The 72089-nt window shown below is 39.5% G+C and overlaps 1 protein-coding gene across 1 annotated transcript; it reads right to left on the bottom strand.

Moving 5' to 3' along the window:
• Window positions 1-22090: 22090 nt before the first annotated feature.
• Window positions 22091-50673, bottom strand: SLC5A7 (solute carrier family 5 member 7). The gene is made up of 9 exons (XM_068424998.1): window positions 50616-50673; window positions 49582-49804; window positions 42745-42858; window positions 39583-39738; window positions 34775-34923; window positions 30649-30792; window positions 28617-28770; window positions 27585-27802; window positions 22091-26837 (listed from the first exon to the last, which is right to left on the bottom strand). Exons 2-9 carry the CDS (start codon window positions 49757-49759, stop codon window positions 26211-26213), a joined length of 1740 nt encoding a protein of 579 aa, XP_068281099.1. The 5' UTR covers window positions 49760-49804; window positions 50616-50673; the 3' UTR covers window positions 22091-26210.
• Between the last annotated feature and the right edge of the window lie 21416 nt (window positions 50674-72089).

Here is a 72089-nt window from a genome sequence, read left to right as displayed (position 1 = left end):
TAATTGTCTACAAATATTTGAATGTTATCAAGAAGAAGGATTAGTTTTGTTTTTAATGTTTGATCTTCAGATAAGCTTACAGGAGAGAGAAATTGCTAGTAGGAAAGGGGGTAAATCACTAAATATGAAAAATAACCCTGTAAGATGAATACAAGAAATCTTAGACATCTTTATTTTCAAGGAACACTCCCAGCTGGATCTCTCAGATATGTTTGATACTAAGGAAGAAGAACGGCCTCATGAGTATCTGGGCAACACATATTTGTGGATGAACTAATTTTACCGTTATGACTGCATAGCAGCTTGAATTTAACCATGATAAGCTTGAGAAATCTTTATTCTCCACATTGTGATGATGTCGTATGTTGATATTGCGTGTTGGATTAGACTATTTATTACTGAGGCATGTTGTACATACTTCTCTACTAAAGAGGGTATAAACCTTTGTGTAAAACAAATGGAAAACAGACTGCAAAAGCTAAAGGTAAAATACTTCTATGCATTTTTTCCTTGTGAGTTGTGACTGTGTGTTCTGAAGTAATTGGGTAGCTTTGTGTTACAGCATGATAAATGTTATATTGGCTAGATCGATACTATCAAATCAGTGTATCTATCTAATAAACTTCTGCTCAATCTGGCAGAGCTACAGGATGCATGTAAGCCCCTTTTCAGTAAAGGTGGCTCATATGATAGGCTTTTGGAATATCATTTGTCTTTTGAACACTTAGAATGAAGTTAATCCTAGTATTCTGAGAAGCACACATGCTAAAAGATTTGTGAAGTATCTCCTTGTTTTGAAGTGAATGGTACAAGCAGGCTACTTAATGCTTCAGGGGTTTGAGACTAGGGGGTAACAAGATAAGATGAAGTGAAAGCCTGGTAGCTGGCACCTCATTACGTTAAGGAGTCTGGGCAAGAATTGCTAACACATGGCCTTTATAAACTAGCCCCTTTTCTTTTCCTTTCATTCATCCTCTCATATTTATCCAAGAGTGGCCTCAGCAAAATGAAATCTGTCCAAGCAGCAACAAATCAAAGATTACTTCGACTCTTTCTGTACCCTATTTAATGCATTTAAGAACAGTATCTGCTTAAAACACTCATTGAATCCTCTCCGATCTGTATTCCTTTCACTCAGCCATGTTTGTCCATGACAATGGTGCTGCCCAACTAAATGAATTTAGTGTGATGAACTGCAGATACCACATGTGAGGGTGGTAGTAGCCATAGTCGATTAAACTAATATAAGTGCACTTGTTCCAGTATAAATATTCCCACAGACTGATTGGTCACAGATGAACTTTTCTGTGTTCTTAAATATGTTTGCTATACTCTAAACACTCAGTTTTCTCATAATGTTCTCTTTGTAAGGACTGATTTTTCACTTTAACTTTTCCATCCTCCAGGGGTTTGACTCTGAGCTGATGATCCTGAGGAGGTTGCACTATGTCTATGTAATGAGTAATGTGTTATGTTCAACAGAATGAATCAGAGAGAGAATAACATTTGGAGTTCTAGCCTTTGGGAGATGACTTTTTGTGAGTTCAGCTTAACCCTCACCTTATCGGAACAGCCTCTCCCTCAGCTGGATTTGAAAGAGACCCAAGGGGCTAGATATAAGGAAGAAATTTTTTATTATGAGGGTGGTGAAGCACTGGAACAGATTGCCCAGAGAGGCGGTAGATGCCTCATCCCTGGAAACATTCAAGGTCAGGTTGGACAGGGCTCTGAGCAACCTGATCTAGTTGAAGATGTCCTTGCTCATTTCAGGGGGGTTGGACTAGATGACCTTTAAAGGTCCCTTCCAACACAAACCATTCTATGATTCTATGACCTGAGTGGTATATCTACATCTTATGTCTCAATATGGCAGAGACACACTTGGAGCTCCTATGAGATTTTTCTTTTTTTGCCTGCTGGACGTGTGCAAGGTCTACTGTTCAACTCAATTGTCTGGGCTGCTCCATCTCACTATTTCTCCCATAGGTCCTTGTCCCCTGCCTAACCACAGTCTTGCTTCTTGGGTAACAGCCCTTGCTTTAGCTCTGGGGATAACAGAGGGAGATTTAATTTAGAGGTAGCATCACTGCTGAAAGCAACCTTACCCCAGCAACAAGTTTAATTAGCTTGGGCAGTGGACTGTGCAGGTATATCTAGATTGCTTCTGTTACCGCACTCATTTGTTTAGGCTAACTAAAGTATTTCTACATATCATCACATTGTTTGAAATAGGCTTATTCAAAGCAACAGGTGTTGGTGAAGTTTTGTTAGAGATCTGAATGCATGAAGATGATCTCATGTTCCCAACAATACAGTACAAATGAAGAGCTATTGCCAAACCTATGTCTAGACTTCCCCTTGGGAGTGATGCCAACAGTTTGGAAGGCAGATGAATGGAAAAAATTTGCCCAAGAATACCATTCTGTTTGTTTATTTGAGACAGATATTAAAAAGTTTTAAGGCTCTCTTAGCTTGTGACTACCTGACACATAAATCCACCCATAGAAATGCAAGTAAAAAAGAGAGCAACACTCCTGCACCTCATTTTTCTCAGGTATCTTGCATAATGGGGTTGCACTGAGGGGTCCCTGCTTTCCTTGGAGCTAATTGTGTTACTCCTTGGGAGCTGAGGCAAAACATGTGCCTTCTGTAATGACACTGCAGTTCTTTGGAAACTTGTGGTCAGTGCAGCATCCGTCGCTTTTTCTGGTTGTCTAGGATGAATCATTGGGATGCTCCTCTCTGCTGGCACTGCTTCTCCTTCCACATGATCTCACACTCATCCTAAGACTCCCAGGACAGCATTTACATCATAACAGTACAGAAGTTATGCTGGCTTCTCTCACATTGAAAAAAGCCTCTGGCTTGGCTCTTTAACTGTTTCCCCTTCACAATGGAAAATAAAAGCTTTTCCAAGCTGCTCTCTTCATGAACACAGAGCCTCTCTGGGGCTCTGTACCACAGAGATCCAAATCTCTGACCACTCTCTTCCCCTCAGGTGCATTCTCTTCTGCAGGACAGGCAATATGGACAACAAACCTGTGTCCTTTGAAGAGCCCTATATACTTCTAAAACAGCCTTGGGCCTATTTAATTGCAAAAGTTATACATGAGAGCTCATAGAGAAACTGTCAGCTTCTGCTGACAAATCCTGTACTGTGGCAAAATACTGTCCCTGTTGGGTTTGATGTGCCTAACAGAAACCAGAGCCCACTTGCAAGTGGGCACAATTACGGATACCTAGAAGGATATTTGCCCCAGCAGATGTGTGAGGTTTTATACACTTCTGTGTGAAATGCACAGATAAACTGTGTAACCAATTAATGAACATGCAATAGAATGTGTTAGACTCCTTTCTTTCGGTGCAGAAATCGGACTTCGTATTGGTAAATCTGGATTCCAGTTGCTCAGCAGCTCTATCCCTCTGAATATTTTGGATAGTGATATGCCAGTGCTTGGCTGGTCACCACACTGCCTGAGTAGTTGTACAGCTGAGGGCTAGTTGTGGTATGGAGTGAAACTCATGGCTACGATGGTCAAGGAACCATGGCTAGCAGGGGGAAAAGCCAAACAAATGCAATGTTCATTTATCCTTTATTTCGTTGAGAGGGGTTTTACTAAGACCTAAGACACTAGGAGTTACTGGAGATACTTAGCACTTTCAGTTCAGTAAGAAGAAATGATTCAAAGAAGATGGAAGGCCTGACAGATCACCAGCTGGCTCTCCAAAGGTTTGGGCAGCTGTAAAATGGCTACAGGTTCTTATAGAAACCAAATCCCCCAGCCTTTAAAGGCCACGCTGTTTGAGGACATGCTGTTTGGGTTAAAGCCAATGAGCACATCCTTTTCCTCACCATGACTGAGTGGTGACTGTGCACTGAAGTACATCCCAGGGTACGGGGTCCTCAGCTGTCTGGAATGAGAATTGGACAAGAGTACGGCATGGACCTGCCTATCCTGAGCAGTTTGTTTCTCTCTCTGTGAAAACTGTGCATGGTGGAGGGGATGAAGACTGTGTGCCTGAGTCTTGCTCTTATAGATATGCAGGAGTCGATAAGGGCACAGGCAGGAAAGCACAGATGCTTGGAAGCATTCCCAAGCCCATCGGGTACAACACAGCCAACGGGACCAGAAGCTTAAATAATAAGAATAATATGCTTTAATGTCTTATTAAACTATTAGTTATACATAGTAAAACATAAAACAAAAGGACAAATGAAAGATACAAACTTTTATGGTGAATATTATTTACAGAAGGAAAAAAATGAGTAAGAGATATGAACACAGTGCAATAATACTATCCAGATGCTGTCTCCCTAAGCTCAGCGCTGAGGTCAGTGCTGGATTTTTATTGAAAATACACATGTACACTTTCGTCCCAAGGGAACCTCCAAACCAATGAAAATACAGATTATTGTTTCTCTCCTCTCCCAGTTTCTAGTGCTCTGAGCGACAAAGATTGCTAATAAAGCCAGTGATGTTCCTTTGGCTCTTTCAGTCTGACCTTGGCATTGAAAGCCAGTAAAATTTTGGGTGCTAGCTTTTGTGTTTTTATTCCAAGTAAGCAAGTCATCAAAACTACTGTCTCCCATGCAATTTACTGCTGAAATAATGTTTTTGCTGTCAGGGAAAAAAAATCCAGACCATGCAGCATAATATCAGAACTCCTGTATTTAACTTAGTAGCACAATGAAGAACTCAAGTGATTTACTGCCATCAAACTCTGTAAATGTATCAGGAAGTAATCTTCTGCCTCCACAGATCAGAGAGTTATCTGAAGTCTTGAAGATCCAGTTTATGTCTGCTTTCCCTCTTTCATGCTCTTGTATTAGCCGAAGATCAAAGCAGAGGGCACCTACCTCTTTTTACTCAGACACCACGACCACTTAAGACAAAGTCTTACTGCTTGCTTGATCTTCCAGCACTTGGGAATGTGAAAGATCTCTACACTGTTAGTGTCCCATTAGATTCCTTAGTGAAAGCCAGCTCTAGCAAATTCCATCACTTATGTTTTAGAAGAAGTACTGCTGGGAACTCCTCTTTCTCTGGTCTTGCTCGGTGGCTGCTCAGCATTGTTCTGGTACATGAAGATACCCCAAGATCCAGGCTTCTGTGCCTAAAATGGCAGCTCTCCAAAAGGAGAGCATGATGAAAGAGGGTGAATCCATAGTTTTATTCCTGTTTCCACAGTGACCAGTAATAGTTGTTGAGGTATCACATGCTCCCTCTGGTGGGATTTCACTCTTCCTAGTGACTCCATTAGTAGAGGACAAATAGGAACATCTTAGGCCACTTGGAGTAGACCTTTCACATCAAAGCTTAATTCTTACTTTAGTATAAAGTCTCATAAAATACAGACCTCAAGATTCGGGGACATCTCAAATACACATAGTCTGAAATAGGTAATTTGTGGAGCATTTGGTAGAGTGGACATCAGCTGAAGAATGCAATAGAATGACAAAAATAGAAGGCTGAGATATTTAGGGCTGACCAATCATTAAGAACTGGTCATGTCCTTTCTTCAGGGGCTTGGTTTCCAAACTCAGAAAAAAGAAGAAAAAAGTCTGGATGATGTTACTCTGTATGGAGAGAAGATACCGTGATTTATTAAAGTTTTAGGAAAAATAAATGTTTGAGAAAACCCTGAGACAAGACCATCAAGAAGACAGAGGAACCAGGCTTTGTAGTCTAACCTTACCTGAAGTGAAAGTTTACTGTGTGCTACTTCCACACCATGCTATATTGCTTGGGGAGCAACAAAAACTCATAGGCAGAAGTAGAAGGGCTCGTATGTGTCTGTCTTCTCAATTGGTTTGCAGCTACCATGGCAGGATCTCACTCCCCCAGGTGATCTGAAAACTGCGGGGTTACAAGATGGAAAAATGGTGGACAAAATATATTTCAATGTCATTCAAACTGAAAGATGATGTATTTGGAAAAGTTAACTTATCCTGTTGCCCAAAGAAAAGAAGCAGAGAACACAAGGAAATTATGCAGAGCAAGAGACTGGGTCCCATCTGACTTTTGGGAGCTTGATTTATGAGGGGAGGTAATAATTGCCATTTTTAACCTCCTCCAGTATAGGGTGGGGACTGCACTCTCAGTTGATCTGTCCTCTTTAAGAGGAAGGAGAATTTCACCTTCAGGACTCGTTCCAAGCTCTCTGGAGCTTCTTGCATTGTAGGCCATTTTTTTTTTCAACAGTGTTTCTTAACCCAAGTCAGACCCGTTAGGTTCTTTTCTTCCAGTCTAAAACATATACAGATATATATATATATGTACATGTATACATGTATGCACACACATGCACAGGATACTTAAAGGCAGATCTGACTCTGACAGTGGTGATCAGCAGACCGATGCAAGTTGATATGAAAGAGACATTGCACAGTGATTCTTCCCCTACCGTAGCCTGTGTACACCACAATTAGTGGTGTAGGGGCTTTCTGAAATGGAGGCTACATTCAGGTTTCTTTTTTTTTTATTTTTCCTGCATGCCCTTCCTAGGAACAGTGAATTTCTGCCTTACCATCAGCCTGAGTAGGGATCGTTTGAGCTGCACATGCTGATGACTTACTGTGGTAAGCAACGCTGTCATTCATCTGCTTCAGTGTTTGCCCAGGTCCATTTCAGAAACTAATTTGAAATATGCTGACTTGAACAGTTAATTAAATTTGGGAGGCCATGCAATTTGCCCAGCAATATTTTAGGAAGGTCTGTTAGCACTGGTTGTTGAGAGAACAGGCATCTTTATAGAACATAAAGCAGAGATGAAGTCAGAAGTAATCCAAGGTCCCTGGTGTATTATAACACAGTATATGGGATCAGAAAACAGATATCAGTAACTCATTCTGCAAAAGATAGCTGGGATTACAAAGGTAATGGTCATATTTTTCTCAAAATTGGGACAGGGATGTGTACCTTTGCCTAGGTAACAGAACTGTTACCCCTGTATCAGAAATGCAAAACAGGAGGGAAGCAGGACAATCCTAAGGTTCATTTCATAGACCCACTTTGAGAAGCTGGGATTTCTCTCCCACCATAATCCTAAGAATTTCTTTATTTCAGTGGTCACTGTAATATCCTTCCACAGAAAGGCAGAAGAAGAGAAAGGGAAACTAATGCTTTCTTCTCAGAGAGTTATCTGCTGCATATGCTTCTTGTACAACTTCCTACTGAAATTACCTGAAACCTGCAGATGGAGACTATCAGGAGTAGCAGCGGGCTGTTTGCACGGAGAGGCGATGCTTTCATGACAGCTGTGATGCCCTCAGTCTCTGCAACCAGGACTTCTGTCTTTAAAGGAGTAATTTGGCAAAAAGCTGGGGAAGATCTTGAGGTGCACCCTTGTTGTCCAGAGCTTTCAGAACTGGTGAAAGAGTGGGTTTCTGTTCTGGTGTATAGACAGTCTTCCTTATAACAGTGAGCTGATGCATGAGATACCTTTAAATAAAACATCTTTAGTAAAATAAATTTAAGCTAAGATTGCACTCCCAGTTACACATTTTCCCTAATACTTGTGAGGCATGGATTTCGTTTCTACATGGCATACTTTAAGTCTGCGCTAACACTCTTCCATTGTGATGTTAGAAGAATGATTTAAAAAAGCCCTTGTATAAATACTATAAAAATTGCCAGAAGTACTTTAAATCAGCTACTCACTGTTAGTCAAATTAACGAAATCAAAAGAAATACAAAAATAAAACTAAAACTCTGTGTTTTGGTAAGAAAAATTAAAAAAAAATCAAATATTTTTGCACAGCTGAATGGGGAAAGTGTTTTATTGGATGGAGACAAAAGAAAATACATCACCAGTTTGCAGGATGCAGAAAGCTGAACCATCCTAGCTGAACTACTTGAGAATCTTGAGTGTTTGGCATAATGGCTCAGCAAGATATGTTGCTAGTCCTATCTTGAAAGTGATAGGTATGTGAAGCCAAGGGTTGCTTAATCTCCTTTCCCAGAAATCCACCACATTACATGGTTCCAAGAAGAATTCCTCTACTGCACGCTAAATCAGTTTATTCTGATTATACTGTTTTGCTTATTTTTTTCATTACTGGAACGTCTTCCATGCTATGCTTCAACCAGCACAGGTGTGCTTGGCATCTGCAGGATGGGATTTTTGGCTCTGGGTACAGACAAGAGAGGAGAGGGAGAACATGAGCTACCCTCTAGCTTTCTCAGACCTAACTTGCAAGAATGTGAAGACATAAGAAATTACATTTTCAAATCAAATTTCCAGGTTTGACACTTGGATATTTCAGTGTTGCAGCCCTGATAACATGGCAGAAATACTAATGTTTCTTTAGGCTCTGAATGTATGTGCCTGATTTGGGAGACCTGGACTCAGGTGCTTTCATTGGGGAAGCTATCTGTGTGTTTGCACTATATGTGCTGTGAAGTATATTATTTAAGCAGTTTATGTAGGAAGTGCTGTTATTGAGCAATGTAGTCAGGGTATCCTTGTCTTTCATTGAGATCATAACATTCAACAAAATAGACAACATATACCTATCTTTGTTAGTCCTATTCCATCACCAGAAAAGCAAAGCAGGCATTCACATTTATGAAAATTTAGCCCTGAATATTCACTTGAATAGTCCAAGTAGGAACATTCTGTATCCATAGTGCTCTTCTGTATTTCCCTTTTGTCTTCATTGATATTGGTGTTAAATGGGTGGTTTGGGGATAGCGAAAGTCATTACAGTGACTTCCTACCTCAGGCAGCAGCAGCTTGAATTTAAAGCCAATCTCCCCTCCTCCAAAGCAGAATGCATACATGAAGACATATCAATGCCCACCTCTCCCATTTGCAATAATTCATTTAGTTACATTAACAAGAGCTATCTATTTGATTTGTCAAATTGATTACAGAGCCCGCTGGAGCTGACAGGAATTATCTTGTCTCCTGCCCTGCTGCCTGGCTGCCAAATCAGGGGGTGGAGGTTAAGATCAGTTTTGCCATGGCTCATTTACTCCTGCTGTGCTGGTTTATTCCATTTAGCTCTAAGTAGGATGAAGGGAGACAAGCTGCAGCTGATTTGCCCTGTACTAGAGCACAGCCTTCAGCCCTGTAATAACTGAAGAGCTATAGGTACAAGTAGCAGAGCCACCGTGAGCTCCTCCAGGTCATGAACTCTGGCAGAACGACTACTTCTAAGTTGCATGCTGGACTTTTGTCTAATTTATGTGAAATCAGCTCCTGCAGTTGTTAGTCATTGATAGCTTGGGTCTCCAGCTGGAGCGTATATTTGAAATGGTCATAAAAGGCGTTAGAAAGCTAACAGAGTAGGAAAGACTGGTTTTAAAAATATAATAAATGTGTCTATATGCAATATTGCTGGAGATCCAAGAAGTCACAAAGAAATCAGCTGGTGAAACAGAGAACAGCACTACTGCAAAACAACCCTTTTGTTCTCTTGGTATTTTTTCTCTCTGAAATGCACATTTGTGCCTATAGTGGTGTTCACGTGCCCATTTGGTAGATTGCCCTCTCCATGTATTTTTTCTTTTTTTTTTTTTAATCATCTGACTTGTTTCTTTTTGTAGACAGAGCCTAGTTTGAAATTATACCATACAACCTACAGCAACGTTGTGAAAACCACAGTATGTTTTAACTCTCTGTAGGATACTTGACCATACCTACGGACTACAGCCTAGACATCTCTGCAGTGCTCCTGCATCACCTAGCATGAAGCTGGGGAGCCAGTGACCATCTGCTTGCTCCTAGGTGCCTGAAGTGCCTGTGGGATGCTGACTCTATGGCGATTTCACAAGATGAGATACCTGTTTTTTTGGCTGATTTCAGCCCCCAAGGAGGGTAGGTGTCACACAGTGAGGCTGAGCAGTGGTGAGGTGCCTAACTGGGGCTTTACTCTGATAAGAGGCCAGTAGACAGCAGGAGAATGCATACCATGAAAACAAAAGGAAAAGGATTCTGGTCTCTGAAACCTAAGCTGTGGGTCTGTCCTGGCTTTGATGTGTTATTCACAATTAAGTGATGCTGAAGAAGAAATAACAGGCATAAAGTTAGGCTGCGATTTTACCATGTTGCTGGCCAGAAGAGGTGTTGTCAAAGACATATTCTGTGCAGTCACATTTCTTTCCTTAATGCATAGGAGCTTGGGCACGGGCAAACCCCCTTTCTTGCCCTGGCCTAAAGGCTACGCATAGATGAGATTTTGCATTGAAGCCCCAAGGCCATCCCCTGTTTTCTGTAGGAGAAAGTTTTCCCTTTCCCAAGTCCATTTACTAGGAAAAAAATATTCCTTCCCCCGCATCTCAATTTAACAATTACCCAGGCTTATTGCACCATCCTGAACACCTCATGGAGCAAGTGACTCACTGAGTCCCTGGACTGCTGAGCAGAAATTAAAAAGAAAACAAAAACAACCCACATCATACATGCTAAACTGGCCCTTGAAGGAACTTCTTTCCAGGTCCTTGAAAGATGGTTAGCAGGATGCTCACAGAATAGGCTTTAAAACATATCCTATTTGTAAGGATAACTGGATATATAAGGAGAACTTGAGGATACCTGAAGTATTCTAGATTAAAACTGTCTTGTTCACAGACATTTAGTGCGTTATTTAACAGGGAGATATCCATGCAGATTTACAGTTTTATCTATTTAAGTGCTTATAAATACTTCCCAGAAGCCAATAAGAAAAAAATAAATCTGTGTTTGATATGTTTTCTTCCACAGGAAGAATCAAGCTCCAAAATGGTAATATTGTGTATTAATAGGGCTTGAGAGGTGATAAAAGCCAGTGGTTTAGTGGATGTTGTATTTCTGACCAGGTATGATTAAATTTTACAAACCAAACACTACCCACTTGCTTCAGTCCTGCAGAAGCACCCAAGATTTCTAAAAGCCATATCTGTGGTTAAAGACTAAATAGGATAAAAACTGCAAAAGAAGCAGAAAACCTACTTTGTTTGAAGAGTTTGCATTCTCATCCTTTACAGGAATGACTAGAAAACAAAATGTCACTTTGGGTTAATATAACCTCTTCTTGCTCAGTCTTGCTTTGGTGCATGATTCATTGTGTGACACCAAACATGTGACACCAAACATCAGATGAGCTTAGCTGGATGCTAAGCTTGAAGAGAAACATAAGTGCGTGATTCCTCTACCATTCACATTGTCTGTCCCCAGGCAGGTATTCAGGTTTTATAAGTGATGAGTTCATTAAGATTTCTGCTTTTTAAAAGCCCCTCAGGGAGCCATTTGTCTGTTTGCCATTCTGTATTTAAAGTCTGTAACTGCCAACATTCCTGCAATGTCCTCATTCAGTTATCAGCATAGTATCAATAGCTTGGATTTATAACACACACATCATCCCATGGATGGTTAATGTTGGTTAATGAATCAGCTTCGGAAATCGAACAAATAATTACAAATCTTTAACAATAAAAACACTTTTGGTTGCATGACAGTTTATTTGCTTTAGCAAAATTGCTCTTTTAGTTGTCCACTTGTGAAATCTGCTTGCAAGCCAAGGGCATGCTGAGTCCAGTGTTTGCACATGCAGATCACCCATGAACAGCAGTTGTAAGGAGGGATGGAGAATGGCTTAGAAAATTGGACCCATGAGAATAAAATAACGAAAATCAGAAACCATCTTGGAAAACATCTGCAACACAAGTCTTCGGCAAGAAACTTCTTGGGAGAAAACCAAAATAGCTTTTGGCTGCAATAGAAGTTCTGGACACAGTTCTACCATCATTTTAAACTAGTGCACAAGACATATAAATGCCAAGTATATCTGTCTCATGGTATTGCATTTTGATAATTAAACTGCCTGATTAGTGCAGTCTCCCGTATCAGATGACATTTTCAGCTGGAGAATATACATTTTCCTAAGAAACATAGACAGAAAGTTAACTCCAAAAAAAAGTCAACTTTATACATGAAGCATTCCATCTTCCTATTATTAATAGTACAGTATGTGTCCAGAACTTTTTATGTTAAGGGTTTCGAAAGCATCCCACCACAGACTTGGAACAGAGCAGCTGTTTGAAGTGAGCAATATATCCAGGCTTGTAGAGTGCCAGAAGATGCAGATACAGGGACCTGTAATAAAGAAGGTTGTGAGAGTGTAACTTTCCCTTGGATGTGAATGAAGCACATAGCTAGCATCTCAAAATTTTGGGCTGCTTGCCTTTGCTTCCTACAGGACCGGACTGTAGGAAGGTACCTCTAGTGACATCCATTGATGGGGAAACGTAAGATGCAGGATTTACCTATGCAGAAAACAATGGCCTCAAGTACATGCCACAAATAATAACTTTTTTATGCAACAAGACAACCCACATCTTAGAACTGAATCCCTGACACCACCCATTCTCAATACTATGTTTTGCAGGTCTGCAGATGTGGTTTAGAACCTCTCCTTCATCAAGCTTTCTAACAGCTCACTTTTGCAGCTCTGCTTATAGTGAGCTGATGAAATCATTCCTTCCCCTTTTCCATGACAAGTAGGTCTTTCGAAACAGAGCACTACTGTTCTTGTTGCTCTCTGCCTAATTTTAGAGCTTGTTTTCAGAACTGTGGTGAATCTCTGTGCAAGCTATCATTTAATTGGCTGAGTATGTAAAGTAGGATGGACCTATAAATTGCTTTATTTGATCTGTGTACCAATATCTGGGCATTGTCCCAGCAACTCTCAGGGTCTTGCTAGTGCCTTAAAAAAAATCAGATATTAAATATCCTTCCAACTTGAGCTAACAATCCATTTGTGGTGTCTGCTGAGAAACTATCATAGCTTAGTGTATCTTGGATCAACAAGTCTGGCAAATGGCAAAATTTTAGCAGTATTGAATGATTTTTCTTTTGATAAAAGAAGAAAAAGAACTTTAAAATATACTGGAATCTGTAGTCTGGGAAAAGCTCAAGTGGCTATGGCAACTCTGTTTTGTACTCTCATGATTTATTCCTACTTTGTTATATGAATGTGATGTCTGTGTTTTGTTATCCTGCATAAATACTGACATTACAGTACTTTTATAATCTAAGACCTATAAGGGTACAGGGTGATATGATACCTGTGTCATGCCAGGCCTTAATCCTGAAAGCATCCATCCTCTTTACCTGTTCCCTGCAGGGCAACTCCATAGCAGTAACATAGCTTCAACTTTCCTCAACGCTTTATTCAAATAGACATTCCATCTTCATTAAACATAAGATTGCTGAATTGTTTTAATTTCCTTCTGGTCTATTTCAAGTGCCACTGATTGCTCAGAATTATTTTGGAATTGTTTTGCAGAAACAAGGTTAACTTAGACCTGCCTGAGATGTTAGGGTTTGGCAGAGCTTGTTAATATTAGTATGGTCAGAAAAAAGCACTGCAGAAACTAAACCAACCTGCCTCAAAACCCTTCCTGGACTGCTGTTGGCAGCAATGTAATATGCCAGTCATTTCAAGTAATAGTGGAAAGGGACCAATATGCATCTGGGAATTTTATTTATTGGAAGCAAGACCTTCAGCATCTAAAGTTTTTCATTTCCCCCTGCATTGACCTTGCATTGGAGATTTTGACTGCAAGAAGATCAGAATTGATGGTGGTGATTTACACTTCACTCTCCCTCTTGATGTCCATACAAAATGATTGACTTGCAAAGTATTTCTTCTTTGGTTGGGTCTTGGAGAGTGAAGACAAATAATCACTCTCTGGGAGCTTTTGCTCGGAGCTTTTGCTCTAAGAGCTTTTGCTCTAAGAATATCTATGTATCATGCGTATCATTTTGGAGGAAGAGGATATTGCAATAATGAAATAAAATGTTTTAATTGTGTATATCTTTACACACAGTATATTTACTATGTAATTCCTGATAGTTGTGAAGGTCCCTCTGACATTTCACTTACACTGATTGCTCTTTAGACAATTTTAAATATCTACAAGACACAGAAATACAGCATGAGAAGGCTACGAATGAAATATTTTTGTTCTGTTATTATAAGTTAATATATTTCAAAGATTCTGTGTTTCAAGTCTTTTAAAAATGACTTAAAATATATATATTCTAATTGTTCCAATTAAGTTCTTTCTCTGTATATGTACATGTATGTATACAATTCATTTACTGCTCTCTCTGAAGTGCTTTTAGAATTGCTTCAGTGTTCTAGACATAATATTGCCATCCATCTGCAAAACTCAAGCCAAGGCCTAGGAAGAGAAGACATTAAATCTTAGCCAGGTGGGTAACTAATCTGGGAACTATGTGAAAAATGCTATTGTGTTTAGTTATTTTTTTTTGTAAAAATATTTGACCAAGAATAGGAGACAAGTATAAACATAAGTCCTGGTTTAAAGAGCTTACAGTTTAAAGCCCCTCAGAAAATTACTTACATACATATGAAAAATCCAATTAGCATTAAAGTTATGCACTATGAAATCCAAGGAATGGTTGTTTTCTAACATAGGATTAGTATTAACGTATGATATTGGCAGCATATGTTTGACAGGCTGTTTAGGACATGTGCTGTTACTCCAGGGTTTCTTTAATAATTGTCTTCAAAGAGACATTTCAATACGTCAAAGAGAGAAGAGTTCTTTGTTCTGCAAGTGCCAGCAATGGAACTCAACTCAAATATCTACCAGATCAGGTGTACACAGTAAAAGCCTGACTCTTAGATAGTGATAGCACAGATGAATTATAAAAGCAATAACGCAGACCTTAAAAACAGCCTGGAGAAATGAACAACTACAAAGTTCATTACCTGCTAATCCTGTAGGATTCACGTTTCATTAAAAAGGGGATCATTTCAGGCACTGAGACAGAGCACTGAATTTATAAGCATCTAAGATGTTTCTAATTTCCCTATGAAATACAGGAATGTTGGAAAAGGATAGGCAGCTTATGTGAAGTGAAATGCCTCTTTAAACAAAAATATTATCATAATCAATTAGCAATTGCTAATTTAGTGGTAAATACCGTGCCAAATACAATGTTTGACTGGAAGGGGTTGTCTTTGCACAGCGACATGACAGTTTTATAAATCATCTACTGCAGGAAGTTCTTCTGCATGTTGAATTGTTAACACTGCATTGCATTCACAAGGTTATATAAAACCTGCCAGACATTACTCAGAACAAATGAGAGCTGAAGAATAGCCAGATTTCAAATTAATATTGCTAATAGCATTGTACTGGGCTGTCGAAGCAGAAGGCTAGGGATGTATTTATTATTTCTATTATTATTTATATTATAACAGAATGTAGGTATTCTAGCCAAATTTAGGCCTCCTTAGGCACGTTGCAGACACACAGGAAGAGATGTTGCCTTAAAGAGCTTAAAACAAAACAAGATAGACGAGGAAAAGCGAAAGCAAAGAGAGATGCGGCGACTTACTTCTGGCCAGGCAACAAGTGAGCGATAGGAGGACAGGTTGGGTCCATTGCCCTTGTGTTCACCCACCTTCACCTGCTTCTGCTCTGGCTGTGTGCCCAGCTGGCCTGGACTAGAACAGTAGCATCAAACACCCATTTTGTAGAAGTGCTCAAGACGGTCTAAGAAACCCAAGAAGACAATTTTGGATGGATCTGCCACCTGTCTTGTTCCCTGGTACTGCAGGCAATGACATTCCCTTCCTGGTCCCACTGATCCTGTTAGGTGTATAAGACAGGATACTTAAGAGGCACGTAGCCTAAGTTGGCATTTATTATTTTATTTTTAAAAGCAAAAATATAAGCTGAACCTCAGAAGTTGTGTGCTTGTCTAGTTTGCATGAAAGTTTGCCCTCGTCCTGCCATTTTATCCCTTATAGCTTTACATGTATTCTCTTCTTCAGATGTAAGTGAATAACTCTCCAGAACAGGGACTATGTCTCCCTACATATTTGTGGTGTTCTTCAGCACAGTGAAACTGCAGCCATTTGGCCTTTGCGATAGTTGTAAATTTCTCCATAAAAGCATATGGAGAAATTATATAAACTACAGAAATGAGACAAAAACACTAGAACAATAGTCAGTGCAAATCTTCATTATGGTAGAACAAATAAATATACGTGATCCAAACCCTTTCATTATCTCCTGTCCTTAGTGACAGCTTGGGAGGACAAGGATGGAGTAGAGGCTGTATGAAGACTTGAAAGAAGTCGTATGCTTCCAAGGCCTGCTACAGCCTACTGTAATGCATCTTCTTGTGCAATCCAAATGACAACGGCTATGTGAGTCCTATTCTTCTCTTCCTTGTCACAGACCCTCAGTTTCAGCTACATACACACGACCCTGTGGACCTGCATTTAGAAAAGCAATTTCCTGATGCCTTAATGACTGTCTATTACCAGGACTCCACTACCTATCTAGAAGTTAGGTACCTATCTGTACAAAATATTTATATACAGCGCACTGGTGGCTACTGCATAGGTGAGACGGAATGCAGGAAAAACACATTTAATGTATAAGTTCCCATCTTCATTTGTTGGAAGTGCCTTGATTTAGAAATCCAAGTTAGGTTTTTATTAGTGGCTGTCATTATTCCCTCCTTGCTCAAGGTCTCCAGATATATCCTGTTTAGTAAGGCACAACATTTTTTGTTTGCTCTTAGTACAGGCATTTGTTACCCTACAATGTTCTGCATGACTGAAAAACATCCGAGACCCTGCATTTCAAATGGGTTGGTAAATCAGATATTCTGCACTGATAACATCTGTCACAATAGCTCGTTGTGTGATTAACAAGAATCTATTACTGATGTGCCTTTTATTTTTGAATATTCAATTACAGTTTGTACTTGTTTAATTTCAACCCCACTATTTGTTTTCAGGACTACTCTGGCATACAGTGACGGCAGAGACAGGACCATTAGCCTTCATTACTAAACTGAGTCATGGAAACACTCAGCATTGTCCTGATATCGCCATTCAGTGTCATATTGCCAAATGCCTATTTTCTTTGACATTTCTGCTCGTAACTGCAGATACTGTAATTACTATGAGACCTCTGCATTTCTTGTGTGCTTATTTTCAAATGACAATGATGTTGTGAAATAAATCTGTTTACTGACAGTTTCTCTAGTCTTATTAAAAACCTTTTCAGTATTCCTTAGGTTGTTGGAAAGCAACACAAATCTACAGATGACAAGTTGAGAGAGAAATGGGTGAGTCGTGCAACTGTAAATGCTTTACTAGGTCAGGTAAAAGGGAATGACATAAGAAATCCCTCAGACAAAGCCTTTCTCTCTGAACATATGGGCTACAAGACTTATCTCACTTTTGTTTTTGCCTTGCCAATGGTGCATGTATTTTTCTCATAGTGTATCTATCTGAATAGAAACTGCTTATGAATGAAAGTTAGTTATAAAAGGGTAAGTATACCAAGTTTTGATGCAAACATTCGTTCAAGATGAGTTAAGCATACATTGTAGTCAGTTCACTGGGCATAGAACTGAACTATTTCTACAGCCCAAATTTTCTTAAGTTTGTACTTCTGCTTTGAAGTAGCTGAAGCAGATTTAATATTCAAGGAGCTAATGTTCAACTCCTTTTAAAAATTGGGTCCCCTTAAAATGTTAGCATTGAATTCCTGTGAGAGGTCTTGTTCAGGAATGAAGCCTCCATCTTTCTCTTTTAGCAGGGAAATAAGCTCCTTTTGAAAATATATCTTATTTATTTTCTTATCCAAATATTATATTATGCTGCTAAAAAAACATTTCCATTAAGTTATGAGCAATTTTGACCAAGTGAAATCCTTGAGGGCACTTCCCCAGAAGTAGAAAAATGGATTTTAGGTAGATGGAAAATATAAAGTTGTTTTTCAAACCTAAAATTACGTAACTGTGCTTCCTCCTCAACTTGGACTCATTATGTGGATAGCTGCTGTAGTGAGTACATAAATAAATATCAGACACTGTGCAAATATCATACTAATTTCTGCAGTAGAGGAATACCAATCAGCCTTTGGCAGTAACCACTACACCATCTCTGGATGACTATTGTTTTAACTTGTTGGGTCCAAATCTTTCTTTCCTTTTCTCCCGAGTCAGAGGTTTCTACAACTTCTGCCTCCACATGTGCAGCTGATCCTGCTTGACAGCACGTTTCCCATGTGTGGTACCAAGAAGGATGTTCATGGTCTCATGGCTACAATCCAGAGGCTCTATAAGATGACTTTCCAGACATTTGCATTTTTGTTGGCAGTTGTCTTGACAATATTTGGAGTAAAAAATATCCCCCATCTGAACTAGGATTCATAGTTGTTTTTCTTTCCTGTTACTATAAGCCAGAACCTGATGTTCTGTGTAGCTTTATACAGATGGAATAATTAATTTTAACAGCATACTTTAAAACTTAAGGAATAGAAGTTGTCCTGTTTAGGTTGGCTGTCTTACATCTAGTTACTGACATTTACCACTAATCTGCAATTAGTATATGTTTTTGAGAGTATAATTAAAGTGTACATTTAACAATATCCTGCAGAACAGATAGATGATATAAAAGAACACCATCTCCTCAAATATTACTTTCCCGATGGGCAGGAGACAAGAATGAAGAACTTATTAGTTCATTGCTTTGCTGGAACATAATATTTTTTCACAGTCACACAGAATAATAAAGTTTACATAGCTCTCTGGCATACTAACCCTGAAGAATTATATTACCTCTGGTGTTGAGTTTACTTCTCTGTCATATTTCTGTTACCTCATCTTTGTGTGTAGGAAACAAACTGTAGAGGCTAGAAGTTTTTTTTATTGCTAACTACTTATATTCTTCTTACGTGCTGAGCAACTAGGCTTGCATGTTGTGTGATGACAACAGTAGCTGTTGATCATTACTTCAGTAGGAAAACCTCACTGTGGAGGAAGGCAAATTAAGGTACTCTGCATTTCAAAGATGCTGGTATATAGGACAGAAAAAAAGAAAACCTTAAAATTTGTTAAAAGGATAGCTTGTGGAACTGCTCCGTATAGCATGCAATTGAACCAGCAGAACTTCACTGCTTTTTTTTTGTGATTCTGTGGGATTATATGATCTTTTAAAGATGTCTCTCTCCCATTATTGACTGACTGTTGGTATGTAGGCTATATGCAAGTTCATACCCAGACAACCCACTGTTATTTGCAGACAAACTTAATCACTATGCTTGACCATAGACCAGAACAACGTAAGCACCAAAGGAGGGAGGGACAAGGGGAAGACCTAGAGGCTGGTGGGCAGCAGGCACCATTTCATTCCTCTTACTGTGGCCATGCTCCTGCCCAGCCTCAAAGGAGGACAAGCATTTTGCACTCATGGCTCTGCAGCAGTTACTGGTATAGCAAATGTAAAGTGGACATCTCTGTCATCAAAATATCATAAATCAAAGATAAACTGTGTCTTACCTAATCATGCTGAAATTACAAGAACCCAGATAACTGAAGCTGCCCCATTCCTTGAATAGCATGCGCCCAGTGACCCATCCTTTTTGGGAGCATCTTTCCCTTTAAGTCCTTCTGAAAATTGGGTCCAATGGTTTGATGGATGTGAACTGCTGAGTAACACAAAGTGCAGTGCAGCACTCTAATCTCTGTTATTAATATGCAGATAATAATTATATTCCATTAGTGAATTGGCAGGATATATTAAATTCCTTTTTCTTGCAATGAAATTCATTATTAGCTTGGCAAAAAATGGCTTTGTCCATTTCCAAATAAGTAAATGAATTTTAGTGCTTTAGTCATAACCATGGAAAACTCTTACTTGGAAGAATTAACAAGTCGTTAAGAATTGATTTACTACTGCCATTTTACATTGAAGGATGCCACTTAAACTTATTTCGAGTGTGCTTAGGCTTCTAGGATGATGTATATTAGGATCAGGAACAATATGAGAGGTAGGGCTACAACACACCCAGGACCTGACCATCATTGCTGTTACATTCACAGGATCTATTTTAGCACTGCTTCTGCTTTTTGTCTACAATATTCCAACTACTTCAGAAATTCAATCATATGATGAGGAATTTGCCTCTAATTCCCATTCCAAATCTATTCTATGGTATTGTATACCCATTCATCTTTGAATTAATATATTTTCAGCCTAAATATCTCCTCTCACTGCTCTTTGTATATGAAGATAATCTAATCACTCTCAGCTTTCAGTACAAGATTATTTTCTGTCACCAGATACTTTGTAATGCTGTATTTATGCACTAAGCTCAAAGTTGAAATAGCACCCCTTCTTGTCTGTGCATTGACTGAGGAAGCAATCTATTACCCACAGGACTAAAACTACTTATTTTCTGCCAATATAACAGCCTTTTTTTCCCAGTTTCTACCACATTTCAAATGTTTACATGATCATGCAGTTTGAAGTAGTATTTCTTTCACTAATAATATTAAAAGTGTGTCTGTCCACATTCAAGTTAAATTCTTTAGGCCTATATAACCCACTATATAACTTCATCAAATGCTCTTTTCTAACACTTTTCCATCTTGAGAGCTATTCTGTCATCTTTCCCCTACTCTGTATGAGAGGTTTTCACATCTTGCTTTGGTTGTTCTAGTTCTTCCACCTCATTACCCAGGTTTACTGCATTAGTCCATAAACAGCTTCCTTGTTTCCTTCTGTCCTCACAATGTTTCCTAAAACAATTAAATGTAGCCAACCTGATAAATTCTTTCATCCACAGAAGTACTTTCTGCTTTTCCCCTGCTGTCTGCCACCTTATTCTCTAGCATAGCCTTATTCCTGACTACAGCCTCACTTACATTGTTTTTCACCTGTTATTTATTAACAACAATTGTGGAGATAGCATATGTCTCTCCCAGTCACAACACATCCCTCGCAATCTAGATTGATGTTTTCTATATTTGTAATCTTGGTCGCAGAAAGTCAGTGCTCCAGGCAGTCAGGTGCAAACCCTCCCCTGAGAACTATGCTCTTTCTGTGAATGCTTCCTAAAGGTTAAATGCCCCAAAGTCCCCCTCCTAGGACTAATTCCTCAGCTGTCTGTTTGGTGTGATCATATTCATTGCTTCAACCTCCTTCTCAAGGAGCAAAAGAAAGGAGGGGGCCACATCTCACAAATGTTTAAACATCTTTACGGCTTTTCTATGGTGTGACCCATCTCACGGTAATGTGTGCATTAGGATGAGATTAGTCACATTTTATATGTGTCGTCTTCTCTCCTTCGACCCCAAAAGGCCAGCTCAGGAGTGGCGAAGTGCTTTGTTTATCTATGAGGCTGTATCCTCACCACTAAACTGAAGGTGCTCAGGTGCGTTCCTGATCAAACTCCCGAATTGCAAGGGAGATGAGTGTTACGGCTTCAAGGAAACGTCTACGCTATTCAACATTGTTTGAAATTCCCAGCCTGCGCTTCACTCTGTGAGTGAGCACCTCAGTGCCCTGGAAAACAAGCCAGTGTGCTTTATTTTCCCCATGCATGAGTGGACAGTATTGCCCACATACTTTTGCACAGCATCTGAGGGATAAATACACTATTTGGCATGTGTCATTATAGTAGCTGTTGGGTAGGCACTCATTTGTGTCTTCCCTTTGACTTCAATGGGCATTACATCAAACTCTTACTAGGAGGATAAAAGCACAGATTTAGTTTTCAGTCAGCTAAAATTTTGATTTCTAAATAATTGTATTTGTAACACATGCAATGCCCAGGATGACTTTATGTCCCACCACAAAGGGCTCTTCCACTATATGAAAAATTACCAAAACCTTGTTCCAGTGTACTCACACAAACGGTGGAACCCAGCTGCAATCTCAAGGCACACGCATTCCTGCTCCCGTAGCACATTTTCTGCTCCTTGCCAACTCTGCAGCCCAAACCACAGCCGCTGTTCAGGTCCCATCCTCCCAGTACAACACCCACAAGAGAAATGTCCCTGGCAAGGGGTCTGCAGGAGGGAGTCCCACTGGATGTAGATTCCCCTGGAGCTCAAGGTCCTCTGCTTGTCTTTGTGGCTGCAAGGACAAGGAGGAGACGACTGAAATAAGAGCTCGACTTCCAACATGGGAGCCAGGGTTTGGGGCAGGACTGTAGCCATGGTGGCCCTGCTGATCCCCCAGGGTGATCTCCTGCTCTGCCGGGTCCACCTCATCTCTGCAGGGCTGTGCTCGTGACACAAAACCTCAGGTGATGCTGAGTGATAATAAAATAAATGTCTTTATTTTTAATAGATGGACAAAACAGACCCAAAACCAGACAGTATTTTCCTGAATTGCATGGGCAATATTGAATACAATACAAATGAAGTTAAAACATATATATCTATATTATACTTCCTATCTATCTGCTTCATTAGATATAGTCTTAATATAACATTTCTGACACAGACAAAAATATACTTTTTTTTTAACAACAGCCACAAATACTGCCCTGATTAATAGCAGACTTACAATAACTTACTGTCTAACTGCACATGGTACTTGATCAAATACGCTTGAAGGGCGGAAGGAAAAATTAATAACAGTTTTTTTCCTAGTTACTTATATTTGAAATCCTAAATTGTTGTACTATATGAAAATAAAAGACTAAATCTGACTTTTACTTTATTTGATCCACTTAATGTTTACATTCAGTTCAGGTTCACAAAAGTATGTTTTATTTATAATACATATACCATCCTATATGGACAAATATAGATGAAATCATAACTTTTTTTGATATCAGCTATGTTATTATCCTTGATTTTATGAACACATCTCATGCAAAGGAGGTAAAAAACCCTGTCAAACAAATGTTATTCACAAATGTTAAGAATATGAAAGTAAAATGTGTAATCATGATATGAGTATTTTATCTAGAAATTGTAGGCTCGGAAACAATAATCTCAGTGTCTGAAAATGAACTGTTTGCTTCACTGATTATAGATCCAATTTAGTGCACAGTACCACTGTCTACAAATTGCAAAAGTGGAGAAGGGGCACCTGATGATTCCCATGAAAATAAAGTCTAGTTGAAGAATCATATCCTGTTGGCATTTTGCTTGTGGAAGTAACTAACTTGACTGAATTTTGTTCCTTTTATTTTTCTTTTCTTTTTTTTTTTTCCCCCAGCTATCAATCTTAGATATGGCCTTTGGTTATATGAACAGCTTTGTATAAATTTAATGGTAGGATAGCTGAACTAAGGCAATAAAACCTGTAAACGGACTTTGCGTGGGGCTCTTTAGTTTGGCTTTTGGAGTTGTCCTGTCCAGCATGCAGCCCAACACCACAGCCACACCAGGCATTGTTGGACTCACACAAAGACACACACAGAGAATTGATACGTGGAAAGCAGAGTTATGGTCACATGATGAACAGTCTTCACTGTCACTTCTCCTTTGCATGATAAAGCTTCCATGGTGTGCTATGTGTAAAGTGCAATAACCTTTCAGTCTCCATAGAGAGGACTGGGAAACTTTGTTGGAACCATTTTCCACCAGAGAATGCATAGTTCCATCTAAATGTGAATACTTTGTAAAATCACAGAAATTTCACAAAAATATTCAATAGGATAAACACTATAAAATGATAATGTTGAAAGCATCTGGCTTTAATTTTTTGGACTAACGCATTTTATTTTTTCACTCAACTTTTTTATTTTGAGCATTTTAAAAGCCTTTATGTTTTTATGGCAACAAGGGAATCCAAGGGAAAAGGAAAGATTTTTATTTTTCAGTCAAAATGTCTTAAACAATTCCAGCAGAATCCCCTTCTCCTTTCCTTCTCTTCCCACTGTTGGGCATTTTGAATAATACAGAAATGCTGTTGTATTCAAAGCATCTGGCCACTATGTGGGTTCTCACAGTGAAATTCTAGCAATTTCTAGACAAAACTGAAGTACGAGAAAATTTTTTAGGAAGACCTACAGGTGGATGTAAAACGAGATCCCCTAGCTTAATTTGGAACTGCAGCGTAAGGCATTGGCTATTTAAGCAGGCAAAACTGTGGCTTGATATTTTGTCATAAGAACGGATTCAGGCTAGTGGATTTGGGCCAGAAATTGATAATAATTCAGCAGTGGCTCTGTTCTCCCCTCTGTTTCTTCCATACAATCTCTTTCCTCTTCTCTTTTCCATGGTTCATGGAGGAATGAGTGCCACTGGGCTCGTGTGTGGTTTATGAGATCCTCAGCATCCTGAATTTCATCAGTGGCTTGTTCACTCACCCCACAGGAATTTTTCATTTCTTTGCTATATTGGGTCTTCTGAGTTTTTAGTGCAGATCTTGATTTTGATTCCCTCCACTCAGAGCACACTCAATATTTGCTAGCACAGTAGTACCACAGTTCACAACGCATATTCAGAACAGAGATGCAGTGTTATTTTTAAATGCAGTGTATGGAAAAAAAAAATCAACATCTCTAAAATTAATTTTCTCTACGTATAAAATACATATATGCTGTTAAAACTCCATAAAAGGAGCAAAAACATACCTAAGGATTCAACCTTGTGAAAGTCTATGTCAACATTGAATGCACAAGTTGATGGCTTCTTCCTTTAGCAGCAAAATCTATTCTTACATCTCCTATCCTCCAGTATAGCTCCTCGTGCTGTGAATGTTAAAGAAGAAATTTCACCAGTGACCAGCAACAGGAGGATAACTGGATTTCAGCTGAACATTTTGTGTCATGCGTAGATATTAAAAGAAATTATTGGAGCATAACTCTTAATTGTACAGAAATCTACCTATTAGATCTGTGAAAGGCACGTACCAATGGGGATAGGGGCAGACAGAATTATCTCAGCCATGGGCAAATGGAAATGACATTGCATGTTCCCTGCTGGCCAGGGCAAAGTCGGAAAAGGACTCATCTCCCTGCTTTGCTGTTTCTGTCCAGTGTTGCCATTTATGAGTAAAGTCTCATCTGCGCGTGGCCGCTGCTGGTGCTTCGCAGAGGCACCGTGACGTTAATGAAGGAGTCCAGCATTTAGTGGAAGACACTGCTGTGCCTTTCGCTACCTTTGTGGGTTCATCTTTCACAGAATCATAGAAGGGTTTGGGTTGGAAGGGACCTTAAAGATCATCTAGTTCCAACTCCCCTGCCATCGGTAGGGACACCTTTCCTTTCAGGAAACTTCCTTCTAGTTCCCCTCCAAGCTGCTGCTGCTTTTGGAGGCAGACGCTTAGAGACATGGAAAGCTGTCCAGCAAGCCTGTTTTTCCCATGGGAAATCAAATTTTTGAGAAAATGTGATTTTTCCATGGAAAAACTACACTGTCCCGAGTAATCCCAGCAAGTCCAGCCCAAATGACTTTTGATTTCTTTGCAAATACTTTTTTGTTAAGTGAAAAATGGCAATTTTCCCCATGGAAAACCCTCTCATCTGTTTTTCAAGCCTTCTTGACTCTCCTTACTTTTAAATATTTTTTCCATTGCTGCAGTTGCTTGGTGTCAGACTGCTTTGCTCAATGTTCATTTTCATGATAAGTCAAGATAATACTTCTTTTGTCAACATTGAAAAGTTCTATTAGTTTATAAGAGTTCTGTAATTTTTCACAAGTTGAGTTTCAACTCCAATTATTGCTTTAAAAATGTTGTTATCCTCCATTGGTGACAGCTGCTAACTACAGGAAAAAAAAATCTATAGTAGCACTCTTCGCTTAAGGTCATCTTGCATTAGGTATAACATCATTTTAAATTGGTGACTTCATTTTAACTTTTTTACTTAATATATGATGTTTAGCACTCCTATAAGGAATTTATTACTATTTGCACATTTTGCTCTCTTATACAAATAATAAAATACTAGATTTGTATTCTTTGAATTTCTTTATGACGAAAAAAATGACCAGACCAAAAACCCAGGGAAGTTATCTACCTGTGTTCGCTCAAGCATCTAGCTCTTCAGTAATAAATCACTTATAGCTGTGACAATATATTTTCACTTAATGCCAATAAAATGTTGACTGATAGCATTTCACAGTGACTGTATTATAACCTCTTCATACAATGTCCTAGCTAAATAACTGTTGCACTTTTTCTGTTACATAAATTTTCAATTGTAAATATTTTTTTTATTGCACAGTATATAGTTCTGGGTAGAAAGAATGGGATCTGAGTGTATCTTTTGGTAAACACCCTACGATCTAAGCCAGCATGTTAGATAATAACAGAAGAGAGTTCCTCCCATGGGATGCTCCTGCTCCGAGAAACGACTTAAAGAATTGTGCAGCGGCATTTTATTCCCAATTCTTGCTTTTCTTCTGATAAAATGCCTCTTACTATTCTTTGTAGAATATCCTGCTTTGCCTTGCTTTGTCTGTGGCTACCAGATTTTTTAATTATCATCTTCAGTGTTGGACAGCTCTGGACTTGAATCAACATAATTGAAGGCTTCCTTGTTTGTGAAAGTTGAGCTCAAAGTTAGACTGTCTCGTGGATTCACAGGTGCAAGTTCGTTTAATACAATATTGTCACTTTTTACAAGAGTTGCTTTGTCCATGTGTTCTCTACTGTACCTGGCAACAACAGCATCAAGGAAGTCCAGCTTTGGTGGCAAAGTCCCACTCTCAAACAAGTATTTAGCTAAGTAGGAGACTATAATGTTAGTAAAGAAGGAGGTAAGCATAGCAAGTGTTTTAAATGGGAATCGCTGGATATAGATATTATTTTCATCCGGATAACAGCCAGGATAGTAGATCAAGGGCTGAAGGTAGAGGTATGGTTCTCCTCCGGTTATTCTGAGAACAAGGCCAAATAAGTATCCTGCAATGGCACCGTAGGTGTTGGTTCCTTTAATGAACAACACACACAGGAGCTGGGGGAATATGATGATATAAACAAGGTCAGAGCTGAGGTACCACAGTCCATACACTGACGAAGCTAGCAGTGCCATGGCTGTTGCTGATGCTCCAAACAGAAAAACAGTGATTCTCATGACCCACACGATTTCCCTGTCTGAAGCCTGCAAAAAAGGGGTAGTGTTAGGTGGTGGTTTTTTCATGGCAATATATGTACACCTACATTTATGAACATAGCCTATATAAGATACTACATTGTAAAAGGAAATTTTGCATTACTTATTCAATAATATTTACAAACTAATATCTCTATCTCCATCACAAGCACAGAGAAAAAAACCCAGGGGTTATGGTTGCCATTCCCAAAGTCATTAATCTTTCATCATAAGGAAAAGTTTGATAATGAATCGAAGAAAAAAACAACATCAAAGTGATAGAACTAGCTTTTAAATATAAGCACAATACGGCTCAACCAGAAAAAATTGTCAGTGTCAGAACTTCTTCTTAATTTCCTTAGAAAAACTCCAACTCACTAGCCCATTCTATTGTCAAATGATTTCCTGATAAATCAATAATTCAGAATGATGTCTCATTTTGTTAAGGATTTAAGTAAAACTTATGGTTGCAGCATTAATTAGGAGCTGTTTGGATAAACTGCAGTGCCATGAGAACTCTTGCAAGCTGCCTCCCCTGAGCTAGCTTTTTCACCTCTGTCGTCAGTCATAACCATGAATATTTTTATGACTTTCAGTTTATTCAATATACTGTTAAGAACGAAATGCTATACTTTGTCTAGTCATAGGCAGGAACGTGAAAGAGGTGTTTCATTATGAAATTACAGTCTATGCATCACCTAGTTAAAGTCTCACCTAATGTTTTCTCTAAAAGTAAAAATGAAAATGTAATCTCACATTTTGCCGAAAGGAAAGCTGGTAAATGTTCCGAGCAAACATAGAACTTGCTGATAAAATTGAAGAGTCAGCTGACGACATCACAGCAGCAGACACAGCGCCAAGGCCAAAGAACGAGATATAGACTGGGCAAAGGTACTGGAGCACGATTGGTAAAATCATATCTGCTTCTTTTTTAGTCATAGGGTCAGGGAAACCATAGTCAGTCTCATTCCAGGCTGCAATATGGACACCGATATGTTGTTAGTAACATTAGTAGTCATCAGCTACAGCATCTTTTGACTTCATGTGTAGTGAGCTATTCATATTGCCACATTTCGTTCACATTCAGTGACCAAACTGTTGTTAGGGCTAGACTGATGGCATTTCAGAGACACAGTGCCCCACTGGTTTCTGTTACGCAGATTTAATTCTGCTCCGCGTTTTTCCTTATCTCTAAGTTAACTCTGACCACAGCCTGTGGTTATCCAGTAGGAAGTTTAATATTAAAACTTTACATTGCTCATAAATATCATTTTCCTCAATACAAGTCTGGGATCCATGTTTGTGATGTGCTTAACTATTATCTTGGATTACAGACTCAGAGCTCAAAGCCGTGTTAAACATTTCTAACAAACATTTCCAACAGTAGCTACATAGTCACTGTGATGGGGATCATGCTCACTATGAAAAGAACTTGACAAGGATGTTTTGGTCAAAACAAGAAATTCCTGATAAAGGACTACAATACATACGTACTTATTTTGCAGTTATTGCTGTTAGGACCAAATAGAAGTACCAGAATCTAACTCAAACATAAAATAGAAACATTACATCTGTAGATACCTACAACATGCAAAATCAGTTAATCTCAGCCACTGGGGTACGTGCAATTTCCCCTGGGAGAAACATGCTATAATAGTATTTTTCAGTGTAGTCTCTTGTTGAAAAAGTCATAAGTTGATTAATGATGTCACCTGGCTAGATTATATCTAACATAAGCTTTGTAGAGTTTTCACATATTTATTGTACTATTCATTTTTAATCACTTACCTGTAGATGCTCCAACTGCACCGATGAGTACTGCAGGAAGAGCCATCACAAGACAGCCAAAAGCAGCCAGAAATGACAGGACTTGAGCATATGTGGCAGAAGATGAGGAAAGAACTCGCTGGAAATACGCTTGCCATGGGATTCCTCCTAATGTCTGCAAACACAGTGGGCAGCATCCCATCATTGGGGGCTAACTCTGGATTTTTGTGCAATCGCCATATAAAGAGCATGTAGAAGCATTACTTTCATTTATTTATTGAATATCAGTCAGTCAGTAATAGCTATGGCTTTCATTCTCACAAGCACTGTTAAGCCTTTGTAAGTCCACTTAAATCCCACTCTTTTAGACAAGTTATTCCTTTGCATAGTTAGCAACAACACTTTGCACTTACATAGTCTCTGTAATCCCTAAGTATTTTGAACTACATAAATACTTGATAAAGCCTTACAAAAGGTTATATAATACCATTGTCATATTTCATATTTGGAGAATTTGGCCTCCAGCACCCTCCCCCTGCCAAAATTAGATTAGACTCTGATAGGATTTGGAAGCAAGATTTTATCTTCCTTTATGATTGCGTGTGGCCATCAAAACAAGGCAACACATTCCGTACACATTGAACTCGAGAATCTGAACAATTATTCTCCCAATGTCTTAAGCAAATATGATGCCAATAGAAATTAAAGACAAAGCAGTAGAAGGAACTTTTCTTTTATTGTGGCAACGCCTCTCTTTTTTTGTCTATATAACAGTGAAGATCATGATTAGACTTAAAATTATCTCTGCAAAATACGATGCAAAAGAGTATTATCAAAGAGTAAAAAACCAAGTGCTAACAACTCTGTCTTGAGAGCAGGATTTGAATAGCCTCCACGAAGTAAATATGTGCCTAAGACTACGTGGTATGGAAAGAAAACAAAGCAAATTGCTCACTAAACGTTCACAGCCCAGTTCTACACACTAAATGAGGCAGGAGGCATTTGGACCAAATAGTGTGTATACAGGTGTTTCATACATGTTTCATGCACACACAGGGACCAAATGAATGTTGCACAGGCAACTCTGATTTTGACTTGCTATTTATGACTGTTCAGACTTTATGACTGAACAGACTTAATAATGTTCCTTTAACAAAGCTTTCCAAGCATGTGTAAATTTCTTGAGCTGTAGTGAAATAAACAAGATGGGAAGAAAATGTGTCACAATTTGGCAACATCAGAGCTTTTCTTTGGTCATCAGCAGAGATTAAACCTTCAGGCTTACCACACAGAATACAGCCACTTGAGCTAATGTCATACTTTGGCTTTCTGAGAATCTCTAAAAAATTTAAGCTGGATAAAACAATATTTTTTAATAGCTCATTTATAAGAAAACTCTGAAGATTTTTGGTTGAGATTATTTAAAAAAAAAAACAGAGAAAGGAAACCCAAAGCACAACATGATAATAAAAACAGCATAGAGTTTCTCAGTGACACCGAGAATGGAAAATGTTAGCATGTGTTGCTAGATCTTCTAATGGAAAGTACCTAATAACCACCAGTCCCATGTGTAATACATGGGTATTAAATAACAAAAGCCCTAAGTTCATTCTGGCATGTGTGCGCATATGAATTCATCCATCCATCCATCTCTGCAAAGCTTTTTCTACATCACCTATACCTAAGGCATATTTAATCATTTGTATAACACATTTATTGCCTTCTGCAATATATAAATTCCTCTTCCAAGAATGACATAATTTAAATATTAGCTGCATACTTTTAATTAATTTTAGCCTAAGTCAACTCTTTCAGTCTGATGATATTTAAATTGCATTCCTGGCAGTGCTGACTTTGACAGCTGTGCTACAATATTCCACTGATATTTCACTGAAATGATTCAAATGTGCAGAAATATTGAGCAGGAGTCAAGAGGGTTAAAGTTTTCTGTTTGCTGGAAACTCTTAACTAGACTCTGTTATATTTTCAGCTGTCACAGTAACACAGTGTGAGTGCTTAAATGCTTCATTCCTTCGTACAAGACGTCACTTACCAGTAAAAGGAAATTGTCCAGCCATGTGTAAATGTCAAGTGAGTTGATAGATCCAAGCCAAGGTGCTTGGTGCACCTGGCGCACAGCCGTGAACCCAATGTCAGTCACTGCAGGGTGGGACATTGCAAAGGGTACGCTGATCCACTGAAACCAAAGATTAACACTTTGTTCAAGTCTAAAGAAGGCATTCTAAACCCATGAAATTTTAATATTAACATTGATCTGGTTTTCTTCTTCTTGCATGCTGCAGATGAAAAACCAAGTTGCAAAGCTGGCTTGCAGAAAAGTCAGATTAAGTGCTGGTGGAGCATCTCCAAAATCCAGAGATCCTGGTAGTGGATAGCTTACCTCTGTTCTGGAGAGTGGGAGTATGAGCAGAGAATTAAACAATGTAAATCACCAAATCAGCAGGGAAGACACATTTATATATCCTCATTTTATTTTCCCTAAACTACACACATATTCTTTACACCCTTTCCTGGACCACACTGTAGAGAAACATCTACATATGAATTTGTGTGCAATAGCATCAGGATTTGACAGTATACAGGCAAGAGACATCACAAACACACCTGAAGGCTTGGGAATTTGTTTTTAATTCAAAACAAAACTATATTGTGAAAAGAGAGGGGTGCTGTTGGTGACCCCCCATCTCTCTTGCTCCAGAACACCCAGTAGCCCCGTGTTACAGCACTTTCCTACCTTGAGGGCAATTTCACTCTGGCCTCTTGTGTATTTTAAGTCTCTCTGTTTTTGGTCTAGACTGAAAAATCCACTGAGAAACCCTTCCCAGAGACAGTTTTGGCCAGACAGTTCATTTCCTTCACCAACTGACTTTTTGTGCATTTACTTGCCAATTCATTTTGCAATGATGTAACTCACTAACTCTCTATGAGGAGAACCTCAGTAGCTCCTACTGAGATGAAAACCAGGCTTTGTGCTATATGGAATAGACCATTGCAAGCACAGCATCCTTAAGGCTCCAATGATATCCAAAACATGCAGATTACCACAATCCAACTGATCACATTTAAATGTATGGGGTAACAGGAGCAAGAAGGGGAGAAATTAAACATGTTCCTCTACTTTGTTGTACAATTATTGCAATAATCTGTGAAGAATATATTAATTATTCCTGTGTTTTTCTGCACTGCTTATTATTCAAGTTGTTTATCACCTACCATAGTATTCTGTTCTCGGTTACATATTAAACTTTGCCAGTTTAAACACTTAGGCAGAAAGATTTCCTTCTCATTGTCTTCTCGGGCTTTCCTGGGAAAGATCACCAAAATGTTTCAACTGTCTCCAAGATATTTTGAGGAAAAAATAAACATATTGTCAAAATTAATGGATGTTAATACTCTTCTTGTTGAGAAATTCATGGGGAACAAGGATGTCAAATGGAATTTTAATTCTTTTTTGTGAATCTCAAATGTCCAAGTGATGAGCTTCTGAAGAGCTGTAGTTTGCCCATACTCAGCTGAGATTTTCAGTAGAGTAAATTTCTAAACGTCCACCTGCAGCCTGCATGCCACAGCCCAGGATTTACTAGGGACTGTATTGCAAATGCATTATGAGTTTTTCTAATCCATTCCAGTTCCTGACAGTAACCTAGCTCTTTCTGTTCTCAAGGATTACCTCTATATTAGTAAATAAAACAAGTCAGGACACTTTCTCTGGCCCTGCATTTCACTGACATGTCATGGTTTACATTGATACTCCTTTCCCTGCCAAAAAGGACAGCCTTCAACTCTTCCTGGGAACTATCTGGGAAAATACTAGTCGGCGTGGGCCAAAACAGTGCCAGGACTGTGTTAACAATTAAGCACTACAGATGATCATGCGTTTTCACCTTGACACTGTTTAACTTGCTTAATATAGACATAGACCAAATTTCTTCATTGAGCCCTTTCTAACCGGAGTAGAGAACTCACTGTTTTGAATGGAGGGCAAATAAAACCAAGGCTTGTGGAAGTGAAGCAGAAACTGGGACTTTGTTTGGACTTGAGGCTCAGGGGTGGAAGGAGCAGGTAGCTAGAAGGACCTCATGGTTCACCTCATGGGACTGGAAACCAGAAAACAAGGACTTCTACTTGATGGCAAAGAGTTTAGATGGGGGATTAATAATACAGCTGAGATGAAAATTCAGTAAATAGTGGGGATACAGTGCAGGATCAGTGAAAGACTCACGGGGCAAGATAAAAACAAAGAGCTGAGAATTGCAGATGTGGGTACAGGAGAGTGAGGAGGGAAGGAAAGAGACTACATGGGATTGTAAGGAGAAAAGCAGGGAAGTACATGGATTGCCTGTGGTAGAGGTTACGGTAGAGGTTATGGAAGCCTAAGGAAAAAGCTGTGGCTGAATTGATGAGCCAGGGTAGGAAACAGAAGTGATTACAACAAGCATCTCCTCTTGGGTAAGGAGCAGGAGAGGAACAGACATTAGAGGAATGAGCTGTAAAGCTCTGTGCCAGTGGGAATACAAACTGCTTCACAGCCTGGATGGGAAGCTGGGATACCTGAGCCTGTGACATCTTCTGCTGTGACACCTACTGTGGAAGTGTCACATCTCATCCAAAACTGCCTCACCTAGAGCATGACCATTTAGATGCTATCTGAGGCTTCCAGCCCCACTGATGTCTCTTGAGGTTATGAATGTGGTTCCTTCTACATGACATCATTGTTGTTTATTTCAAATGGGAAATTACATAAAGAGCCCAACCTAAATGAAAAGAACACCATTAAAGGTACGGATCCAAGCATTTAGAAGATTGCTATACAACCTTCATTTGCTTTTCCCTCCCTATCAGGTTCATGCTGACTTTAATACTGGATCACATGTTGTTCCCACGGGATCAGGGTGTTTTGCAGTGCATGAGTTTTTCTCATTGGAAAAGCATTTCTGTATTTTGATTTATCTACAGTTTTGGGAATTTCTGTAATGCACACCATCTGTAGAAACTGAATGGTTCACAAATATTAACATGCATGTTAGGGAAGGAGACTACTTTCAAAGGTATGAGAGAAGAAGATCTGGAGTAACTTCTCATTTGAGGTGGCCAGCTGGAACTTGGATTTGCTTTTTCAGGGTATTTAGCGCCATTCTCATGAAGTCAGTTACAACAGGGAATGCTTAGCACTTCTGCAAATAAGGCCATAGGCCTCACGGTAGGATGTCACAGAGTGAGGACACACAGGGTTGGTTACTGACCACCTGTGTGAGCTCCAGCTGAACCAATTTCCCTAGAGCTGTGCAAGAACTCTGGTGAAAGCAGAGAAAAAACTCTGGGTCCCCAAGGTACCTTTCAGTTCCATCACCTTGAGCCACCCCATTTATTTCAGCCTGTCTCAGATCTCTGCACACCTGTGACCATCTATTACTGCCACTGGCAAAGACAGCAGCTTCTTTGATTGCACCCCTGCAATCTGAGCCCTGTTGCATTGATGTTTTTCAGAGTAGGGCTTAAAGAACAGAAGTAAATAAAAGAAAAGGTTACCCACTAGCATATCATTGATAGCTGATGAGAGGATATTCATACCACTGTATTTAAACAGCAAGGTCATCTGGTGAGACTTCCTATAGTGTGGTCTCCAAGGACAATGGAGGGAAATGAGGGGAAAACCAAGGCGGTGATTTAAAGCAGGAGGTTAACTAAGCTGTGTGAGTAGCTGACAGCTATAGGAAAGAGAAGAAGGAGAGTCTCAGCTCTGCAGGTCCAATGCCAGTGTTTCTGGACTGCTCTACTGACTGCTTCCTATGTCTGATGCCCCCTTCCAGTGCATGTGCCACAGTCCTATGTACAGATAGGGAAGGAGTCAGCTCCAGTCCTAGCCTGAGTTAGATGTATACTCAGCAGGAAAATTACAAGAGTGTTTGCACTATCAGACTGGTTGGAAAAAGCTGAAGAATTGGGCCTCTTGGTCAGCATTGTTGTCAAAGAACAGGCTGTACATTGATGTAAATGCAGACTCTTGTAAGTCAGGGATTTGTGAGTGGAGAAATTCCTTCGCCGCACTTTCAGCGAAGACACCGTTCCAAAACTGAAGGTGGGTAATAGGTTTCAGTAATCATCGTAATGCTCAGGGCAAAATCCTCATCAAAGAAGGGAAAAAAAGCCAAACTTACCAGTCCCAGGAAGATGCAGAAGAGCTGAACTACATCAGTGTAGGCCACAGAATAAAGACCACCCACAAGCGTGTACAGAGTTGCAATCAGGGCAGAAATAATGACTGAAATATTCATATTAATGTCAATGATCACACTTATAGTGGCACCTATGGGGAAAAACAAAGCACTGTATGTTAGTGTATGCCACAGTGTGTCTGATGAGAAGGCTCACCTTTGTTAACTTGCATATACAGTTGCTGGTCTGACACTTAGCAACAGAATGAAGATATTCCCCCCCTCTATCTTCTGCATACCCCTTCTGCACCTTTGAAGGGAGTGGGAAAAGGAAGGCTCCTGTTAGACTAAGCTTAGCATCTGTCATTTTGCAGGTTCTTATGAAACAGAGGGAGGAAGGAAGGGTTGCAACAGCCTTTCTTTACATTGCTCAAGCTCTGGTAGGGCTACGCTTTCTTGTTCTGTCTGGGGAAAAGCAGCCACGCACAGACAGCTGAAGCCTCCCTGGGTGAGTTGCAGCTGGATGAGAACAAGTGTATCATTGCAGTAAAGGTTGTGCCTAGAGGAGGTCTGCTGCAACATATCACACCCTTTTATATCTCACTTATGCTCTGAGCTAGCCCCTTTTCACCAAGGAAGGAACTGCAGAGGAGGCATCAGACATAGAGACAATTGTCCACTGACCCTTCTAAAGTCCCCTTGAATTGTTTACATTGGACAAAAGTGGGTTTCTTTGCAAAGTGGAGAATCCATCCTCCATTGCTGACCTAGAAACCAAGAACTTTTTCAAGCACCATCAAGCAGATTTCATTTGTAGAAAACAAACCACAATGTTGAGCTGACCAGTCGGTATCCACAAAACAGCTCAGAGAATCAAAGAGCTGCTGTGACTGAAAGACACCTCTAGAGATTGTCTAGTCCAAGTCCCCACTCAAGCAGTGTCAGCTGGAGCAGGTTGCTCAGGATCATGTTCAGTCGGGTCTTGAATATCTGCAAGGATGGAGACTCCACTTCTCTGGGCAACCTGTGCCAGTGTTTGACCTCTCCCACTGTAAAAAAAATAAATTTTTTCTTAAGTTTAAATGGAATTTCCTGTAGTTCTGCTTGTGCCCATTGCCTCTTATCCTGTCACTGGGCAGCACGGAGATGAGCCTGGCTCTGTCTTCTTTATTCAGCTCCCCCTACTGCCAAATCAGGTATTTATGCACATGGATAAGAACCCCCTGAGCCTTATCTTCCCCAGGCTGAATAGTGCTAGCTCTCTCAGCCTCTCCTTATATGACAGATACCCAGTCCCTTAATAATCTTTGTGGCTTTTGACTAGACTATGTCCATGTCTCTTGCACTGGGAAGCACTGGATCTAGCACTCCAAATGTGTCTCACCAGTGCTGAGTAGAGGGGAAGGACCCCCTCCCTCAACTGGCTGGCAATGGTCCTTCTAATGCAGACCAGGATACCATTGGCTTTCTTTGCCACAAGGGCACATTGCTGGCTCATGGTCAGCTTCATTGCCTTCTAAGACTCCCAGGTCCTTTTCTGCAAACCTGCTTTCCAGCTGGTCAGCCTTCAGCCTGTACTGGGACATCACGTTGTACCTCCCCAGGTGCAGGAGTCAGCATTTCCCTTTGTTAAACTTCATGAAGTTCCTGTTGGCCCATTTCTGCTGCTTGTTGAGGTCCTTCTAAATGACAATACAGCCATCTGGTCTATCAGCAACTCTTCACAATTTTTATTTTCTGCAAACTAGCTCAAGGTGCACTTGGTCTCATAAGCCAGGTCATTAATGAAGACGTTACAGAATACAGGACTCAGTATTGACCCTCGGGGTACACAACTGGTGACTGGCCACCCCAGTGGCTTCCATGCTGCTGGTCATAGCCCTCTGAGCCCAGCAATTCAGCCAGTTTTCAGTCCTCCTTACTGTCCACTTATCTAGTCTATATTTCATCTGTTTGTCTACAATGATATTACGGGAGATGGTGTAAAAAAAGCCCTTTCTGAAATCCATAACATGCCCTGCTCTCCCATCGTGAACCAAGCCAGTCAGTTCATTGTGGAAGATTTCAGGTTGGTCAGGAATTATTTCCTCTCCATAAATCCATGCTGACTCCTCCTAATCCCCTTCTTGACCTTCATTTGTTTGGAAGTAGTTTCCAGGAGTATTTGTTCCATCGCCTTCCCAGGGACTGAGGTGAAGCTGACCAGTTTTAGTTCCTGGTATTCTCCTTCTTGCCCTTCTTGAAGACAGGAGTGACATTTGTTTTCTTCCAGTCTTCAGGAACATACCTCATCACCACAGTCTTCAGAAGATTACTGAGAGTGTCCTTGCAATACTATCAGCCAGATCCCACAGCACTTGTGGGATATATCCCATGAGGTCCCATGAAATTGTGACTGTCCAGTCTATTTAAATGTTTCCTAACCTGATCCTCCTCTAGCAAGCCTTCCTTGCCCTGGACTTTCCTAGGGTTCTCAGGGTCTTGGGATTCCTGAAGGCTGGTCTTACCAGCAAAGAATGAAGCAGGGAAGGCACTGAGTACCTCAGCCTTTTCCATATCCTTTGCCACCAGGTCCCCCGTCCCATTCAACAGCAGTCCACATTTTCCCTAGTTTATGTACTCACAGAAGCTTTTGTTGCTGCCCTTCATGGTCAGATTGAACTCCACGTGGACTATGGCTTTCCTAAAGCCATCTCTGCATGCTTGGACAGTGTCTCTGTATTCCTTCCAGGTCACCTGTCTCTGCTTCCACCTCTTGAATGCTTCCTTTTTATGTCTGAGTCTTATCAGGAGCTCCTTTTTCATCAATGCAGGTCTCCTGACAGCTTTGCTTGTTTTCCTGGTTGTCAGGGTAGACAGTTCTTGAGCTTGGAGGAGGTGGTCCCTGAATATCAGCCAGTTCTCCTGGACTCCTCTTCTCTCCAGGGCTGTCTCCCATGGGATTCCTCCAAGTAGATCCCTGGAGAGGCCAAACTCTACTCTGCTGAAGTCCATTGTTGAGGTCCTGATTTTTGCCTTGTTCCCTCCTCTCAGGACCCTGAACTCCACCATCTCATGAACACTGCAGCCAAGTCTGCCTCCGACCTTCACATCTCTAACTAGTTCTTCCTTTTTTGTAAGTATCAGGTTCAACAAAGCACCTCCCTTCATCAGCTCCCTGATCATTTGTTTCAGGACGTTGTTTTCAGTGCACTCAAGAAACCTCCTGAATAGCTTGTGCCCTCCTGTACTGCCCTTCCAGCAGCTCTCAGGATGGTTACATATTTCCCTTAGATGTACTAGATATTTCAAGTGATTGCAGTGTTTTAAAACCATGTTTAAAAAAAATTCCATCCCTTCTAGTTAGGATAATTTAAATGAAACATGTTGCAATAACTTTTAGTCCTTGCAGGTATTGCAGATGGGTATTCTTGACCACATAGGTGGAAAAATTCTGGCAGTAGAACACAACATGATGTGTGGTGTATAAGAGCTGCTGGGAGCTGCCAGGTGGTTTTTTGTTGTACAGTGAGCCTTCAAAGTTCATGTGCTTAAGGATTACAAGCTCAAACCACTTTCACAAGCCGAAGCCCTGTCTTTCCCTTCTATAACCCTGCCAAGCAAGAAATCATGAGGAAGATCAAGTAGTGAAGAGTACTGGGATTAAATATTTATCAGTGAGGATAGATGTGTAAATTAGGAGATATAATATAACCAGATTATTCACAGAATAGCTAAAATAAAAACCCTCAATGACCTTTATAGTCATTGACAGTCTTTAACTGTCAGCTGTTAATATAAACCTACTAGAAAGTTATTCACACCACTTGCTTTGAAGTATCACAGATTAGCTTGTCCTCAATCAAAAAGAAAGTATATTCCAAATACTCAGAGTGTTTTTCAAGTTATTCAACTCCTATCACCTCAGCATGCAGTTTGTTCTTAGTCCTTTAAGGGTTTTGTGATGAAATTGTGGTAAACAAGCTCCCCATCGCTTTGCAGTTCATCAGAGCACAGTTGGAGAGTACCTTCAAGGTTTATTTTCTGTTTAAAATAGCTTGTGCTAGAAAGCATTACCACATGCATGTGCACTATGAGTATGATTAGCTGGTAAATTCAACTACTGGTGCTTCAACTCAAGAGCTTTCTCAGTTCTTGAAGGGATTGCTAAATTCAGGCCTGAAATATAATTAAAAACCCTGGAAAATGATTTTTTTTTCAGGACTGGATGAGTAGTTGGGTGATTTTCTATTGAGTCATAGTTCCACTAATTCTCTGAATCCTTTCTTGAATCCTAAGTATTTTCTTTGTTTTGTCAAGTAGAAGGCCATTTAGACCTGAATAATATTTCAATTTATTGGTCAGCATCTGTTTTACTTCTGTTATTTGTGCTATGGAAAGCTCTGTATATGTAGGTCTCCTATATAAAAAGGATTATTTTGTTTAGATGCATTGGCAATAATCTTTCATATCTTTAAGGAAAATTTTAACTTACTTCTGTGATCTTAGTGGTGTAAAAGAGAAGCTGGCTCAGCCTTGACACCAAAGGGACACCTGCAAACACTCATGTCACCCTCACAATTAAAGGAAATTTGTTGCTGAATCTTTGAAAAGGGACAACCTAAAGGTACCTGAAAATGAATAGATACCTTGCATGTCTTTCCATTACCAAAAATAATTAATGGGGTAGTTAGCACAGGTCTGAGAACTGTCACACTCTGAATCATTTGTCTAGGATAGTTAGCATTTGAAGCCAGAATTTTAATGGATTTCTGATTTTCTTAATCCTTTCCACTTGTGATAAATTAATATTTATACTGCTTATTCCTTACCTAAGGCAGAGAAGATGGCAGCAGCCCAAAACATTTCTCCCATTAAAGCTGGAATAAACAGTAGCCCTCCCATCCTTTTTCCATAAAGCTGCTGAAAAGGGTCTAGCATTGTCACATAGCCTTTGGATCGCATGGGTTTTGCAAAAAAAAGGCCACCTACAAAGAAAAGTAGCATAAGACACCAGCTGCAGGGGAGAAATGCATTGCCATTAAGGAGTAAAACATTGATTGTCAGCTAAGTGTACAAAAATACCAACATTACTGGTTTTTTTAAAGAAATAAGTACAGTTAAAATATCCTCTAAGAACTCTTACTTTACATCTGTCTACAGAGTTACATAAATACATCAACTCCATCAATATCTATGGTCTGATAATGAAAAATTAGTTTGTCTGCTTTTGTCTGCTTCAGTTTACTTAATTTGCCATTATGGAGGCTGTCAGAGTTTTGTCTAATTTTGGATCAGCCTAAGGAAGCAGCTTGTCTACCTAATCCTGTTCGTTCTTACAGCAGAATCCAGCATGAATTTTCACATGATCCTACTCTAAAAAAAAACCCGTGTGGGATTCCTGGATCAGAAATACAAGTTCACACATGGTTTAGTGCACACACAGCAAATCCGATTCTTTCAGGATGATTCAGATTTATCATGTATGCTTAAATCAACCTTACTACACCTGTGGGGTAGGTCAGATGCCTTCTTCACTGTGCAGGTGTCAGGCTCTCCGAACATTTGTCATACACTTATTTCACTTATGCATGTTCAGGAATTTTGATGTATCTCAATTCTGCTCTGCCTGGCTGGCATATGGGCTGGATATGTACATAGATGTGCAAAGGCCTCACCTTTCTAATGTACAGTCCTCAAATTCTTTCTGGTTGAGGAAATAAAAGGACATATCTCAGGAGAGCTGAAAGAGACTTTCTATGGAAACCTCTGTAGTTGAGACCTGCACGTGACTATAACTAAGTAGACCTCTACCACAGTAAATCTGCTGAAACACAATGTATAAGGTACAATAAAAAAAAAGTCAGTCCCCAATAAAATCTACTGTACAGTATTTGGTAACCCTTAGCTTCTTCATCACAAGATATGTAATATATTCATCGTATTGTACAGAAGATTTTCCACATCTCTATGTATTTTCTTATATCGCTCATATTTCTTCATTTCATTAAGTTCCCTGAACAGAAGGTACTGGCTTACCAACCACAATTTATTTATACTGCTTATGTTAATGTTGTCTTTAGGCAGGATGTTTGGATGCAGAAACCCTTCAGCGTTTTTTTACTATTCTTGGATTGGTCATGGATACTGTTCCTATTCTACTTGTTATGTCATCATTACAAAAGACAACTAAAAGAAGAAAAAAACAGTCACTGTTATTATAATCTATTAGGATGTTCAAATGTGTCAAAGGAAATAGGGAATATTCTAACCTTTAAAACTAAATTGCTTGAAAAATTAGGAAAAGTGGTATGCAGCACAACATTGAACTTACAGGGAGATTGTATCAATCTTAAATCCTTCCAGTCTGAAGCAATAACATTTCTTCTAGACTTGTATTTATAAATTTGATATTTTTTTTAAAACAAAGATAACCAACACCTCCCTTCAAACCTGCATGTACAGATCACACCTACAGAAATGCTTTCCTCTCTGTGCTCTGCAGAGAGATACACGGTATCTTGACACAGACTCCTTTTTCCTGCCGTGGGCATTATAATTTCCAGGGAAAAAAGTCTGGATATCTAAAAACGGGTGGAAATGAGGGGAGAGGCTAACTCAACCCCTTCTGGGCTATTATTAATTTGTGTGAATTCTACAGAGGGTAAGAGTCAGGAAGATGCTTGTGACTACGATCCTAATGACTGCTTAATGACGTTGATGGATCATGATCCTCACGACCTCATAATGACATCAACTGATCTCCAGGCAGACATCTACTGTTATTGTTTTCCTTACAGGAAATAATAGAGCTGCTCTCAGGGATGGGAACTACTACTGGAACTGGAGCTGGCCCACATGTTCCAGAGAGGAGCATCTACGATGGCGATGGTTTCTGCCTGGGAAGAGAGAAGAACCAGGACAGGCCATAGGAAAGCATTTCTAAGTGGAAAAAAAAGAGTTAGGAGGGACATCGAGTTGCACAGGAAGAAGTAAAAGGGGCAAGAAGACCTGGATAAGCAACAAAAGGAAACAAAGGGACAGACTAGGTGGGAGGACCATGAGAAAAGACTCAGAATAGACTGAGAGGTCAGGTATTATTAGAAAGGCTAATATACCAGTCACATTAATGAAAGACGAAAAACACAGTTTCTTTTGTGTTGCCTTAGGGACATGATCTGTTCACAAACTGAGAGGATGTAGTCGACAACTTTGTGATGTATTCATCATGGTTCACAAGGCGATAATTTCGCTGTGAGCTGCTCCATGTGGTTGAGACATGGTGAGAAATATTTTATTGCTATTATTTTTAAGAAAAGGAAGGAAGTTCTGAGACTACATTTCAGGAATTAGAGGCCACAGCATTAAAAATCATAATGCTGTCTGTATTTTACACTCTGACCCTGCATATAGAAGGATTGTGTATTTGCATTTTGACATGTGGAGTTTTGTACCACATTTAAGAGAATGCTTGGTCCAATTTTAAGGAAATAGATTGGTTCTCCTACAGACTTCATACACAAAATTAGACAAGTTACTTATACTCTTCGTGAAGATCTGTGAAGTATAAGCACTTCCTTAACCTGACAGGTTATTTAAGTTATTTACCATTCTTGAATTCCAAGATTTGCAGGTGCCCTGATACCATCACGTTCCAGATCATATAGGCACTTAAAGAAAACCTGAATATATAAAACTTAGTATACACAATAAAAAAATCCCACAACAAAACCTTTCTTATTGTGACCTCCATAGATCACTATGGTTGTAATAATCAAATGGTTCTTGCCAAGGCATTCAGGAGACTTAAGATTTCAAACTATTTATGGTGATTTTCTGTTTTTCTTTTTCATAGCCAAACCTATCAATCAGAAAAAGAAATCCAGTTTACCTCAGTATCTTTTTATCAGATCCTAATTGTTTCATTTCAAATGATGGACTTGTCATCAGAACTGTTTAAAATGAGAGACTATTAGTTTTAGTTATTTGCTTACCTAAAACCAGACTAAGGGAATATCCGATAGGTGCCTGAGCCCAAGCTAGACCATAGCCTGGGACGTACACAGCTTCTGCTGTCCCGTTGATGTAACCTCCTCCAACCCACGTGGCTGAAAAACAAGAGGTGGAAAAGTCTTTAATGTGCACAAAGAAAGAAAACCTCCCATGTTGTGGAATGAAATTGTCATCACTTATGATATTGCTACTTTTGATTACATGTACTGTAAAAGGGCCAGACATGGCATCCTTCCATAGAAGATAGTCCTAATTCAAAAAACTTACAACCTAAGAATACAAAAAAAAAAAGTCAGATGGACTGAGACAATCATCAAGGTGTCTGAGCATCTGTATAGTCAGTGAAGATGTGAGCGCTGAGTCTCCCACTACTTGTTTACAATCAACGAAGCACATCAACTTGTTAACCATTACCTTTTTCTTTGTGGTACTCCAAATGCAGGAGAGATGTAAGGGGGGATCAGAAGAAGAGCAATAAACATACAGTGATAAAGTCATCCCAGCTGGGAAAACTCAAAGCATTTAAATTAGACAAGAGATTAATGAATGCATCATTTACTAGGGTCTTCATGAAAAAAATTGCCCTTAAAACCTTGCTAGATTTTCAATTGTGGCTACACCAAGCACATTTAGTAAACTCTGACTTCCCTAAATGCTATATTTCCATATAGTGCTGTGGTGGTTTTGTGTTGCTATTTAAGTTCTAAATTTTGACTAATTTATTTTTGTGCTTCTTGAAGACATATTCCAGAAGTGAATTGTGCTATCTATAATATTTCTGATTTTATCTCTCTGAAAACCAGCAGTATTTTTAATATACCAACCTCAGACCCTTAATGAATTGATTCTCTGCCTTGAAGGGAAGTTTCTACATTTGAGAACTTGGGACCTACAGTAGGTATGAAAGAAAATCTCCAACATGGAAATGTATTGTGATTACATCTGCAAAAATAATTCCTAACAAACTATGTAATAAAGTTTACCTCTTCGTGCTTGCAGATTCCATGCAAAAAGTTCTTGATTTTTCTCTAATGTATAATGAGTAAGTTTTATGAATGCGGGTCTGTAGTTTGTACAAGGGCAGGCAGATCATTACATTTTGTAACGCTATTTTAGTTTGCCTCAGAAGCCTTTGTCTTCTCATCTAAGAGTAGTTCAGGCTTTCTGTGTAAAAATTCACAATTGTAAGAAATTTATTTTCCTTATTAAGCATTCTTCAGAATTTTCCCAGCATCACCATTATACAAGCAAACTTGATTTTGTGTTTAAGACAAACAATTGGAGATAAACTCAAAGGAAGAAATTTTAATTAAAATTCCTAACGACATTTCATGAAAATCTAAATGACCACTCTTTTCTGCTTAACTGTGATATCTCTCAAATACTTCCAGAGGGTATTTTTTTAAACTCGATGTTAAATTACACCACGGATTTAGAATCAAAGATCTCCATCAATCAGAGCATTACAGTTGTCCCTCTTTCAGCATTTTGAAGCACAGGAATGGACCATTCTGTTGTTGGAAATAGTATAGTGGGCTTGTATGAGGGATGTGCATGCAGAGAAAGTCTGCAACAAAAGAAATGACCCAAGGAAGCCTCTTATTGGTAAACTTTTGGGTATTGAGATCTATTGTACACTACAGAGACACGAGGCAAGTGATGACCATGTGGGACCACATGGAGAAGATGGGTGAACACTGATCCTTGATGAGAAGAGCAGGGATACAGAACGTGCATAAAAAGTTGTCAGACATTTGGGATTTTGTCCCTCTTGATATTGTGAATTAGTGTAGGTGGGAATATGATGCTTTGGTTACCGGAGTCCTAGAATCATAGAATGATAGAATGGTTTGGGTTGGAAGGGACCTTAAAGATCATCTAGTTCCAACCCCCCTGCCATGGGCAGGGACATGTTCCACTAGACCAGGTTGCTCAAAGCCCCATCCAACGTGGCCTTGAACACTTTCAGGGATGGGGCATCCACAGCTTCTCTGGGCAACCTGTTCCAGTGTCTCACCACCCTCACAGTAAAGAATTTCTTCCTAATATCTCATCTAAATCTACCTTCTTTCAGTTTAAAACTGTTGGCCCTCATCCTTTCACTGTACGCCCTGATAAAGAGTCCCTCCCCATCTTTCCTGTAGGCCCCCTTTAACTATGGAAGGCTGCTATAAGGTCTTCCCAGATCCTTCTCTTCTCTAGGCTAAACAACCCCAGCTCTCAGCCTGTCCTTATACAGGAGGTGCTCCAGCCCTCTCATCATCTTTGTGGCCCTCCTCTGGATCTGCTTTAGCAGGTCCGTGATTTTCTATGCAGGGGGCCCCAGAGCTGAACACAGTATTTCAGGTGGGGTCTCATGAGAGCAGAGCAGAGGGGGAGAATTATCTCCCTCGACCTGCTGGCCACACTACTTTTAATGCAGCCCAGGATATGATTGGCCTTCTGGGCTGCTAGCAGACATTGTCAGCTCATGTTCAGTTTTTCACCCACCAACATCCGCAAGTCCTTCTCCGCAGGACTGCTCTCAATCCACTCATCACCCAGCCTATATCCATGTTTGGGATTGCCCTGACCCAAGTGCGGGAGCTTGCACTTGGCCTTGTTGAACTTCATGAGGTTCGCACAGCCCCACCTCTCAAGGCTGTCAAGGTTCCCCTGGATGGCGTCCCTTCCCTCTAGAGTATCAACCGCACCACTCAGCTTGGTGTCATCCACAAATTTGCTGACAGCACTCAATCCCACTGTCCGTGTCCCCAACAAAGATGTTAAATAATACTGGTCCCAATACAGACCCCTGAGGGACACCTTGTCACTGATCTCCGCCCGGATATTGAGCCGTTGACAGTTGAGTTCATGACTACCTAATATGTGTGTTGCCTATTGTGTCTCAAGTAGCACAGACTTATGGAATAGGTTGTAAGCACCTGTATACAATAACAAAAGTAAACATTTAGAAAGGGAATTGTATTTGTCTCCTTCCCTGGAAAAAGCATAAGCATGAATTCTGCGTGAACAATATCCATTTCCAGATGAGGAATAATATCCCATAGTCAAGAATAAGTCTCCAGCATTGCTGCAGCTGTGGTGTAAGGAGGCTTCAACGTCCAGCATCAATTTGCCTGGAGTTGCTACTGAGGTGGTGGGTGTTCTCCAAGGGGCACTTGGACACTATGCCTAGCTCCCTTATTTTCTTCTGAAGGGGGGCAGGTCAATTCCCTTCTGTGTGATGTTGCAGGGGCCATTGCTCTCCCCTGGCTGGGAACAGGAACAATGCCCTATGGACAGCTATTGCTGGGTAGGGTGGCATAGAGGATTTAGCACTTATTTTCAATTGTATTACTTGATTTCTGGAGTGGGGATTGAAAAATAGTTGCTGATCAAATTTTCTGTACACATGACTCTTCTGGAACATCTGCCAAGGACCCCAGAGCTCTAGAAAGGTGCTATATGGCTTTTTCTGAGGGGGTGAACGGGTAGTCGGCACATACATTGACATCAGTAAATACATTAGAAAAGAAATAATGGGATGGGATTTCAACCTTAGATATTAATTTTCTGATCCTCAGTTTGCTAAGCCACAATTTAAAGTTAGTTTAATACCTTTTTTGGTGAAATTATTTTTTTTTTCTAAATCAGACAAAAGGAATATAACATTTAATAGTCTATGGAAACACTCATGTGGTAATCTATTTTAATCCTCTCTTTGCCTGCTGTCTGAAGGACCAAAACATGCAGCAAATATCGATAACCATTTAAAACATGCACCCTAAAAAATGATCAGACAAATACTGAGGATATGGAGAGCAATTCTGCTCCTAGTTCATACGAGGAACACAGAAATTAATCTCAGAGTATATTGATATACTGACACTAATACTATATATTGATATGTGTTAGAAAATTTTTTGTCACTTCTTTGGGAATGAACGCTTGTCTGACCACTGAAATTATTGAACCAACTCATCAAGTTCTGTAAAATGAAAATCCTGACCTAAGGTTACAAAAAAACAGAATTTCATAATATTTCTGTTTTTCTTGTGGAACATAGCTCCACCCAACTAAAATGGAAAAATTATGTCAATAGATTATTACCTTTTTGGTCATGTTTTTAGGCATTTGGTTATGTCATGTTAAATATTTCCTTTGAGGTTTAAACTCAGTCACTGAAATTGGAATAGACTCAAGTTTGTTGCAGAAACCACTTCTTGAGAATTTCACCCACAAATTAAGGAACGCTAATATTTAATGCAACATGTTAACTATGTAAAAATGATACACAAATTAAAGGTGTGTCTACTATGGTACTATGTTAGCTCATCTTAATACGAGCTGCTGTGATCCATTCCCACCTCAAGCTTCTCACTCTTTCTATTTTGATAATTACAGACACACTCAGCCTTCAACAGGCTTTGTGTTTAGGCATTTCAGTACCTAGTTGATACAGCTGCTTCTTTAGCATCACAGTATACATCCAAATATATCCACAACCACTATTCACAGGTAGTGCATTTACTTTAAATGCCGTTAAGAAAATCAACTATAATTACTCAGGAATCTTGAGTCCATCCCTATGAAGTCACAATGCTTATGCTCTGAATTTAATTTTAAATTTATGAGTACTGTCATCCTCCCCACTAAGCAGCCGTAGAAACTGCTACCGTGTTTTTAGCCAATATCCATGGAAGATGGTAGGGGTTATCTTGGACAAGAAAGACAGAATTAGACCTTATCCCATAACCGAAGTACTTCATGTCCGTACTAACAATATCCTTTCGGGAGATCTTTAAAAATTTCTTGTTTTCATTTTATGGGATAGGCTTTGCTTTTTAAGTCATATTTAGACAATTAAAGCTGTAAAATATAAAGACTATGTTGTAATAGCCATATATCTCTGGAGGCATGGTTATGAGGTGCAAAATCTGAATCTATAGTTTTTAAAAAAGCAAATATGTCCTTGAATAATGTCACCATTTAGTAAAAATTATTGCGGATTTTGATCAGCTTACTTTCATAATTATTTTGTTATGGCTTTGCAAACTAAGTATCCCAATCACCCTCACTGAGACTAAACTTGGACTAACCCCTGATTCAGTAGACTTGTACACTCACCTAACTTTGTGTGCCAGGCATGGTTCGCTGGAACTGAAAGAGTAATTTACTTGCCATCTCAAGCTTTAATTGCCATATTTATGGAAAGCAAAGGTGAGAAAGTATGTGAACCCTGATAGTATAAAATCCATGAGTGTTTTAGCTGCACAAAGGCTTTAGGATCAGCGTGATAGTCTACTGTTGAGATTATATACTACACCATCTCTAGAGCTTGCATAAAACAGGATGAGCATATGGGGGTGTGAATTGAGGTGGTTATAGAAATTGCCTGCATTAGAGGAAGCCCCAGTTCAAGTCTCATCTCTGCTTCAGCTGTTGTGAAAAATATTCCTGTAAAATAGGATTAAAGAGACCAGAATTTGTGCCTTCCACAAGCAAAGCTGTTCATCATAACCACTTGCATGGCGAATATCTTTTTTTGTCTCCACTCCCCCAATCTAATGATTACAGTTTTGTAGCATGCAATATCTCTGCAAAATATTCTGGTTTCAGTGCTCTTGAAAACATTCCATTCAGCAGAAAGCAGTCAAACCAGCTCTTGCTATGAGCAGAATCTTGCCATATCTGATGCTTCAGTAGCCAACAGATTCGTGATACAGCAAATTATAGCAAAGTGCAAAAAGCAGAACATCTGCCTGTATTCAAACTTTATTGACTTTTACAAACATTCTTTACTCAATATCCAGATATTCAGTCTTTGAATGAGCAAAATGCCCCTACAAGGGGATGGGAATTTCTCTTGATTAAAGAACACAGAATTTTGGCCCAAGTTTTTATATGTCTCTTCCTTATTAAATAATTGTGAAACCAGAACAGGGCAAACCAGCAAAACATAAATATAACCTGATAAATCCAATTTGGCAATTGAAAGGGCTTTGCCTGAATAGGATTTAGAATTAAAAAAAAAAATTAAAAAAGCCCTAAGCATGCTTAAAAATTAAATTGCTTAAATAAAAATGGTGGACCAATTCACTCTTCTTATAATGCACTTCTGTTCCGATCCCATATGTTAGCTGCAAGACTTGAGATTTTGGACCACATTGTGGATACCTTGTTTACCCAGGTAAGACACTTGGTTCGACTGGCTGTGGGAGTCAGGCAGCACTGCTTAAAAAACTAGGGAAGAACTCTTCCTTCACCCAGGCTTTTCCTACTGATACTATTATTCACATTAATAATGTATTGTCAAACTGCTGCAAAAGAAGCTAAAAGAATCCACAAAGTAAGTTTGCTGAAATCAGTGTAAATTCAAGTTTGGTTTTAGGCCAATTTTCTTTTAGAAACTTGTTCTTAATTGATGTTGCACCCCCCATCTTTTTGCATATAAACTTTGTTTTACTCAGATTAAACAAAATAACTCACCAATTTGAATGGCTTTAACAACAATAAGTTATTTTAAAACTGGATTTCTTATTAATCTATATAAATTCTATACTTCTGTCCCAAACATATCTCATCTACATATGAATATGAAAGCAATGAATAAGAAATATAATGTATTCTTCCTGTATGATTTTAAAATATTTGTTGTTTTTATATAGATGCTACATTTGGCTGTTCACTAAACAATGTTAGCAGCAATTGGAGAAAAAGTATATATATTCTCTCCATTTTGCATTATTCAACATGCAGATTACACTTCATTCAGATGGAAAACTGACAAGTTATATGCTGGTTAGGAAAAAAATAAAAGGTGATTTTTTACATACCGGTCATCGTAAATCCGCCAACTAGCAAGCCAATGTCTCTTCCACCGACTATAATAGCTTCGCTGCGATCTCCTTCGCTGCCGGTGTTCTTGGTTTTCCAAGCAGCCCATATCCCAACTGCCAGAATAGCCAGGTAGAATACAACTATGGCCACCAGCCCCTCTGCATGGAAAGCCATGTTGAAGTCACGACTGTTTCTTTGATCGCTATTTCATTAAGACCTCTGGAGAGAATGCAATAATACATCTGCTTTTAACAAACCTGGTAAGATGCTTTTTTCAATCAGTGTACAAAAAAAACTCAGATGGTTATTAAAGAGACTATTCTGGTGAATTTATGAAATAAGCCTACATGCCAATTAAAATGCCGGTGGAGCAACAACCAATAACTGTAACCTGCGATTACAATGGGAAACGATGTGGCTGAAAGCTACGCAATTCTTAGAAATCAGTTACCGAGCACTGAATTCTTTTAGTGTCACCAAGTCCTCAGTGTCTGAGAACTCTTCAGTCAAGAAATAGTTTGGTACATGGAACAGGATAGAAGATCTTGGCTGTGTGGGCTATTACGAAAGTCTCTATTTAGTTAAGAGGACAAGCCACAAAACTGTTTTAACTTAAGTAAGAACTATGGATAAGCGAAGCACATCTTTTGAGTCTTTGTGTTGGAATGCTGAGCCTTTTCCCCCTTCTGTCATCTTCTGTATTTTAAAATATGCGCTTTCTTTTTTTATAATATTTAATTGCCCAGCATTAGAAGTATCAATCTATTCTCGTTCGCAATCTGAGAAGCAAACGGCAAGCTTAAAAGCTGTCGAACGGCAGGAATTTTAAGGTATACGAACTATGGAGGGGGAAAACTTCCGGGCGACACAAGCAGCGGCTGCCCCGTACCCAGCCTTTCCCGGAGCCCCCTCCCCGCCTCGCCCCGCCGCTCCGCGATCGCTGCCGGGCAGCCGCGCCGGCAACACCCGTCCGCGCTCCGGGCGGCTCCGCGGGATCCCTGCGCGGAGTCCTGCGCGCAGCCAGCCCTACCTCCCGCGCCCCGCCCGCGCGGCGGGGGGCTCCGCACGCCGCGTTCCGCCGAGGCGCCGCGCCGCCCTGCGCGGCCGCGCACCCCCGCTCCGCGACCACGGCGGGGCTCCCCGCCGGCCCCCACCCGCCGCCCCGCGCCGTCGGGGAGAGGCTCCCGCCGCTCGCCGCCCCACCTGCGCTCCGCCGCCGCGCTGCCTCGCACCCCGCGGGGCCCGGTCGCCCATCCCGGGGGGCGGCGTCGCGGCTGAGCCGCGGGGGGCTTTGCCCCCGCCCGGGTTTTTCCCGGTTGAGGAGCGGGCGGGCGCGGGGGGCGAAGGCTGAAAGGCGGGATCTTCTCTTCCCTCGCGGTGCCGGCGGTGCCCCGAGTTCTGAGGCTGCGACGGGGGGCTCGTGGATTAAAAAGAGGAAAATCCCTTTATAAAGGAGGAGGGTTGAGTGGGGTGAGAGGACCGTGTCCGTCAGAGCTGGGGGGAGGAAGGGGGAAAGACGTCAGAGTGCTAGGGGACGTTGGGGGGAAGTAAGGATGACTCAAGGGAGAGTGATTGTCGTGTCATGGCAGGGAAACGGGGTTAGGAAGTGAAATTGGGGTGAGAAAACAACAGGGAATGAGGGGGGAGAAAGGAAGGAACAGCATCATGCCAAACCAACTGGAAAGAGAAAGGAAGGAAAGAGAAAGCTGATCAAAAGAGACATGCTGAAGGGAGGGCTGGAGAAAGGGGAGAGAGCAGAGGTGGGGAGAGGGAAGGTGAGCTCTGAGCTCTCATTGGCACCCTTCCCGCACCACCCTTGGGCCTAACATTGGGCAAGCACCAAGTCAAGGCACAGTTGTGTGGGGCTGGTCAGGACCATCTTTCCCCACAGCTCCCTTCCAAACCCAGTTGAACATGCAGCCGTGTTTCTCAGCTTCAGGGCAGCTAGTTCTTGGAGAGTCTCCCTTTTTGCCATGCCTTTTATAAACATCACCTGCAGAGCTACAGTAATATCAGCTTTCCTGTGGAAAGACTCTTGCTCTCTGTCTCCAAATGATGCTCGACAACGAGCCTCTAAGTGCTGAGAATAAGGGTACACATGCAAAGAGGACCCACACGTGCCCTTGCCCCAGTTTTTACAAAGGGAAGATCATGCTGAGCTGTAGCGGTCACTGTCAACTCTTGAAGGCAAGTAACATGGGTTATTGGCTCCTGCAGGATAGAAAAGTAGAAATGAAAAGCCCACAAGAGTACAGAACTGAGACTGGTAAAAGAACTAATTTAAAGCAGAAAATATAAAATCAGCCTAGACTCAAGAGGAAAACTGTGATGTGGGAAGATGTAAAAACAGAGAGGAGAAAGGGAGCAAATCAACAAATCTCAGCAAGGAACAACCCAAGGGCTGGCTCTTCCCTGCTTGTTTGCCAACCGCCTGGCCAACAGAGTGGCTTCGGCTGCCTGCACACGGACTGCTGAGCACGTCACGCCATGTAGCGTGCTAGCCCCAGCCATTTATTATGTACATTGGGTGCAATAAATTATGATTGCGTACTCATAAATTGTGTGCATAATACAGTGTTCAAGTCCCTGGGCTCAGTTGAAGAAGCCCAAATAAAGGTGGCCAAAGAATTAAAGGTCAGAAATGTTACTATTTTTGTCAGCCAATCTCATGTGTTGTTGAGTGACGCCAGTGATGCAACATTTGCTTTGGGAGTCTGCAATAAAAACCTCCTCCCAGTAAAAGGTAACAGAGGCACATTTTAGACGCAGAGGAGCATCAAGGCACCTTCTAAACAGAAATCCTGTAATAAGTGAACACAATATATAAATAATAAGTAGAAGTCAGAGACCTTGGAAACAATGTTAAGAGTGTCTCAATTAGGAATAAATAAACAAGTTCCAGCAATTAAAATGTGATAGAAAATGCTTGGATGCTAAAATGGATGTTAAATTATATTCACGGAAAGTTGTAATTACATTTTAGTCTGTTTTTCTCCAGCTTCATACAGAGAAAGAAGTCATGACAACACAAACTATGGAAAATTCTGGGAAAAAGTATGAGCCAAAGTCTGTCTTAGGCAAATTCACAAAATGCTAACTAGTGAAAAAAAAAAATCTTTCTTAGATTAAATCCCAACTTTGGTCTTCACTGAACACTATAAATTCCTGTCATCCTTAGTGGGCCTAATTAACACCTGTCTATGACACTGGAGTGGGGAAACTAATTTTTTCTTTTCTAGAAATTAATTAATTCTAAATTAATTATATTTTAATTAAATTCATTAAAATGAATCCTGAAAAATTATTATTTTTGATTTGTGTAGACTCTTTTGACAAGTTTTGTCTCTTTGGTGCTCAGGAGTGGTTTGCAACCTTCCACCCAATGGATCAACTGCACTGGCCAAGTTTTACCCTAACACATGTATCTACTCCTGTAGTTACTTAACCACAAATAAGTTAAATCATACATTCTCTCATGAGATGTTCATTTAAGCTATAGGTTCCTTCAGCTGATACAGTTTTGTATTTTGAAGTTGCCTTCACCTGGACGTGGCTGGGAAAGACCGAGACAATGATTTTATTGAGGTGTGAACATCAGTTGATTTAATAATTTACTATCCCTTCTTTGCTCATCCACTACTACTATTTCAGGTAGTTTTCTGGTGCTTTCTCTTGGGAGAGCACCCTGCTACACTGGGTCCCTGCATGCATTCTGCCAGCTGCACCCCAACAGCATCCATCAGCCACAGTTATACACAAAGCTCATTTCTGGTGATGTCTGAGGGTATGCACAAATAAATACCAGTAAATTTTAGGGCTCTTGGGAAAAGATGCACTATGGTGCCGGAGATAATAACTGCAACTGCAAGGCAGGTCAGGCAGACCTGACCACATTCCAAAGATAATTACTTCTGCTATTGAAATGCTTAGAACTGAGGTAATCTTTTCCAGGAAAGAGGCAGTCCGTTGACAGTTTGTGGCTTCTAAAACAATTATTCTTCATTTGAACGTAATTTTCTTTTTTTTTTTTTTTTTTTTTAAAGAACATAGCTTGAAAACACGCTGTTCAAAAAAGAAATCTTAAAACTTAGTTTCCATATTTAAGAAAGTTGGCACAGAAGCCTGCATTTACTCACCTTGAATGATGTTCAAGTTTTTCTGTCCTTGGTGGTGGTTTGTGGCTGCCCATCACCATGGGCTGCCTCTGCGCCTTGTAATAGTCTTGTTCTGAACAGTGAGAGTAGTAGACTTGATAACTCCATAGTGGGGCAGTCCAAAGTTGACAGGTAGGGTGGGTTGACAGAAGACCTCTTACTGCTCTTTCATTTTAGGTTGTTAGACAAATCAGTATGAAGCACAGAAGAGTAATCTGATGAATACTGGTACCTTGGTAAATAAAGTTTTGCGAATAACCCTGCGTCCTCACTTCTGCCTGCTGCAATCTTCCAAGGACTCATCCTGCACTGGGCTATCCAGCTCTTGGTTTTACCTTATAGGCTTTATGAAACACTGATGAAGGGCCAGGTTTTACTTTAATTAGCCACAGTGCAAACCTGGAACAATTCAAACTAAGGTACTGAATGCACTTGAGATTTACTTCACTAACAGAAACTGGCCTCAAGTACTCTTTCTTTTTTTATTTTGTGGCAATTTTTCAAATACTAAAATGAATGTTTATTTCAGTGACAGTCAATTCATTTGAATATTTTTATGGAGAATTTGTGCAGAGGCAGGGTACCTATCAAGGAGCAGAAGGCTAAAGGTACAGGTCCCTACTCAAATTGTTTCAGAACAGTTTTTCATCCCAGGTTAGATGGCTTAACTTGAGGTTTTACTTTTCCAACCAGTCCTTGCTGCGCAGCTATGGCTGGCACTCTTTCCTCCTTAATTTCTTTACATGGCTATTGAGGAATGTTTTGTGGAAACAATGGAAGTTAGCTTTCATGTACAATATCTGTCATTTTTTTAAGCAAAGGTGTTATAGTATTTCCAAAGGTTTATTGAGCCTACATAGAGTTATTTGAACTCCCTCTTGGTAATAGTAAAGATTTTTGTGTTTTAAACCTACGTCCACCACTGAGACTTTGCTTAGGAAAAGGTCGCCCTGCATACAACCTACGGAGCTGATCAAAATAAAAACATTTATTTAGGGCCAGTTAAGCTAAACTCCCACCCGTTTCTTTTTCTTAATGCTTCCTGCTAGTTGGTCTTTCAGAGGAGTCTAAACAATAGGAAATGTGAGGAACAGAAACTGAAGTCTAACCCCAGTGAACATCTGTCTGTGTTAAGGACTGTAATTCACAGTATTCAAGAAGCCACAGGTTTAGGTCATGATGTAAAACCTCTAGGGAATAAATATCTATCTGGCTAAATATACCCTTGAGGTAAAATTTTATTCTCTGATAGATTTCTATGCTTAAAATTTGCATGGTGTAATTATGCATTTTATAAGATTGGATTACAGAGTTACTTAAAGAACCCACTAGCTTCCTTAAAAAAACAGGGTTTTGATGAGCATTCCCTTAATAAGAAAATTTTAGTACAGCTTAGCTTAAGGCCTGTAATAAAAGCTTTCCTGAGACAGATGCTACAGAAAGTTTTATGGTAGAATTATTCTAAAAAAGGGCCTCTCGATCAGTTTGTGGTTTTGGGGATAGCATCCATCTTAGATTCCCTCTGCAGTTTCTTTATTAACCACGGAGTTCCCAAAGAAATTATCCATCCATTTGCTCAACAGCTCAGAAAAACCACCTGGATGAGAACTCTTTTGGAAGATATATTTGAAAGGTACTAACAGTCCCCAGTTACCTTGCGGGAAGATACAGATCAGCTGCAGTTCTGAGTTTCAGGATTCCAGACAATGTAGATCACTGATGTGACTCTCTTGATAGTAAACTGGATAAAATGTCAAAGAAACATCCCTTTTTTTCCTACTGTGGCAAATACTACACATGACATATTGTTTAATGCTGTGTGCCATAGTTTCTGTCAGTCTATACTATTAAAAAAAACAGTAAAGAATGATAAGACTGTAAAGTTTAGTACTTAAAAACATAAGAAAAGCAGAGTTAAGACTGCGTGTGAAATCTTAATACAGTCCTCTTGTCCATGTACTTTTTGTGATAGTCTTTAACTGCATGATCACATACTTTTTCCCTGAGATGCCTGTCTCTTTCAGTAAATCTTCACTATTTCTATTTATCTTCCTCATTAATCATGTGGCCTTACACATTATACTTCATTCAAACTTTGCAATGAAAACAAACCTGGTGATTTTCTCCAGGTGTTTCTGCAGTGCAGAGTATCAGTGCTTCACAAATACGGATAATTTTATCTACAGAGCACACTAAGGGAATGGGTAGCATTTTTGTACCAATTTATACATTTAAAATATAGGTCCAGTCAATTTCTGTTGCTGCTTTATTCAATGTTTATGCAAATCTCAGAAGTAACTAATATTGCTTTTGCTGAAATGCTGAAGAAAAGAAAATCAATATTCAATCTAAGTCAGACATCTGGTGTGAAAAATTTCAGCTGGTAGCCTTATGCCTCACGAAGTTGTATGCAATTAAAAGTGAGGCTTTTATTGTGAGAAATTCCAGGCAGCCTGAAATGAACTAGCTTTTCAATACCTGTTGTAAGAAAGCTTTCATAAAAAATATGAAATGAAGGGACTGAAAGAGAAAACAGAATATGTTCAATTTTTTCATTCTCCTACACCAGCTGTATTGCATTATTCCTGTTTTACTTGGGTGTAAATAAGAGCGAATCAGATCAAATACATACACTTTCTTATACTGAACTGTTATATCTGAACTGTACTGAGTGTGTGATTAAAATGAAGCAAGTGAGGTAGTTGTGTTTTATTATCATTATTTAATAGTTATATTGCCAGTCGTTCCCAGAAGCCAGTCACATCAAAGCTCCATTGCAATAAGTGCTATACAAGCATATTGTAAAATGAAGACCCTGATGCAGAAACTACATGTTTTCCTTTAGGCTGTTCTGCATTGTTGATCAGCATCACTGAACAACATGAGAAGTAAGCAAAATAAAATAAATGTAACAAAATAAAATGATAATGAAAATTAGTGATTCTTAATATAGGACATAATACAAAATAGCTATTTGGCAAGCTACTTGGGAGTAATGCTTGTCATTCTTCTTTTGATTTTTGAAAAAGACTGTAAGTCAGGATCAAAGAAGGGGAACAGACAAACCAAAGATCCGCCTTGCTTTAGTGTGCCTTGAACTAAACAAGATCAAGCTGATTGAAATACTTATTAGATTTCTGGGGAAATCTATCCCTGAGCAATAAATCTGTCTGAATGGAGACCCACCATTTATCAAGCTTACAGCAAAAGACCTTTGAACTGGTGGACAGTTGGCATAGGAACACCCTCAGCTAGGCTAGCATTTCTGCCATTTATGATTTCTGTTGTATGACGACTTACAGTGTGTCGGTGACCAATCACATACCCAAGGAAGCAATGAGCATGCCTACGTGGGCACAATGGTCTTGAAACCACATTAGTACTTCACATGGACACGGGAAACAGAAATCCAAATATAACCCAAAGCTGAAAAGAAGAGTATGGTGAATGGAGGGTGCCAGAGCTTTAACCCATCAAATAAAGTCACAAAGTCATGAGTGAAGTGATGCCATTTGCAAACCTTGGAGAAAATAAAGTCCCATATCATAGCAAAGAGCGAGCCTGGAGCAAAGAGGGAGAGCAAAGGAGGGAGAGCAGTTTCTGAAACACTTTTGGAGATATTACTGACTATATGAATATTCTTAACCCATGCTGAAAGTGGCTTGTAGTCCTAAATTTGGCTTTGAACTGAAAGGGATGCATGAAAAAGCCAAGACTAACAGATGAGTTTAAGCCACTCTCAGTTGCTGTTTTACACTCTGCTACTTTGCCCTGCAGTGCCAGTCACAAAGGCTTTACGTTAATCTGTCCGAATTCAAATTGTCCATTTTAGAAAAAAGTGCTTCTGTATGTTCACTGAAAAAAACCAACCATTCAGCTTCATGCTGTTTCAATCTTTTCTCTAATAGGACTCCAGTCTTTAGAGGAAATCTGTGAAAAGTTTTGGTAAAGCCTCTGGTGACTGGTTCTTTCTCATTACAAACTTCAAATGAGTAATATAGCTTTTATAGATCCATGGATGCCACCTTCTACTAAGAAATCAGAAAGTAAACTGAATTAAAATAAAAAAATGTCGTAAAAATGTTCAGCACTGAATGAAACCACATGGAAATTGTACTTTGCTAACTATGATCTGAAGATACTGTATAAACTTTACTTTAAATGCTACTATTATTAATAGGTTATGGTGCTTATGTTCTTGCTATAGGCATGTTTAAATAAACCCTCAGATAATTTTCAGTGCATAATTTTGACCAAGTAGGAACTGGTAAAACATTTGAACAAAATCCCATTGAGATTTAGCCATGGAAATTTCCTTGGAAACTTCTAGTGAGGGCAATGTGAAAAACTGGCCTTCCAGGCATTACTACCAGCAACTGACCCTAAACAGTATAAAATCATTTTCTCTATGGCACTGGATAGACTGATATATCAAAAACTGGTGCTGTTTGGACTCAATTTTCCTTCACTCATGTCCATACATTTTAGCTAAAGAATCAATGATTTCTTGAGGGAAAACTTGAAAATATTGATTGGATTCTGTGAGGATTTTACGATTAGATAAAGCAAACCCTCTTTTTTTTTTTTTTTTTTTTTTTTTTTTTTTTTTTTTACCAGCAGTAACTTTTGAGTAGTATAGCTGAAATATCCACACAGTATAAGTCAGATGATCCTATCTGGGCAATGATTTCATCTGTTGCTATGTGCGTGGTCTGTAATAATGAAAAAGTTGAAACTAGTGTCAGCCAATTTCAAAATATTGAGAGAGAAAAAACATGTATCAGCTTTAAATTAGTTTTTAATGGAACCCTTGCCAGAACAATTTACGAATCTCCTGTATAATAGTTACAGAAATCTAATTAAAGTCTATACCTGCTTAGCCTGTTGTGAAAGTTACATAAAATGTGATTTAAGATAGCGTGTCTTGTTTCACAATGAAAGGGAGGCATATGTATATGGTCAGTCATTGACAGGCAGTAACCCATTAAACCATGATATCTCCATGCTTGTACACACTTCTAAAGCTTTCAGAGTAAACATGAGACCTGTCTTCTGCAGAGGTTTGACGTTTATTCTGTCTTTAAAGTTATCTCTTCAAACATCCATATCAGTTCACTTGCCACTGCTCCATTCCTTCAGGAAAATTAAAGTATGTACTTACTTACTAATGTCTTAAAAAGCACACACAAGACTAAGGGCATGGGTGAACAGAGGAAAAGCAAAATAGTAATCCTTACTTTAAAAGCCAGTTATACTAAAAAAAAAAGTGTCAGCTTCTCAGCGGCCACTGCTGCATACAGCCATCAGGGCACAATTCAGAGCTGTTTTCTGAATTCTGTGATCTAATTTATAAGTGATCTATGAGAAATGTAATTTGGTCTTTTCAAATTAAATCATCTGTCTAAATAAAAATGGAAAATGTATCATTTCACTGCTGTTAAGCCAGAGAATTTAAAATAGTATTTGCAGCCAAAATGAAAACAAAAAGTAAAATGATTCTGATTTTATCCTCTTTGAAGTCATTCTTCTCATCAGCTTGAACTGATTGGAGATTATTTTATAAGCGTATCTACTTCTACCAGGGATTTGTAAAGAAAGTTCATAATTAGTGTGAGAAAATAATGTAATGGTAGATATATCCTTGGAGGAATGTGAAGGAAATGAGTGTGGAGGGTTTTGGGTAGTAATAATCTCAGACAGAATGTATAAGAGTTTATAGAGATGCTGTTTAACTGCGAGCTCTACAGTAGTTAAATCTCACTAAAGATGTCCTGAATTTATGTAAAATCGTTAATTTGGAAAACTTGCACATTTAATGACAAAGTTCACAAAGCCAGCACTTCTGGCCTGAAATACTATCTGGTTTCACCAGGACAGTCCTTTTTAGCCAACTTAAGGGCTTCAGTAAAACTTAGACACTGCCTGGCCATTGCGTAGGCCCTTGTACACAGATATATATCACACAAAACATAGATCTTTCTTTTGTTTTTATCACTTTGTCATTTGTTTCAGTCATTGCTGCTTACATACAAGTATCTTGTTTACCATATCTGTGATGAAATCTATTTAAAACAAATATTATTTCTGGTTTTTAATGTCCATTGCCAATGTTTTGTAACTGGGCTTTGCTTTCAGCAATTCAGGTCTTCCTATGTATAACTAATTGCTAATCAGACTAATCCTGTAGATTTCAGTGGTTACACTACGGGGTTTACAAACTTCTTTAAATCAGAACCTCAGTACCTACAGGTATCTTGAAATTGATAAGTCAAAGCTTGGGGACAGACCTGTTGGAGAGCAGCAGAGGGGAAAGGGACCTGGGGGTCTTAGTGAACAGCAGGATGACCATGAGCCAGCAGTGTGCCCTTGTGGCCAAGAAGGCCAATGGCATCCTGGGACGTATTAGAAGGGGCGGGGTTAGTAGGTCAAGAGAGGTTCTCCTCCCCCTCTACTCTGCCCTGGTGAGGCCGCATCTGGAATATTGTGTCCAGTTCTGGGCCCCTCAGTTCAAGAAGGACAGGGAACTGCTAGAGAGAGTCCAGCACAGAGCCACGAAGATGATTAAGGGAGTGGAACATCTCCCTTATGAGGAGAGGCTGAGGGAGCTGGGTCTCTTTAGCTTGGAGAAGAGGAGACTGAGGGGTGACCTCATTAATGTTTATAAATATGTCAAGGGCAAGTGTCATGAGGATGGAGCCAGGCTCTTCTCAGTGACATCCATTGACAGGACAAGGGGCAATGGGTGCAAGCTGGAACACAGGAGGTTCCACATAAATATGAGGAAAAACTTCTTTACGGTGAGGGTAACCGAACACTGGAACAGGCTGCCCAGAGAGGTTGTGGAGTCTCCTTCTCTGGAGACATTCAAAACCCGCCTGGACGCGTTCCTGTGTGATGTGATCTAGGTAATCCTGCTCCAGCAGGGGGATTGGACTAGATGATCTTTTGAGGTCCCTTCCAATCCCTAACATTCTGTGATTCTGTGAAAGCTTAAAAATACTTTCAGTGAAAAGTTCTTAACTGTGGACAAAAATGTCTTAGCTTTTCTTTCTTGTGAGAATGCTTTCATCCAAAAAGCATTGTTTATTTCTGTGTTTCTCTAATCTAAGTGTTAGTACTTTAAATGTAGTCAGAAAGCATTTGACACACAAATCCATATTGATAAAATTCTGAATAATGTCTCTATGTAGATCCTATGTTTCAGTAAGTGCATAATCCTAACTCAAGGGGACTGCTACAGTATCTAGCGGAATTACTGTAACTAACTTCAGTGAAATTTGGATCAGGACCTAAAAAAATGATGAATTATAGAAAAAAAATTGAGTCCCAAAATGCTATGGATTTATTACAGGAGTCTTGGTCCACAAAGCAGAGTGTAAATGGCAAAAAATATTCCAGGTTGTGAGACAGAGATACTTGCTAAAAGAGCATCTGATCACATCAAGAAGGATTTTGAAAGAAGACTTTTGGATTAGAATGGTCAATGTTGCCCAGAAAACCTTGTACCTGCAGCTATTTATCTTCTTGGTCTCTTGGTACTCTTTGCAAGGCATTCTGGGTTCTCTGTGTGTCAAAAAACCACACTTCATAGTCATAATTGCTGTCAGTTGCTAATCTTGATGTACTCGAGGAAAGGAGCAGGTGACCTTTAAAAATCTATGGTTCCTGCAGACCTGGGTCATAACAGAACAAGAAAGAAGGAAGCTTGCATGGCATTGTTAAACTCATTTGTGGATCTGTAAGAAGCATAAGTATCTAGTTTAAAATATGTAATTGTTTCTAAAGCAGTGGTGGAACTGACATAGTCAGAAAAACTTTGTTTGGCAGTTTTGATTAATTCCATTTTTAATTAGAATAATTACTTCTATTGCTTTATTTATGAAAAAATATAAATAAACAAGTTCACATTTGTGAGCTAATCCTTAAGGTATTAGTGCTTTGACACATTTGGGAGGCAAATGCAAATAGCATGAAAGCTGGTATTTTTCCATGCTTTATTGTTCATTGAACTTGAAGCTGGGAAAAGTGATATTAAAAATAGAAGTGAACCTGGTGACAATTCCATAGCTGCATTTCACTTGGGGAATTTGCTAAAAATGTGCCTTGGAGCATGATTTTGGAAAGGGCTCATAAATTAGCTGAGGTGAAAAATTAAAAAATAAAAAAAGAAAAGAAGCTAGGCTCCATTACCCAGTACTCTAGAAGATTTATTGGGAAGTCACCCTTTCAGCTAGTGTTTTTATAACTTAAACAAATTACAAGTAAACATCATATTTATATGTGACTTTTCATGAAAGCAATGTTTCAGAGTGATTCATTATTTATTACATGTTCTGTGGTATACAAGCTATCCATCCAGCAGCTGTTAGACGTAATGAGAACAAAAAAAAGACGTTGTGTGCTTTAGCAGTAGATAGCAAACCTGAAATAACTTTCAAACAATATAAAAGGAACTTTTTTACATACAAAGCTCATGAAACTTATTTCAACAAATGAAAGACTCTTCTGAAACTCAGTAGCCCTTCCCACTTGCCTCCTGACTCTGCTTAGTGCTTCAATATATGTGCTTTATGGTTATACGCTGGTTTAAAATGCATTTGCATATACGTATTCAAAATGCAATCTCTCCCTCTGCTTAGAGTAATCAAAAATATCGGCGTATGGAAGAAAACTGAAAGGCACATATTCATATTTGTTTATTAACTTTCTTGATAACTTCTTTTTGTAATTGGTAGCTGGGTTTTGTGCTGTAATTCCAAGATGTATAAATTGTCACAAGGCAGTACATTTGTAATTATATTGCCATATTAATTATTAATTGCTACATTTATAATATAATTAATATAAAATATTTTAAAATTAATTCAGACATTTTTAAACCCCCATAATTTCACTGACTTTCCAGTAAAACTATACTTTTTACTTTTTCCCCTCCTTCTTGTTGCTTCTCACAGAAGCAGGAACCAGGCAGGCGTCCAAGGTGATCAGCACCATGGACAGAAACCGGGGCGGCGGGAGGCACCCGAGACCCCTACCCATGCCGACGCCAGCAACCTCCCGAAGCGCCGATTGCCTGAAACAAATCTTAGCCTGCAGCAGAGCCTACCACTGGCATCATAGATCAGCTTCAGTCACCCAAATAACCCGCTTGTTGGGAGCAAGGAGAGAAAGATTACTGTGTATGAAGGTCTGTGGTGTTCTAAGACCTCAGAATATACGCTGCAATGAAAAATGAAGTAAATCACGCGTTACCAGCTAAATAAACTACTTTGACACTGTTAACTCTTTGAAGTAAGGACTGTATTTTTCTTTTTTTTTTAGACAACGTCTGGCATAATGCAGATACTCTGGAAGTATGATAGGGAGGCATCTTTGAAAATAATGGTCTGAGCAAGTAATATTACCCCCCTGCTTGTTAAGTAACAACCATTAAAATATTATGGACTAGGTAGCTACTAGGCAACTGAACTGCAAAGTTTCTTGAGCAACAACAGACAACAACATTAGTCAAATTAACAGAATATTTTGTTCTCTTCCTCCCTTCCCATGGAGAAGAACAACACTGGGTGGTTTCACTGGGAGGCAGGCTGGACTCCCACACAGCAGAAATGTCAAAGCGTATCTGGTATGTGACAGTGCATTTATTTTAAAAAAAAAAACAAACAACAAAACCAAAATCTTGTCAATGGCATTAATACCTCATTATTCTAATCCAAGAATAACTTGGGAAATAATAAAGTTTTCCATTAGATGAGTTGAAAGCCTGTATCAAAACCATGTAATGTGGTGGCAGTAGATAGTGTCTGCGGTTCATCTGTGACAATCTTAACAAGAAAAGAAGCCTTCTTACAGAACTTCAGACACCAACATCATAGACATCTTCATGTGAGCTGTCCCTCCAGACTCCCTTTATGGTCAATGAAGTGTGTGTTCACCTGAAGTGAAGGGTACAGATGACCTGAATCTTTGAAGACACCTGCCAAAGACAAGACAAACTGCACCCTAATTTCTTACAGTGTTTAAAAAGGGACACTGAGGTAACTGCTTCAGAAGTAGACATATTCACTTCAGATGCCTGTTTTTATCCAGAAAGACCCCTTGAACACTGACACTAAACAGTATGCAGGTAACTGGGCAAGCATCTGGAAGTGCCAATGTCTTTGGGACAATTAAGTATCTAGGGGTGGGGAGGCTGCTGGGAAGTTCCACACAACCCCACACTTGCCTGGAGGATGTGCCGTCAGACGATAGATGGTATCTGACTTGTTCAAATACTTCCACTCATACTGAAATACAACCTAATGACAAAAGTCCACAAATGGCTGCACATTAAACTTCCTCTGCATGCATTTTATACCTCAAATATCAGCCTCTGACAAGAGTATTATATATGAGACCATAACTGATTTAGCTTCACATTCTCCTCACTATCTTGGATGCTGGCTATACTTCACTATTTTATTTGATTTTTCAACATCCCTCCCGCTAACAATTTCAATCAAAACAAGAGAAATGCCTCAAGAGACACTGAAAGATGAAAAATGTGTCTCAATTCAACTACCTTTTTTTTTTGTTAAGGTATCTGTTATTGATACAGAAAAATAGAGTGAAAAGATAAAGTTTACATTATAGGACAGACGTGATTAAAGGAAAAGTATTTAAAACTCCCTCTTTTGGATTCAGGGTCTGCTTTGAATGAAACTTCTTCCTATTAGTCCAATGAAAATCAAATGCAGAAAAAGTTAATGCAGTATTGTCCTCTTGAGTCTGCAGATAACCTTAAGCAACAGTTCTGCTTCAGGAAATAGGAAGGATGCTCTAAACTCATCAAATGAAGTGGATGAATGATAAAGACTGGAGTGAAGGCTGAAAATGTGCTAACCAATTTTAGGCGTGTGATAGAGCTACTTGAGCCAAAAGTTGAGTTTTCCCTAGGGTATGTATACAACCAAGGAAGGCAGATTTTTTTCCTCTAGAGATGCACTGGAGCATCTGCTGAGATTTCTCTGTCTCCCTCATTCTTCTGGGGAATTTTACATAATTAAGCTCTTTCTGTAGGCACTTCCATTCACTGCCAGAAGTTATATGATATTCATTCCTTTTCACCCTCCTCTCTGCCCCTCTCCGTCCAAATTAGTGAATGAAAAATTATCTCAGTAGATTAAGATGAGGTGCTTATCCCACAGTTCAAAGCTGTTGACTAAACTCCTTATATGCCAGAAAGGAGGCCATGTAACTGTGTGGTGGGTTGACCCTGGCTAGATGCCTGTTGCCCATTAAAGCCACTCTATTACTCCCCTCCTCAGCTGGAGAGAGGAGCGAAAATATAACAAAAAGCACATGGGTTGAGATAGGGATAGGGAGAGATCATTCACCAGCTAACATCGGGGGCAAAACAGACTCAACTTGGGGAAATTAGCTTAATTTATTACCAATCAAATGTGTCAGACTGTGAACATGCGAGCTGCCTTGGGTCAGGGCAGACACACAGATGCCATTGAGGAGCATAGTGAAAGGAAGGAATCCCTTCTCAGACAGGCACCTTTCCAGTTTCGCTCTGGCTTTGCTCCTATATGCTATCGGGCTAGACAAAAAACAGAAATAACATGCCTGGATAGTTGTGATGTATGTGCCAATCCCTTACCCATTCCCTTGGTCAGTAGAAGGGGTAATTGGCATCCATTGGCCTTGGCACCCCAACCTTGAGGTATATGGACGTGATACCAACCTATGAGTGTCCCCTGAGCAGGCATGTGGTCTGGGCTATGATCCAGCACAGACCAAGTAGAAGAGTTCAAGAAGGGCTTCAGTACAGTCTATTGCACAGAGTTTTGCTTATTCAGGAATAAGGTAGTAATATTATTGTAAAAAATATTAAAAAAAAGTCAAAGAAGCAAGACTTGAATGATTTAATCGGTTTTGGTAATTTTCAGTGCACTTTAATGGTAACTACAATAAAAATACAGTGTTGTTTTATCTTTATTATGTATGACCCTATAAGCCCAATGAAATGTATGTAACCATGAACACAGTGATTTTTGGAAGTGTCGAGCAAAATCACTGTCAGCAAGGAAATTGCTTCATACAGATCTGACTCTGACTCTTCGGTTTTCTGTCCCTCCCCTATACTTTTCCCCTTGTTCCTCTCTTTTGAAAGGGCTACGTGGAAAGTGTAGCTCATTGTTAAATGATCTGAGAAAACAGGCAGAAAAGAGAAAAGGGCAAGATAATTTCACTTGTATAGATGAGCAGACAGAGAAACAATAACAAGGCAATCAATTGAGCAAACAGAGACTGAGGCAGTGACACAAATTATTATGTACACACAATTCTCAAAATCTGAGATGTAAACAAATTTTTAGGGGAGATATTAATAAAGAAATTATTCTTACCAAATAAATTTGCTTATAGAAGGACTTTTATCTGTGCCTATAAACCACTAAAATACTACACAAAAAAAGAAATCCTATTCCTCTATGCAAGATTCATAATTCTTAGCAGAACCTTTTTTTCCCATTCAATTACAGTTTTAGACTAGATCTTCCTCTGAATTACCATGCTTTCATGGCGCTTGTAGTATTTTTTTGGTGTACATTGCCTGACGTTTGGGTTCTTTGTACACAGTTTAGTGATGGTAAAGATATCAAAAATAAAGTTTGGAGACAAAGCCCTATCTCTGTTCAAGATATGAACATAGCCCGGGAAATGCAAAATTTCTTGCATCACATGAAGGTATCAGGAGCAAGAAGCCAGCAGTAGAAGCAAGCATATAAAGATTATAATGTATTCTTATTTGCAAAGGTATGTTTACAAGAAGGCACTCCATGAGGCCATTTAGTCTGTTTTCCATTCTGGTTTAGCCTTTAGTTTCTGAATTGTCGGCAATTTCTCTTAACAAAAAAATCTTCAAATGTGTTTAAGTACCTCCTAGATCTGTTTTGTTCAGAGGTTGTTCAATACACAGATCTGGTCAAATTTAGTAGCAGCTGATCACCTAATTCCTTTACTGTCACCCAAAAACTGTATTGATTAGGAAGTCTTCAAAAATACTCTTTGATATTGAATGCCTGGCATCCATAGGTTTAAAACCTAATTTACTCTTTCAAGGTTTGCCTCAATTCAGGAAACCATTTTAGTACAAATCGAAGGCCCACTGAAGCTAGCAAATGTTAAGATAATGTTTAAAATTAAGAACATAGAATCATAGGAAAAAATGTGGCCAAAATTAAAAAAAATTCCATGCCTTTCTGCAAGGTAGCATTAATCATACCTAGATCTCCTCTGAAAAATATTTAGGCAATGTCTGTGCAAAGATCTGCCAAAGATTTGACAACGTCTCCAAGCAATCTATTTCAGGGTTTGTCTCTACTATTAGAATCTGTTCTCTAATGTCTAACTATAATCTTCATTTTTGTTAACTAAGCAAATTGGTGCCTACCAGTGAAGAGGAGGTTATTCCTTCCTAAGACAACTTTTTATGTACTGTAATGTGGTCATTTCATTCTTCTTTCACATTTATTTTAATTTATGCTTGTTTTCCCCATAGGTGAAGTCATATGGCCTTTGGTCATTCTCTGCTTCTCTCTCTTCGATGAGTTCTTATCATCCTCAAAATTTTGTGCCTAAAGCAAAATGCAGTACTGCAGCAGGATGACTATCTGAGCTGAGTATGTCAGGTGGATTACTTCAATATCTCAGTGTCTGTAATCCTGTTTTAATATTTGTCAGAATGGTGTTACCCTTTGGAGCTGTATTGAATATTTATATGACTTGAAGTTGGCTTATAATTTTAATTCTTTTTTTTTCCTTTTTTTTTTTGCATTTTGTGTATCTCAGTATATACAACTAAAAATTAAAGATTGATGTATTTTCTCTACTGAATTCAGTGTCAATTTTGCCATTGTTTTCAGTGGAGCTATTATTTCAAGATAGCCCAACAGAGAAGTTAATCATATGAACATTATGTTGAAACTTGAGAAATTTTAAGCTCTTTTCTGATTAAAATTTTTTGTTAGCGGCCGTAAAATACCATACAAATCTATTTACTGCACTTTCTACTAAATGCTTGAGAATGAGGTTTATTAGTAGCACATATACACATTTCAAAGAAAGATATTAATTTATATTTAGTAGCTAGATATTGTTGTTCTAGATATGTACTTTCTAAGCCTTGAAAGTATTACAGAACTCAAAGGAAGTAGGAGTAGCCTCATTTCACTAGGAAAAAAAAAACATGAAAGGGGCATTTACAGGACTGAGCACAAGAGCAGGAGAGCGTGTCCTTTAGACTCATGTCTGTGATAAAAGTAGAGTTGTGAAGCACGGGAGAAGCAGTCTGCCTGTTGCTAACACACATGACAAAATACAAAGAATGTAGCTGGCAAACATAAGCTTGTTAGAGATGGTCAGTAATGCCATGTCAATAATAGCAATTGTCAACTATGTTGAAAATAGCTCTTTAGCACATAATATCATAAGCATTTCTCAGTCAAGAAAACCAACCTGGTGATTGTGACAGGAAGGCTCAAGTGACTGAGGATCATAAAAATACTGACAAGTTAAAATTGTTCAATCACATAGAAATATGGAAGCAGCCCATTTCTAAAGTGCACTGTTAAGAAAGCATTTGCTCTAAAGCACTTAAGATATACTTGGTGATTCTCAAATTCTTTGAGATATCTTATTCTTCACAATGAAATATGCTTCCTTTGTTTCAGTGAGACTGAGAATCAATAGGAACATGCATCATGTTATATATCCAGGAATTGATTGTGGTAGACTGTTTAATTTCAGTTTAAGAAAGCATTATAAGGATATGCATTTCACAACAAATGGTCTGGCTTCCTGGCACCTATTAACACTTCTCAGTAAACAATCTGTATAAATGTAAAAAACCTTTATGGACATTTAAGGAGGATGACTATATAACCTTTAAAATAAATAATAGAGCAAAGTTTTCATCCAACACCTGAGTGTTAGAACTTATGTTGTTTAATACTTGACTCAGCTTCCAGCCCATTAGCAGGGCTTATATTCAACCATTAGCATACAAGATGCCTGCTCATATGGTATGGCACTGTTTGCTTTCCATTACTGTGCTGAACCTACCACAGCTAATATGACCCATCTCTTCTGGGTAATGCCATGTTTAAGAAGAAGGAGCTAATGAGAAATATTGTAATGTAAATTTTAGAGCAGTTGTGAGAAGAAAGAATCATAGATGCAGTTGAAAACTTGTTTTACTTTTAAAAAAATCACCTTTGATTCCTGAGCTTTTTAATATTTTCTCTTTTCTAAAGGCATTTTATTCTGGAAAGCTGAACACACTCCCATGTTCAGTCAAGAGCATCTGAGGAAATATATTTGTTGTGTTAAAAAAATGTATAAATATTCCCACATTTGCTTTGTGGGGGATAACGCATAGCAGCTGTATTGTAAAACCTCATGCTTTGCAGAACACAGTCCATCAGGGGAGACGTGTTTTGGTTCATCTGAGAGAGAGATGGCTATAAATCACCAGGTGGTAATAGGAATTGTCTGGGAAAGCTGTGCTCAGCAGCAGAGGGATAGAGGCGCAGAGGAGAGCTTGGTGGGAGAGCAGCTTTCCTGCCTGCCTGTTGCTCCGCCATGGCTCCAGCACTGTCACTCCTTCCGTGTGCCCTTACTGCCATACGCTCTCTATTTTAATTTCCTCCCCCAGGCAGGACAGTTTCCCCTGCCCTTGGCACGGCTCCCACCTCCCAGGCAGAGATGCTTTGGCCTCATTTTGCCTGCCTTTGCCTCAAGCAGAAGAGCTCCCCATCCCTTTTCTACCACCCACTTCCCTGAGTGGGCTGTGGAGTTTATTTACTGGCACCCCATCAGAAAGCTGCCTGCCTGCTAATAGGTGTGATCTCATCAGCAGAGTACCCCTGAAAATCCTTGCTGCTTTTCTGTCAGGAACATTCAATGTTCAACAGAGGTGACAATGAGTGCCTCAGTGTCACAAAATGATTTCCTAGTGGAGGTTCAGACCTTGGAGGTGGCGAGAAGCGTAAGTGGTTAGTGTGTGACACTGGATCTGATTGCATATCTGCTTTATATTAACGGAGGTGGGAAGCAGCTAAAAGAGCAGTGATTAACTACCAGCAGGGTAAATGTAGGACCTTCCAAACTCCACTGAGATAACTCAGCTGTTTTGACATTTCCCAAAATTTCTAGAAAATTAAGGTTTTTTTGTAGCTACACGGTGATTTCTTTAGCTTTTATTTGGCATAGAAAGGCAAAGATGTTTTAGAATATTCATCTTCTTTTTTTCCCCAGGTAGAAATCTTGTCTATCTAACCAGTCAATGGCATCTAGCATGGCAAACATGGCAAAATGTTTCACTTGCTCATGTTTCTTACAAAAGTTTGTTTCTGAAAAAACACCCTGTTGTCCAGTCTATTTTGTCTTATAGTCATGACAAAGAGTCAAATTTTGTCCCAAGAATCTTGATGTTGTGGTGTTTTTAAGATAGAGCACTGGGTGTTAGAAGTTTTTAGATATGCCAATCTCCTGCAGTAACAGTACTGAGTAATAAGAATCATTTGATGCTTGCTTTGAGGTACTGAAATTTAGTTAAAACAGAGGAGGAGTAAAAGGACCATACTGATGTGATTACTTTTATATCTGTCTATTTTATTTAAGAATATTTCCGTGTTTCAGGCATACTCTTTGGGAGTCATACTGTGGTTGCGAAATACTATGTTTCCATACAATCTCTGAGATAATTCCATTGGATTTGCCACAGATACGTGCAGATAAGGCCCAGAATGGTGTAGCAATGGACTGACTACTAGAGGCACTGGAAGCAAGCAGATGCAACTACAGATGCTATCACAGATCCTTTCATCCTGCTGCTGGCTTGCATTTTGGAGCCCAAAGAGGATTTCTGGGAGTCTGACAGGCTGGGGGTCTTCTGTATGCTATATTATTTGGAAGTGATGTTGCAGGATGATGTCTGCAGAGATCGGCTATGCATCTACTGTGTTGAGCCTGGGGCCAAGGTGGGCCTCTTACCGAGGAACACAAGGCACTGGTGTGTTCAGCTACATCTCAAACTCCTCCAGGAGCAGAAAAAGAAAGCAGCAGTTTAAAGGTACTGTGATTCCAGACCTTTTGTGTGAGAAGAGCAACTTGAGACTAGTAAAGATTACAGCCAAGCATATGATATCTGCTGAAGTGTGAAAATTCTGCAGTTAGTGAAGGCAATTACTCACCAAGCAGCTCCTGTAGCTCAGGGAAGGGGAGCTGCTCCTGCAGTGTCACACAGAGATGACCTCCAACAGAGCCCACAGGGAAACAAAACACTCATCACCTCTCCTCAGCATTTGTTGGAAACAGGGCTTCCTTTCTCTGAGTGGGTGCAAGGCGGGGAAGGATGGGAAGTTCTCTCTTTAATTCTCCCAGAAGAGCTCAGATGATACCCTGACACAGCTTCTATTCCTTGGCTCATTCAAGGAGAGCAAAGAGAAGATGGGTATAGTTTTCACTCCTTCCTCAGGCCTTTTATTTAGGAGAAGCACAAGGACCAGGTTTTTAAGCATTTTATCCCATCTGGTTCTGGGATAACAAGGTCATAGAGATGTGCTGTATTGTATCTTGTGGGAAAAACAGAGGAGACTATTGGAAAAAGGAAGATTGTGATACATAAAGATTGTAGAGTTTTTCTCATAGGAAGCTCTTGTTGCACTTTTACTATAGTAATTTTTAAGTGGAAAGCATGCAACAAATTGTTGGCCCCTTTTTGTAAAATGTTATGAAGCTTAGAACACGGTTAGCTTTATGGATAGTGTACACAGCCTAGTTAGTAAAGGGAAATTAATCTATACTAGATTACAAGCATCCTTCTATTAATCTGCATTGGAGAGGATAGAAATGTATACTTGGCAGGATAGAAATAACAGAGGTACAATCAGTCTGGTGACTTCAACAGGCTACCCCACAAGGTAATCAACACAATCCTTTTATTTATTCAATATTAGTCACCGGGTAAGGACCATGGCACCAACAGCACTGTGAAAGTACGACAAGCCTGTCCACACCTGAAAGTTTACAATCCAGGGAGGTTGTGTTTCCTTCATTAGTCCTCATTGTGTTAAACATGCTTCCAAGCAGCAAAACACTGATGTCTTACGGAGCTGCAGCCCAGCTATTCCCAACAGTGCTTGCATGTCACTGTGGATGGATCCAGCAGCCAGGGAACCTGGACCTGCTTAGGTCTCCACTTGTGGGAGCAGGCATTCGCTGTAATGGCCACAATAGGAATGAACGCTGCTTCTGAGGGATGTTTCTCTCTAGCACACAGAGCAAAATCTTTGGTGATGAGG

This window comes from Nyctibius grandis, chromosome 2 (genome assembly GCF_013368605.1).
Source record: "Nyctibius grandis isolate bNycGra1 chromosome 2, bNycGra1.pri, whole genome shotgun sequence".
NCBI classification, from domain to species: domain Eukaryota; kingdom Metazoa; phylum Chordata; class Aves; order Nyctibiiformes; family Nyctibiidae; genus Nyctibius; species Nyctibius grandis.
This window is presented reverse-complemented; position numbering and strand designations above follow the sequence as displayed.

Coding starts and splice junctions, on each gene's coding strand:
- SLC5A7 (XM_068424998.1), bottom strand. CDS start 49,759: ATGGCTTTCCATGCAGAGGGGCTGGTGGCCATAGTTGTATTCTACCTG. Junction 42,859..49,581: donor TGGCGGATTTACGATGACCG/GTATGTAAAAAA, acceptor CTTGTTTTTCAG/CCACGTGGGTTGGAGGAGGT. Junction 27,803..28,616: donor TGCAGTTGGAGCATCTACAG/GTAAGTGATTAA, acceptor TCCATATTGCAG/CCTGGAATGAGACTGACTAT.